A 72,089-nucleotide genomic window follows, 5' to 3' on the forward strand; every position below is an offset into this window, starting at 1 on the left:
ACAACTTAGGTGGTCCAGAACTCTTCGTGGGATTGACTGAGACCCCCTCTTCAACTGTATCACAGCATTTCAGTTTCTCCCTTTGCCCAGTACTGTTCTCCTCATCAGCTAACAAGTGATATTTCCAAGAGCACTCTTCAGTAAAAGTTTGCATGCAAATCTCCATCTCAGAGTCTATTTCCCAGGGAAGTCAACCCATGCCAAACTTAATATTTTACAACTACGCTCTGACACTTTTAGGATCTACTTCCACAATTATCCCACAGTTCTTATCTTGTACATGTCAATCAGGTCCTACAATTGCAATTGGTGATTAAAGGACTTTGTCCTGGAGAGTGTACTGCATTCCCTTGCTTTGTAAGGGGACTGGAAATAAGTGTTGACCAGGCAGCTACTGAAAAGCACAAGCAATATTTTGGAAGGCATCTGCCTCCATGAGTTCTTCACACGTACTCCAAGCTAGGAAAACCGCTTTCTTCTGTCAAGGGGGAGAAATTGTTTCTGCTTTCGTTCAGGGGAATTTGCAGTTCAAAATTTTCAGTTCTATCCAAAAAAAAGGTCCCCATCTCAATTCTCCAAATCTTGTTCTTTTCCAACTGCCATCCTAAACTAAATAGAGGAGAACTCTCAAGGCAACATATTTGGTCTCCTTTGTATTTCTTTCACATTTAAAATTAAATCTTGGGTCTGATTTTCTGCAAAGTGCCCTGCACCCATAGATGTTAAAGCTCTGCATAAATGAAGCCATACAGGGCCTCTGGCTTTCACAAAGTACCTCAAGTTGGCAATTGACTGTTTTAAGCCTATAATTTTCTCTTTCAAAGATTTCAGTATCATTAACAAAAGCCAGCCCAGTTTGCAGTCCCTATAATTATCATTGTCCCATACCATATAAGCATACAGCCTCTGCATATCCTAAGGTCTTATCTTCCACCTGCACCTTATCCCAATTAACCACATGGGAAAGCCTTAGTAATCATGATGTCATGCTATGCCAGAGCTAATCATCAGCCTCTGTAACACTAGCAAGGAGATCCCTATTGCAATGAGACTGGTCAGTAATACAGCTTTAATAAATTATCCTAAGGGTCCACTTTCTGGGGCTATTGCTAATATCAACTGTCTTAGACTGTTTCTTAGAAACAGAGCCTGAAGCAATAACTTATGTGTTAATGCTTTCTTCAAGAGTATGATCTTTGGCAACAGGATTGAGAGCAAAGGGAAGGGAGACAAGGAGAAAGGGAGAGCTGATACAGGGGTACGATCCCAAACTAACCACTGCACAGTATTCAGTGTGATTGATTGCTTTATCTCATGGGAATATCTCCCAAGAGGGCTTATTAATGACTGCTCCTCAGACAGGCTATGCATGGGAGAGGAATGGAGAAGAATTTATTCTGTTCTTGCTCCGGTCTCCTGTTGATCAAAGCTTCACCTTCAGGGTTATAATTTATTCCCACTTCTAGGTTGCTTTGGTGTAGCACCAGGTGCTCCCATGGAGTCTTATGCCTCAGCTTAACAGGAAATCTGGGAAAAGGGCCAAAGTTATAGATAGGGTTTATGAGGAGAAGAACAATAATGTGGTAGCCTTTTGAATTTGGTCAGAATCCACACAAAGGGGATTTCTGTGGCTGTGCCTGAGGGTGCAAAATTACCCAAATGCCTTTGGAACAGGAAAGCAAAGAAGACATAAAGGGATATTTAAATGTCATCTGATAAAACTACTTACTAATGTTCTGACTTTTTACTTTGTCCCTTGACTTCATTGTTTCCTCTGTAACAAGGAACTGATCATTGCACTATCTTAATTGGTTGCCCTATGAATTATAAAATATCTTATTTATAAATATTTTTTACAGTTCTTAGACCATACATTAAGTATTAACTATGGTTGCTATTTCTGTGAAGGAAAATTCTTGCAATCTAAACGAAAACTTGAACTATATTGAGTTATTATTTAATTCTTTTGTAACACACTATGAATATAGAGTATCAGAAAAATATTTGCTAGAGGAATTTGGGGTATTTTATGTTATTAAGCAGTGAAGGAAATAGCCATTAAATTCTGGGCCTGTATTAATCTCTTATTTTTCCTTAAAAGTAGAGATAACCAGCGTGCAAGATAACCAATACAAAGGAAAAGAACATATTTTTCTTTCTTTTACCATTTCCATAGAAATAGAAAAACCCAACCGTACCTTTTTCTAGATTCAATTTTTACTAAATACGATTGCAGACAAGTATGTTTGGAGACTTTTTCAAGGTTAAGATTCCTACTCACATGCACATTATAGTAGAGATCAGATGGTTTTGTCTTCTTGATAGGCAGTGTATATTCCTTCTCCTTTCAGCAACTTAATTTACTGTTGAGAAACATCTGTCCCATTACTGGGTTAAGTTATTTAGGAAAGCTAACCTCATTCCTGGATCCAGGGGTGGGATGTGATGCTGCTCTGGTCAATCCACATGTTCAGTTTCTCATGGTGATTGACTATCACTTTTTGGCCTTTTGGCTAAGACCAAGTGTATTCTCATAGTGATTAACTCAGGAAGGATCGCATGACCTGAAGCAGTCCATTGAAGACCAATCTCAATATCTGTTGGAGACAAGGGTATCAGGGTTACTGAGAATGTAAATGTGAGCTTGAAGCTTCTATGCACATACTTCCTCTATGTTGGGAATTTTTGTTTGCATGATGCCAACAGAGTGAATGCAGAGTGAAATTATGGCAAAAAGAAAAAAAAAGAGGGGTGAATTTTTATGACAATGTTTGAAACCTAGTTCCAAATATGCCTAAAGTTTGCATTATCCTTAGACTGTTCAGTTATCACCACTACTACTATTAATACTACTCATACTACTTTGATTTAGTCTTCTGTTATCTACAATCAAATGTATATTGGTTCATTTTTTGTATATTTTGGTTCATTGTTGTAGTGAATGAAACTGTTGTTATAGAGAATGTTAATATTGGGAGACATTAGTTGTGGGATATATAAGAACTTTCTGCACTATCTTTACAACTTTCCTGTACCTGAAACTATTATAAAATACAAGTTTATTTTTAAATGTATTCTGCATAATACAAATCTGCTTTGTTATGTCATACTACCTAAGGGTAAGTGGATCCTCTTGCTAATAAATCTGCAGTTAAGTCAAGAAGGTGAAGGGCATGCTTATCTCTAATATTCACACTTGGGGAATCTGTGCTCCCTGAACCTATAGATAGAAAAATTTCGAAACACACACTATATGGTCAGTTTTGGGCAAAATTTTTCAGTGAAGAGGAGATGAAAGAGAAGGAAAAACATAGCATTTCAATCAGTTATTCTGATTTATGGTCTAGTAAACAATGGTTAGCTTTCTATCTTGCTTTTCTAGTCATTTTAATGTCTGTTCTATTTACTCTATAGAATACTATACTAGGGGCGATTGGGTGGCTCAGTCGTTAAGCGTCTGCCTTGGGCTCAGGGCGTGATCCCGGCGTTCTGGGATCGAGCCCCACATCAGGCTCCTCTGCTGGGAGCCTGCTTCTTCCTCTCCCATTCCCCCTGCTTGTGTTTGCTCTCTCCCTGGCTGTGTCTGTCTCTGTCAAATAAATAAATAAATAAATCTTAAAAAAAAAGAATACTATAACTAGACACAGGCTCCTTATTTTTTGTTTTCTCTGTCAATTTTGTATCAATCAAGGCTCTATTTTTAATGTGGCATTTTCTTATCTGTATTGCAAATTTATACACTTTTTCCCTCAGTAGTCTCTTCAGACTATTATATAGGTAAGTCACAAAATAATATCTCATCCACAAATAACAGATAGTAAGCACTGTTTTAAATTGTTGTTAATTCAGTTATGTACTTTCTAGTATACCATCAGTACATTACCTGAAGGTGTTCAATAACTTCCATTTCAACAAAAGCAGAGTCACTAAACAGAATACACTTAATTAAAAAATCCTAGCCTCTAATCTAATCTTATCGCTCGTGTAATGTGGCTTTTATTTAAACTGCTTTGATCTCTTTTTTAAGAATTTTTTTAAAAAATAAAGTGGATCTTGTTCATTTCATGTAGAGGTAGGAAGTGTATATCAAAAACCTGTGAGGTCTCCCATGCCTCTAAAGCACCTGCTATGGTACTTTTGTTAACAATATCAATATGGTTCAGAAGGAATACAAAGAAAATGAGAGGTAGTGTTTATGAACTGATATTCAAAATAAAATGTTGAAGTTTATGGATTTAAATCCAGGCATTGCCATGAGAGAAAGGACTGTCTTTCCATGTTCCTGTTGAAAATATTATTTTCTGGGTTTGAGAGCTTCAATGATAGAGAGTGATGCAGTAGAAGTTCTAGGAGAAGATGTAGTAGAAATCAAGGAAAATCTCATCATGTCTACTTCCACTGGATTTTAGAAGAAAAAAGTAGAGGTACAAGCAGACTAAAGAAGTATAGATCAGGGCATTTATACGTCCTGATTTTTTAGCCCTATAATTGCAATGCATGTAGTGGTTGGAGAGTGAAGGTTCAGTCTGAGTTTGAGGCTAATTCTGTGTGGGATATGTCCAGCCAATCATTTGGGATGCAGGGAAGATACTCTTGTACAGAGTGCCCTGAGCTAACATTGGAGGCCTTCACGTAATTGGTAGGTGGAACAGTGTTGTCAAGGCAAAAAGAGGACCTACCTCATACTTCCAGATACTTCTCTGTTCCTGTCTCTGACATGCAGAGTATCAGAGGGCAAGGTCGTTAAGGGCAAGGTAATCTCATAGTAGATGCTACCATTAGACCATGGCCCAGAGAAGAAAAGCAGCAAAAATTTAAAAGGCCAATTCAACCTGGCGGATCCCTAGAAACTAAGAAACAAGAAAAAATAAGAAATCATTTTTGCAGAAATCAACAACTATTGTCAACAGAATTTGGCAAAACAGCAGCTCAGGTAAACTACACCTTAGCATACCAGCTAATGGCACATTTGACCCTCTCCCCAGTGTCACAAAATCATGTCATAAGCATGACTATACTCTTATATCCCCAGATGACATCTTAAGAGTATGAGAACATTGATGTATTTGAGTCACCTAGGAAGATATTTTCTGATGTAAAATTTTAATATTTGGATTTTACTGAGATTAGCAAATAAAAGTTTCATCTTCCTTTCCTGCTACCTGGCCAATGGATGGGGTGAGAAATATGGGGTAGTTATAGAAAAAGTACAGAATCTATATTTCTTTGCACATCTGAGTGTAACCCGAGTCATTCTGCAACACTGGGAAACATGTTTTTTTGACTTCTCAATTTCAAAATCCTTTATCTTCAGGTCAGCTAAGCTTCTCTTAATCTTCAGTTTTGCAGTCAATTTCTAGATGCAATCACCAAATTCAGATGGAATTTTGGCACCAAATCTAACCATTTTGTCCTGTTGCTATGCTACAGACGTCTTGAAACAGCCTCAAATAGTCATTGTCCTGGATCCTGTCATTCTAGTTGCTATATCATACTAGTTCTATCATGATTGAGTTGAATCTTATTTTCACAGATTTTCTTTCCAACAACTTGCTTGAAATCATTCTTGTAACTTTTCTTGCTTTTTCCTATTATTTCCCAACATATTTCTCATTGGTGGACTCCGAGTCACATTTAATACCGAGATGCATCACACTTTTCTATCTCCTTTCAATCAACTTTTGCTCATTACAAAACTGCCATTCCTGAGACTTGTGTATATACGATCATACTAAAATAACTTTCCTACATCCAAAAGGCACAGATGGAAGATACATAAAATTAACTGGGAAAGTGCTTATTAATTACCGGGAAACACACACAGAGCCAACAACACAAATTTACATGCAGGACTCAATCAAATAATGATTAAGGACACTCAAAGGTCTGAAAAGTGTCACACCTTCTGATCTCCCTTAGGTCAAAAGCAATCATTCCCACCTCCTTGTTCTCACAGCACATTAATTGCACCTCAACCATAAACATACTTCATATTTCCACCCATTACTGCTAATGGTTTGTCTTCTTTTTCAACATTTCTATGTTTTATTCATCTTTTTCTAGCATACTTTTAGGGCACGACTTTGCAAGATGCGGATACTGAATACTGCTTGTGGAATTGATTGGTAATTAATTTTACGTCTTAATGTGTATATGTACACACACACACATAGTAAGCCATGCCTTTATATATTAAGTTCCAATAAAATGATCACATTAGTTGTATGCTTCTTGTGCAGATGGAAGAGCGAGCAAAGCAAAAAGAAAGGAACAAGAAATCTACCCAGATATAAGAAAAGAAAAGAGATAACTTTTTCTTTTCCTGATGTCTTAGCCTGAGTCGTCTATGTGACCATGGCTTCTTGTGAGAGACACCATTTGGCCACTAGAGGATTTCCTGAATGCCATTAACTCCATGGGATTTAAGAGGTGTTTGAAATGAATGGTAAGGCAGACCTGAAACCTTTACCTTTATGGGAAGAAGATAGCAAACAAATATTTACTGTGAGCCTACATTGTGTCAGGTCTGTGAAGGTTGTGCCACTTACATTTTTTCCTCAGGGAGGCATGACAGTCTGTATACCAACTGAAACATCAATATGTTTTGTCTGAGACATCACTATATTTTACCAAAATAATCATTCAAGTAGCTATTTATTTCTGTCACAGCAGTGGTTTTGCAACAGTGTTTGATTTGTAACCATGAGCTCTGTAGATTCCAAATATTTTTCAATAATTTATCCCCTGGTCCATTTCTTATTCCAGTTTTCCTCACTCAATCCTCAAATTACGAATCCCTGGCCACCCTTCCTCTTAAATACATGTTTTTTTCAGGTCTTACTCTTTTTGACTTCTAATTGATGGTAATCATTGTGCCTCTGAAACAGCTTTTTCTGTTGCAGAGCTTTCTTTACAAACTAAACTTCCTCTCAGCATGTTCTCTTTACCTCCTTGAAAGCCAATTTAACCAGACAGCAATGCTAATTAAAACTCCTGTTTTGCAATAGCATGAGTTATACACATTTTACAAGGTAGCCGTAGAGCATCAGCATTGTTATTCTAGGTGTAGGATTTTATCTTATTCTGTTGTGAATCCAAGTTTTGTTCTATGTATTCATTTACTATACTGCAAAATGGATGGCTCCCAAAGATATAAGGCAGCCTCAGGAGAGCTCGAAGCATGATAAGGGATTCAAACAAGACTGGAATGCAATGTGGCTTGTGCTGGGATAGGGGCTTCTACTAAATATTCTGGGACATGCAATGGGATGACTAGTCCCACTATGGGACTGCAGTGGGTGCTGGGATGTACCACCCAAAACTTTCAGATCTAAAGCCCACATTTCCCCTGCTGCCAGGCTGCTAACAGATCTCTGTGGAATCCTTCTTCAGGAATTATCTTTGGCTAAAGGGATCCACTTTGGTCAAGGTTATACTTCTTCCCCTTATTCAATACTGTTGTATGACCTGTTTCCCTTTCCTCATGTAAGGACATCTTTGAATGTCCTTCCTGGCTATATAGATCACCCAGTTGGATAGGCAGAGGGTTCTGTTGCAACTGTATTACTGTTCAACTTCTCTGACCAATACTTCTTTATTTCTTACATGGATTGTTGCTGAAGGCATCCCCAATAAGCCTTCTACAAAGAAATCTCAGTCATGGAGTGGCAAAGAATCAACCTACAATGGAGTTAGATCAGGGAAAGTCCACAGGTCATTTTGAAAGCAGTCCAAAAGAACAGAACTGACACGACCTGGTACTGTGTTTAAGGGGTAGTTAGAGGTTTGCTATAGCAAGAAAAAGCATATAGAGTTTGTTTATATGGTTGGTTTAAGGCAAGGGACGGGGTGGTAGTATGAGGAGTGGCTAGCATTGAGGTTCAAGGTGTGGGAAGATTCCTATTGTGAAGAGCCACAGAAGCTTAGCTAAAGAGTTAGCAGAGTCTTCAAAGCAAAGGAGTAACATATGCATATTTCTCTAAGGAGGTAATTTTAATAACTGTGTGGGGAAAGAACTGAAGGCAGAGAGATCTTGTGATGGGGAGTCAGCTTGACAGCATTTAAGGTAGGCCCTACTGAAATAAAAAAGAAAACCATAAGAATGGCAGTTATATTAAGAATGATTTCTAGAAGATTTCTATAGGATTTGATGACTTATTAGGTGAAAGGGTTAAAAGAGGATTGATGTCAAAACAATTTTAGAGATTCCATGTTGTAATATTGGTGAACCCATTGACAAGGAAGAAGTAAAAGGATTCGGATTATATTCTTACATAATTATTTTCTACCATCTTCAGAACCCAATGCTAAAAATGTGGGAAAACAAAATTCAGGGAATCATCAAAATGAAATAAAATAATGTTATGTGAAGGCTTTGAACAATACCTGGCACTACATTTATTAGTTTGATAACCGGGGGGGGGGTCTTCGTTCTACAATTTATGGATGGACAGACATGTTACAGTCTTCTAATTATCCCATCTCTCTTTGAGAAGTTTGAAAATGTCTTACAAATATATCCTTGACATATTTTGTAAGCTAACACCCAAACAAACAAAAATTTCAAAAGCAATTTTATCTTATATTTTATTTTTAAACCATTGTTACCTATACTCTTCTTTCCAGGAGCTTGTGTCATACTTGTGAAATCAATAGCAAAAAGCAAGTACTTCAGTAAGCAGAAAGTCAAGGACAGCCTCTAATTCTGCTCTGCAAAGTGTCTAGTGCTCTAGAGGCACTTAAACATAAAATGATGTCTTTACTTTTCCTAAGCCTAAAAATATTTTAAGTTTTTAAGTATCATCACCAAAACTTGGGCTTTGAGTGCATGTATGTTTTTTTAAGTAATAGTAGCCATTTTTCACTGAATGCCCCATTGTGCTAGGCAGTAAGTGAAATACTTTATTTTTATTTTTTTTATTTTTAAGTGAAAGACTTTATAAACATTGTCTCTAGTCTTATTAGTAATCCTAAAGGATTTTTATTCATGTCTTTGATTTCCACCTCAGGCTTTAGGATGTTGAATACTTGGCTGGAAGTCAATGCAGACCTCGGGTTGCAGAGTAGGCTTTCATCTGGGGTTCTATGCCTTTAGAGCTGAGTAGCTAAGTCATTCCTGAAAATTATCCTGTCAACCCAAGGTGCAGGACAAATGGGGGTGATGTCTGCAGTCGTTAGTTGTTCATTCAATGGACTGCTTTTAGGTTTACACAAAAACAGTGAAAAGTAAGTGAGGGAGGTAGAAATGTGGCAATTTTTAGGTTCATACAAAAGACTTCACCTTTAAGTACCAGAACATGGTCATTAATAACTAGTTACATTTCTCTATGTAGACCAAGAAAAGTAGAGGGTAATTTTTAGACTTGAAATCAGTGAAGTCTAAAAGGAATAAGGCAGAATAAGAAAGGAGAACCATCATCCCTTTGTAGATAATTCACTCCATCGCCTCTGTGTGTATGTGTGTGTGTTGTAGTTAAAGCATCTTATACTTTCACTTCATTTTATCCCAGATTTTTAGTACTTTTTTTCTCCCACACCCAGAAGAATGTGTGTTAGACGTAGTATGATTGATTTAAATGTGGCTGCTACTGCTGTATCTGTCATTTAACTGTTAACAAAAGTGCAGTCATACAACATTTCTGCTGGGCCTTTCACCTCTCTTCATATAAGAACTGTCTTTCAAGTGTGACAATGGTGGCCAGTATGAGCTGGAAAAGAAAGTTGAATGTCAACCTCCTACTCATACTGGTTTTATTAAGTCATACCAATTTTCATAGCTTTTTACAGGTATTGGAGTCATTAAAGGTAATTAAGAAGCTATCATAGTTTTGAAAGATAGGATGGAAATTTAGAAATATTTATTAAGGGTGCTAATTGTTATTTTTTTAATAAAATATTGCTAATTGAATTTCTTTGCCAAATAGATGAAAATCAATAGACATAGAATAAAATATAATGGTATCTTGGTACACTACACACTTTTGTGCACTTTTATAACAGGAAAATATTTTAAAAGATGAGCAAAATAGAAATAAACACCTATAGTCCTTCTATTAGATGTAACGTATGATAGTCATTTTCAGATATATTCTTTAAGACTAATTTTCCACTAAACCTACAAAAATAAAAAATAATTTTAAAACTTTAAGAAGAAACTTTAACTTAAGGGCAATAAGGAGATATTCATTTTTAACTGGTGCTCTATCTATTTTTATTACTTCCATATACAATTCATGTTGTGCTTATGTTAACATGCAAAAGTTCAGCTGCTGGATATTTTTGAAATCAATCACATCAACATAAGTTATCTCTTACTTATGATTCAGCAATTATCTATTACCTCCTAGTCAATTATGACAAAATTCAGAGAGACTCCATGATTATCATCATTATTGATTTTATAGACAAAGTTAAATTGAACTTAGATTTTTTTAACCAAAGGCAAAAAATAACAAGAATATAGGAAACATAGGGGAAAAAGGCTTTATCAGTCACATTGCATGCTTTTCAATCTATCTTGAGAAATATGTTAATACTATGACATTCTTTTATTTACAACTTTGCAGAATAAAGTGGATTTTGTTGCTAAGGAGCTCAAAATGACAGTTGCCTCTCTAATCCATTAGCAAAATGTAAAATGCAATGCTGAATGTCACTATTGCCCTCTTAAACTGTACTAAGTATGGTTTTAATATTGATTCTTGCACGTCTTATACATTCCCCAGTGTTCAGTACTTTTGATGACAGGATGTACTACAAATCACTCATATCTTTCATCCTGGTCTTTAGATATACATTTTTTATACATTTTTATTATATTGCCTGTCTTCCCTCAGTCAAGATTACAAATGCATTTTACATGTTGGGAAAAGATAGCTTTATTGGAGTAATGCACCAGGAGAAATACAAAAAATGAAAAGAGAAAAGGTAAGGAATATAGCTATCTTATGGCCTAAAGTGCAAGTATTAAAAAAATGATAATAATAGGAAGAGAAAAAAAGCCATAGTTGAAACATAATCCGTTAAGGTGATTTCAGAAACAACAATAATAATACCTTAAAACTGTATAGCAATTTAGTTTCAAACTACTTTTACATACATTGTCTCATTTGATCTTTAGAACCACTCTGTGATATCGAAAGAGGAGTTATTATTTCCTCTTATCCAAACCTAGTCACCGACCGGTAATGATGAGAGATTATGTGACTTATCCCAGGTTGTAGGGCTAGTAAATGATGGGGTCAATGTGAAAGAGTGTTCTGATTCCTGGCCCAGTGATTTTACTTTATACTCCACTGAGGACATCTTCTGTTCATAATAAATATAAAAGTTAAAAAAAAAATCCATGAACCAAGAAATGTACCCTTCTCCCCTGTCCTCATTCTTTTCCTCTGGTATTCTGTAGGAAAATGTTTTAATATAAATTTGTGTCTGGAACAGTGCTTAGTATTCATGAGAACTCATTCAGTGTTTTCGAATAAATGGAAAAATAAGGAATAAATAAATCCACACTCTTGAATATAGCACCTAAAGAATTTCTGATTCCAGGTCATTCCCATGAACACTGTGAAACTAGTTTATTTTTGTTTGTCCTGTCACTGTAATTGCAGTGTTTTGTTTGCATGTAAAGTATTACACATTGATTGGGCAAATTATCATTTGACCTTGCATATTACTGATTATACTAAATAGTGCATTATGAATATTCAATGAAAATAATATGGCTCTATCATACTGATAGCTAGGACATTTTCTTTTTCTTTGATTTTAATTCCTTCTACTATCTTAGAAACAATAGCCATAAGATATTATATTTGCTTGAATTTAGATTAAAAGAGGATTTGATCCATTTTATAATTCTTTTTTTTTTTTTAAAGATTTTTATTTTATTTATTCGACAGAGATAGAGACAGCCAGAGAGAGAGGGAACACAAGCAGGGGGAGTGGGAGAGGAAGAAGCAGGCTCATAGCGGAGGAGCCTGATGTGGGGCCCGATCCCATAACATCGGGATCACGCCCTGAGCCGAAGGCAGACGCTTAACCGCTGTGCCACCCAGGCGCCCCCCATTTTATAATTCTGATCTGGAGACCAGTAATGCCCATTAGATTGACCCATGAGTCATACACTTTATACTAAAATGACTATTTCTACCCAGTAGGATACTTTAAAATTCAAAAGGCATAGGGCCATATGGGCTATATAAGTGGTTTAGCTAATTTTGTAAAAACTGGATTTGTTTGGTATGTGTTAATATATCTGAAATGAATATGCATTATCAATTATCAAAATCATACACAGCTTAATAAAATTGGTAATATGTGTACATTGTTTCACAGCATATATTGTTCATTCTTTTATCTCATGCTAACCTCAAAAAAAAAAACAGTATTAGGGTTTTGTAGGTGTGTGTGTGTGTGTGTGTGTATGGCATAATTAGCAAGATGTCCAACAAACTCATTTCATCTTTTAGCATCTATAGAAAGACCATAATTCTCATCTTAACTTGCAGTGATTTTGTTAAGGCCATATAAGTGGCTCTAATGAAATGTGGGTAGAATGGTACCTGTCTATGTATAAGGGTTGTTCTATAACTCTCCAATTTCTATCTCTTCTAATTCAATCATGATCAGGGCCCTTATATTGAAGATAGTGACATTTAATAATGAAACAGCTTAGTTTTTTAATTAATTTTTACAATTTTAATTCCAATATAGTTAACATACAGTGTTATATTAGTTTCATGTGTACAATATACTGATTCAACAATTCTATAGATTACTCAGTGCTCATTATTATAAGTGTACTCTTTAGTCCACATCATCTCCCCTCTGGTAACCATCAGTTCTCTATAGCTAAGAGTCTGAGAAACAGCTTAGTTTTTAAAAAGTCATTTTTAGAAAGAAACCTCCAAGACAATCTCTGGCACACATTTGGATTTGAATGGATAAGAAAACTTTTTGTTAAGTTAAGCCATTAAGTTGTATGATTTACTCATTAATGCATCATAACATACACTAACATTACACTAATAGCGATATTGGTAATTTGAATTGTTGCTATGAAATTACAAGAAAAAGGAAATTTGTAGGATTAGAAGTCAGGAAATAGATAAGAAACTGAAATTGAAAGCTAGAAAGCTGGTGAATTGCATCATACAGCAGGAAATTTTTGATTACCTCTGATAACTCTGAGAGCAGACTATGGGTCTAAGTATTGTGAGTCTAGAGAAAGAAGTTGAAAATCATTATTTTAATACAGATTGTTGTTTATTATTGATTTAAGTAGATTAGGAGGGGTGCCTGGGTGGCTCAGTCAGTTAAGTGTCTGCTTTTGGCTCAGATCATGATCCCAGGGTCTTGGGATCGAGCCCCCCATTGGGATCCCTGCTTGGCAGGGAGTCTGCTTCTTCCTTCCCCTCTGCCCCCCCCCCCCGTTCATGCTCTGTCTCTGTTTCTCACTCTTTCTGTAAAATAAATAAGTAAAATCTTTAAAAAAGATAAATAAATAAGGAATTAGAAAGAGTGATCTTGGGGCACCTGGGTGGCACAGCGGTTAAGCGTCTGCCTTTGACTCAGGGCGTGATCCCGGCGTTATGGGATCGAGCCCCACATCAGGCTCCTCCGCTATGAGCCTGCTTCTTCCTCTCCCACTCCCCTTGCTTGTGTTCCCTCTCTCGCTGGCTGTCTCTATCTCTGTCGAATAAATAAATAAAACCTTAAAAAAAAAAGAAAGAGTGATCTTAAGGAACAACTGGAAAGAGTGTGAGCAAAACTGAGTAGAAAAAGAAGAGTTTGAGGCTTTGCATTATTGGAAAATCCAACTACTTCTAGATCGCAGACAGTAAGATTAATAAGAAATGTATTTTCTAGCAAGAAATTTTTGGTTAAATAAAGTGACCCTGGGAAAATATCAGATTAGGTTGTAACTTTCCCAATTCAAGTCTGAAAGCTTCAAGACAGCCACCATTAAATTGAGTGAGATTGACATGGGCATGAGAAAGAAAAATATAAGTGGATTTGAGAACTATATCTAATAAAGAACTTTAATTGTGAAAGAGACTGGAAGCAAATAGATCTGAAGCCTACTAAGTTTTGAGGAAAATTAGTATCATAAAATGTTAAGATTTTTTAAGACTTAAAACAACTCTTAAGACCTCAACTTTCATGAGCAATAGCCTCATTCAAAAGCTCTACAGAAGTAACATGCTCCCCCCGCACCCCACCAGACTACTATATATATAGACAAAGTAAATAATGAACCAGGAAGAACCTCCCAGAATGTGGAGCCAGGGGCCATGGAAAACCATGGACAAGACAGTTCCTTCCATAGAGGAGATACAGAGATCATCAAAACTCAAAGTAATCCTGGCACTTCTAAGGTAGACGGATTGTACAATGCTAGTTCAGTGAGGTTTCAGAATTGCTAGAGAGCAATGACTGGAAAGTCTCTTCTCAAATGGGAGTATTTATTCTGGTTATCTAGTCACAACTCCACACATTGTATGTGGGTGTATGTGTCTACAATCAAATAACTTTGTGGTCAAGAGGCATGACCTCTGAGACTTCTAGATAAAACAGGTCACTAGGACCCCAGGGATAGGGGTACGTGTGGCTTAAAGATCATGGATTTTGAGCTGGATGCAATAATTGAATGGGACTCTGGATTGTACCTTTTTAGAGAGAAAAGGTGTGTTCTAAGTGTAGAAAGAAAAGAGACAGATATTTGGTGAACAGGAATGAGGATGATGTTATTCAATGCCTACATATTTAATAAACCTTTTCTGGATACTGTGTTTTTGAGACTGTTGTAATTAGTTTGGCGTCTTATGACTAGATAATGGCCATGTGACTGGTTTCTTCAATGTGGGAACAGTGATGCATGTCAGTCCCAGGTCTGGATATGAAACTCCTTGCACAAACTTTCACATTGTCTTCTGCTTTTGTGACAACCAGGAAAGCTGCTTAAGAGATGGTAGCATAAGATGCTGGTAGCCTGGTTCACTTGATTACTGCTTAGAGGCCAGTCACCAAGAAAAAAACTCTAACCTAAAATATACTCTCTGCATGCTAGATGTAAAATTATATTGCATGAATCTACTAACACTGTTACCTGAGCTTAGCATAGCCTGCCCAATCTAATGAATGCGTTTCCTTCAGCCAAAAGATTAGGCAGTGTTTCATACATTTTTGGGTGTTGAGCACCTAGCAGAGTTCTTGGTACATAACAATAAGCAATTTGTGTTCAAAGGTTGCTTGTTTATGAAATAGGTTATCAATTTTGTGAAGAAAATAGGGCAGATAATATTTCATAGAGAAAACAAATCACATATGTATATGGTAATTTGAATTATTGCTCCCAATTCTTCACTTCCCTGTATAGCAGGATATTTTCCAAGGACAACTTTTGGCCTGTTATTTTTTAGTGAGGTGTCTCTTTGAGGTCAGAATATATTTGTCTACCCCATTGATGTTGGGTTTGCCATATGACTTGCTTTAGTCAATCTGATACATGTATAAATCACAGTATGCTAGTTTCCAGCTAAGAAGTTACAGAGCATTCAGGTTTCCACTTGCCTCTGGGGTTTCTTTTAGGCTATGAAAATCGTGCGCCCAGGGAGTCTCAGAAGATGTGTGGGAGGATATAAAATCATGGGCAGTCTGGAGGCCAGCCCAGTTGAATTCTTTTAATCCAGCTAAGATTGGTTAAATCTCAGAAACTCAAAGAAATGTGAGCTATGAAAGAAAGAAGGAAAGAGAAAGAAAGAAGAAAGAAAGAAAGGGAAAGAAAGAAAAAGAAAGAAAGAAAAAGAGACAAGCTGTTGTTGTAGGGCAATGAGATTCTGAGTGTGTTTTCTATATATCAAAAACTGGCATTACTCTAAATCCCATAGCTGGAAACTGAATTCAGTGTCCTGACTTCACAGTGGGAAAGATTCATTTTGAACTTAAACAGTAATTTAAATAATAGTAATTCTTTTATTCAGTCTTTAATAACTTTTTAATTTAGAATGCATCTTTAGTTTCTAAGCTATTTTATTTTTCTTTGTTGATATTTATATTGCTTTTTAAAAAATTTATTATTTAAAAAAAGCAACTTTCAACTTTTTTATCTTCACTCCAAAGCAATTTGTTTCCACAATTATAAAAATCGACAAGATAAAGAAGAAAGAAAAAAATTACAAAATGGTTCATTTTCGAGTATGCTATTGTTCTTTTCTTATGAAAATATGCAACTCTAATGGATTTTGTTAATGCCTCTTGGGTCCTCTATGGCATTTGAGAAATAACACTCACTGGAATTTATACACTATAACCAAGTACTTATGGTTCCATCTTCAATGTGTCGCATGAAGGAAAACTAATCTATGTTTAATTTTTTAAGGTTTACTTCATATATTCTGTAACAAACTATTTAATAGCAAGGCCAAGGAGACTCCTAATTACTTGAATTTATTTTTAGCGTTTTCCTCATTAAGTTAGACATTAGGAAAAAAGGCTTTTATAATTTTTCCATTGAGTATCACTATTGCGCTATTGTCCCTTTGATAACTCTTCTTTTTTGTGTGCTTCATCGTTTACTTTACAGTAAATCTTTTTTTTTAATGATTTTTTTTATTATATTATGTTAGTCACCATACAGTACATCCCTGGTTTCTGATGTAAAGTTCGATGATTCATTAGTTGCGTATAACACCCGTGCACTGTGCAATACTTACCCTCCTTACTACCCATCACCGGTCTATCCCATTCCCCCACCCCCACCCCTCTGAAGCCCTCAGTTTGTTTCTCATAGTCCATAGTCTCTCATGCTTCATCCCCTCTTCTGATTACCCTCCTTTCTTTATCCCTTTCTTCCCCTACCGATCTTCCTAGTTCTTATGTTCCATAGATGAGAGAAATCATATGATAATTGTCTTTCTCTGCTTGACTTATTTCACTTAGCATTATCTCCTCCAGTGCCATCCATGTTGCAGCAGATGTTGAGAATTCGTTCTTTCTGATAGCTGAGTAATATTCCATTGTATATATGGACCACAACTTCTTAATCCAGTCATCTGTTGAAGGGCATCTCGGCTCCTTCCATGATTTGGCTATTGTGGACAATGGACAGTAAATCTTTTAACATACAAATCTCATTTCTTCTTTTACTCTGAGCTAGATTAAGACCTCTTCCTTCAAGTGACCGTTTGTTCTTTCAATTCAGTCAAAAAATAATGAAAAGTCTTGGCAGGAAAAATGAATTTACTACTCAATTAAACTTACTAGCAAATGCAGGCAAAATAACTATACTGGTTGTACATTTAGACACAACCCCTGTGGTGGTAAACTTTATTGTTTCGTGCGCTGCTGCTAAGGTTAGGAGACACTCTAAATTACATATACTGCACATCTTGGTGTAGTATAGATGATGTACTGGTATAGAAAAGATACTATTGCTGGAAGTGTTAGATATTCTATCTGTGAAATCACTAATGCAGTTATTTTTACCAGATCTATTTCCTACTACATATTTTCTAATTGTTTAATAATAATTAAGAAAATAAGAAAATATTGTCAGAGTAAAGAGTATACGTTAAATAGTAGGACTTTGATGTTTATAAATAATTTTTGATTATTTATTCCTGTGTTTTCCCATTTAGGTGATTTTCTTTAGCAAATATAGGTGCAAAATGGTTCTGACAACACATACACTATTCAGTAGGGAACATATGTCTTAAGAGAAAAAAATTTCTTTAATCTTTCCATCTTGACTTCATAATCCTATATTTAATTTATCTTAAAAGTCAGACGGGAGTTTCACTTTTCATAGTTGTAAAAATGAATGTCAGACAATGGTTTTCAAGTTTATTCAGCAAGGAAAACTTCTCACATTTTTACAAGTTTCCCATTTAAAAACCTCCTTTTCTTTTTCTTTTGAACTTGCACTGGTGAGTTAGCAGGACAGACTTTATTCACTCGGAAATGGTAGATGTTATCTGCTGGAATATTGGAGACTATTCCCAAATTACCGTATTTTAAGTTAGAGCTGAAATGAACAGTGCCAAAACAGTTCAACTATAAAGAAGGAACAGGAAATAGGATAACATGATCCTAAATTTTTACCCTGACCTGATCTTACCAATACCTGTTAGCTTAGGCAACAAAGTTCTTATGGCCTGGGACCTTGTATTACCTTTGTATCATGAGTAGAGGTTTTCTCAATCTTAGTACTATTGACATTTGGAACTAAATAATCATTTGTTCAAGAGGTTGTCTTGTCCGTTATAGTATGCTTAACAGTGTAAGTGGCCTTCCGCCATATAAATATCTCTGATTTAATGCATGTAAAGCTGACGATGGTACCTCATTCTTGCAGGATTGCTTCAAAGCTGGTGCTTTAGTTTTTTCTTCAGCCTGCCGTTCAACACTGTCGGATCAGCATCATCTGTGTGATACATTATGTATTACAACTAGTGAGTCCTGGTGTCAGCTGCCTGGGGTTTGTATGTCTGTAGATCAGGCCTCCTGTAAGCACCTGGATAGTGGAGCTGGCTGAGGCCCAGTAGAAAGCAAAGACAACCCCTGACTTAGACTAGGTATCTATTCCTGTGTAAACAAATCACATGCCTTATGTAAGAGAGGGACTCGCTAGAGTCAACTCGGAACCAAGTGGCCATTTGGTCTACCCGAGGAATAATGCCGAATTGGAGGTAAGTGCTGGTCTTTGTTACAGGCATTGAGGAGATTCAGAGGTAGTGGTGACAGTAGTTGGACTACTCTAAGTAAGTAGGAATCGATGCATGCCTTGCCTCTTATATCCCATTATAATACTACTGTGGTAGCTCCTGAAAGTTCCTTGTCATCACAGCCTTGCCTCTTATATCCCATTATAATACTACTGTGGTAGCTCCTGAAAGTTCTGCATCAACTAGCATCAAGTTGTTAAGCACCACTTCAATTTGGAAGATTAGTGGCTTTTCTCTAATGCATCTTTTCTGGTAGGCATTCACACTTTATGCTCATTCTCATATGTCCATCCACATGCCTTTACTCCAGACCTCCTTGTGACTAATCTTCCCATATTTTTCTTCCAAGTCCTGACCCAGTTTGTCACTACCCATTAATCTGTATATATTATGACCACAGGTTAATTCCCTTTCTGTGCAAAGTAAATATCCAAGTGTTCATACATCGTGACTATGATTAAGCCTAATCTTGAGTGAGGTTCTAAGAGGGCTATCATTCCTTTTTAGCTTTCCACGTAATATCTTGCCAATATGTGAAACAAGCTTTGGAATTTTACTCTTTTTAGAGCTGTTGGTATATAATTCCTACAAATGGTCATAGGTATGAGCTGGAGGAAGGTAATTGGTGCAACTGTAGTGGGGAGATTAGAGGCCTGGGTTACTTTCTCATGAAGTTTGTTCTACCCTTTGAACCCTTCCCTGATTGCTCCTGGATACGTTCTTTCTATCTTAACAACAGTTTCTTCTGAATCCACAGAACTTTATGATTTGGTGTATCTGACAGTAAGTACCAACCTCATCCTGGACAGTTAATAATGGTCAAGCTTTTTTTTCTGCCAGCGTTCAATGAACTCCAAGGGAATGAGAACTGTTTCTGATCCTTTGTCTTAACTGAATAGCAAAGAAGATATTTATTAAGTCAGTGGACACATACCATGTACCTGAGATCTATTAATGTGCTTTACCAAAGATACCGTATCTGGCACAAGCTGCTGTGGGAGATGCTGGTTGGATAAGTCCACCCTGGTCTATAGGCACTTGCTGGGATTCAGGATCTATCTGGTGTCTGGGGGGCCAGGCTGATAAATTAAAGAGAGATAACAACGGAGGCCACTAAGTATACATCCTTTAGATCCTTCGATGTGGTACCTACCTAGGTTATTCCCTCTAGTATGTGATACATATTTTTTTTTTTTGGTTTGTTGGAAGAACAGCGGTAATTTAAGAAACTTCTTCATGACCTTCTCCACTAGATTGCTTTTATCCCCACAGGTGAAAGACACAAATTCAACTGTTATTCCAATGGACAAATATGTCAGTGCCAAATAGACATTCAGCTATGAGGGGGACTTCTGCTGGGCGGATGTGTGTACTCAGTGGGCAATTTTAAGTTGCATTTTAGTCAGGAATTGATTACCTGATCCCACATGACTCCACTTTATCATGGGAATCATAAGGTCACTTCAGTTCTGCAGATACTGGTCTCAATTTAAACTGTGTGTCCAACTGTCCTCAAAATGTCTGTGTAGTCACCTTTCTCCAGTGCATAGTAAATAGTGGATAAGTAATGGCTCATGCAAGTGACCATAGGTCTCTTCGAAAGGCCTGGAGAAAACATTACAGTATATCCTTGCCAAGGTGGAAGCATCTTTCAATACAGGGACCCAGTCAAGGTCTTCAGATAATGGTTTCTGTAGCTGAAACAGCTACACATAATACCTACTTCCCTAAGCTTTTGGATACTACCCTCTATTGTCTGTCATGGTAATTCAGGCATAGTAACATCTGAATGGATTAGGCTGTGACTTAACTCTGATCTTTGCTCTGAAGGGTAGCAGAGGAGGTGGCTCTCCTAAACTTCTGAGTGGGCAACTGTTGTCTTATGGGGTGAGTCTCTTTGTTATTATTTTCTGATATTGGAGGGGTGCTATGTTTTAATGGGATGAGATGGGCCATTTCTGAAGGTTCAGAATGTAAAGAAAAGTCTAGGGAGTCTAAATCTTCTAGGGCTTTCTCCCAGATGTCTCTATCCTGGGTCAGAGTCTCACAGTTTCTTAACTAGGACCCTGTGTTTGTTATTAAAGATCTGTTATGGTAGAACATTCTGGGGTGCCTGCGTGGCTCAGTCGGGTAAGCACCTGATTTTGTTCCAGGCCCTGATCTCAGCGTCCTAGTATGGAGCCCCAAGACAAGCTCTCCGCTTAGCTCGGAGTCCGCTTGTCCCTCTGCCCTCCCCATGTCCATGCTCATGCTCACTCTCTCTCTTTCTCACTCAAAATAAATAAATAAAATGTTTTAAAAAAACATTCAAAGATCTTTGAAATTCAGCACTCTGTTTTTTGAAAACTGGGCTTAATCTTAGCTTTATCTGTTTGCTCAGAGCAAGATAAAAGGGTTTCTTTGTGAGCTACTTTTTGTCTTTCAGATAGTTTTAAATTGTCTGTTAATGGTCCTCAGCTTTTCATTGCTGATCTCATCAAGGCAATAATCATCCAATTCTGTTATCCTTATATTTATACTTCTCCCTCCAATGATGTTTTTCAAATGCCTTAATCATGACATTGTATTCACTTTTACTCTCACCCCATCCCATTTCATCATGGATAATAATTTAAAAAATTGAACTGCCACCATGTTTCAGGGGCTCTCTACACATGACTCATCCCCAGGCACAGGTTCCTCACTACCAGCTAGATGGTGATTAAGCAGTTCTGGCAAAACTCCATCATAGCCCCAGCTTTCTCAGTGTACTCTTGACACCAACTATCAAAGATTGATTTTTGGGAATAAGATACTAAGGTGAAGTTAGAAGGGCAAAATGATTTGGGGGAAGTAGAAGAGAGCAGGGTGAGCTGTTAGACCGTGCCACGCTTTTGACAAATCTTTGCCAGCCAGATGGAGAACTCCAGAGCAAATGTTGTCTATTAGAGGCACTCTGCTTTACTTGAAAAAGGCTAGCTTTTTGTATGTAATGACACCAATCATCTTGATAAGTTCTTGGCTTCCCAAGAGGATAGGATCTCAGCTTGAACGCTGGGGGGACCCTGAAGACACTAAAAACTAAATGCTGTAAGCTAACCACACTCGTGATAACTCAAAAGCTAGGCCTTTCTTGGGGGAGAATCTAAGTGGTACATTTGTGTCTTCCATACCATCAAAGTGTGAATCTTTAGACTTTTTAAACTAGTTGTCAAGTTGATTTTGTGGGACTGATAGGAATGAAGATAAACTGTTTATGTAGTGAAACTGGAAACTTTTTAATTAGTTTCTTGTGAATAACAAATGACTGGAGAAAAAGAGAAAGGGGACAGGGGCAGTGGAGTATGTGTAGGAGCCCTAAGCTTAGGGGGAAAAGAGCCAAGAATATTTGATGTTCAATTTTTGACCTTTCAACTGCTACAACGTGAAATCTGTTTCATCTTCCAAAACTCTCAATGAAGTTTGGTGCAAAATAAAGATCAGTGCTGGGGCGCCTGGGTGGTTCAGTTGGATAAGGGTCAGACTCCTGATTTTGGCTCCGGTCATGATCTCAGGGTCATGAGATTGAGGTCAGCTTCAGGCTCGTGCAGCACAGAGTCTGCATGAGATTCTCTCCCTCTCCATTTGCTTCCTCCCCACTCATGCCCTCTCTGTCTCTCTAATAAATAAATAAATAGCATATTAAAATAATAGAAATCAGTGCTTTATTCTGGTTGAAGTCAAGTAAAATATCTTCACTTCCACATCTAAGGTAAACACTATAGAGCCAAAGAAGCACAAGTTGATATTGAGATATTTCTTCCATAATGTTATTGCTTCCACAGATGATCCTGAAATATACCTATCTCTTAGCAGAGTCAAGATAAATCTGTGGACTGTGTACCATCTAGGCTCATGAAATGACAAAGATTTTTTTATCTATATATATGCATGTGTATAAAGATATATACATTTCCCAGAAACAAAACATTAGGATTATTTTTCACTCAGTTTAATTTTATTCTTCATTATGTATATCCAATCAGTTGATAAGCTATAAGGAGTCTTTATTTACAGGAATTTTTCAGAATTTTCCTTTCGCTCAATCCCCGCTTGCCACTACTGATATCCAGACCCATAGTGCATCAATCCCAAATTTTTGACTCTAGCCTCTTAAATTTCTTCTTTGAATTACCTCTTTGAATTTCATGTTTCTAAAACACAGCTGTTACCTTCTGATTTTAATATTCAAAAATATTCAGAGGTTTCTCATAGCTTACAATTTTTTCAAATGTTTTTGTTGATTAGTGATGTCAGCAACTGTGCTAGGTGTTGGAATACAATGATGAACAAAAGCACAGTCCTTATGTTTGAGAACGTCATATAGTTGGACTCAGTTTAAGGTAGAGATCCACACAGAGTGGGAAAAGTCATATGGAAGGGGAGATTTGTAATGATTACGTCAATTCCAGACTCTTCTACCTGGCTTTCGAGGTTGAGGTTATGTGTTATGCCCTATCTACCCAAATTGTTCTAATTACTACCCAAACACAAATTCTCTGGTCCTGTTTGAAAAGTATTTTAATTCAACCCCCATACACAAAGCTCTTGCTCACTTCTTTACCTTTATTCCTTCTTCCTGCCTAAAATGGCTTTCAACAGCTCCTGCTTGTTTCTCCACATTTTTTTCAAGCTTTTAAAAGTACCAAAGCCAAGGTTTTGTTTCAATCACTCAGTTTTACCAAACAATCAAAGTCCACACAATTTGTTGTCTTCTCAAAATCCATTCTGCACGTAACTGATTGCATTCCCCTCTTGGATTTTCTATTATTGAATTCAGCATGAGAATGTCATCTTTAAAAGTAGCTTATTTATTCATGAAGGACTTACTTCATCCTAAGTAGAGCAATTAAACAGATCCTAATTACTGCTATTCACGTCATAGAGAAGTGGAAAGCGATAGACGGTTTAGACAGTCTTTGAAACAACTACTTTCAGGACTTCTATCATTTGTCTCAGCAAAAGTTTTTTGTGCTGCAAATATAGTAGTGAAAAAGGCAAAAAAGTGCTTGTCTTCATGAAGCGTCAAAGATAGTAATATAGATATACTATAAACAAATAAATAATAAATTAATAAAACCCATAGTCACAGATTTTCTAATAATGGAAGTGATATGTTAAGGAAGGAGGATAGGACAGAGAGTGGCTGGGAGTATGTAGCATCTTCAAAGTAGTCCGAAAATGCTTTACCAGAGTAGCTGACATTTGATATTTATTATATCAAATTCTCCCTCAAATGGCAAACTAGTCATATGACAAGTACAGGAAGGAACATTTCAGGAAGGAAAAAAAAAATAAAAGATTAACACAAAAGAACTGAGAAGCCACCGTAACTACAGCACAGTGAACGAGCAGGGTGGTTCAAGATGGGAAGAAGAGGTAGGCTGTTCTTGTGAACAAATGGTGTCATTCTGTTTGAACTCCTTTCTCATCGATTCTCTCACAGCGGCATGCTTCGTACTCCCTTTGTACTTTGCTGGTCCTTGGTTTTTGTTGACTGACTTACACACACGTCAATTGAAAATTAGGATCAGAATTATTTATTGAATAATGCCTTCTGAAAAATTATGTCAGGTCTTCCCCGAATGGCTTTTTAGCCTAGAATTCCTTAAATTTGAAAGTATCAAAAATTAGGCATTGATGCTATTCTGGCACTTTTCAAAAGCAAACTAATTCCTGAATTAAGTTGTTGGTGGGACCTATTTCAATCCTTGAAACATTGTGAAAAGTAAACCCATAGAGTTAATATAGAAGAAAATGCAATTAATCTGTTTGCTATAGTTCTAGCCCTGATGTGTTCAGTGACCTAGAATTGAAAGAATCCATCCTCTGAGTAATCTCATTTTTTTTCAGGTTTAATTAAATTAATCTATTCCCTGGAGTTCTCCCTTCTATTAGATATAGCCTCTGAAGTAATATGGAAATTTTCCAGTTGTGAGGGTAGTTTAATTAATGCAATAATTATAATTATAGCGAATACAATAATAGCTAATATTTACTATGTATTTAGCAAGTACCAGACATTTTTGCTCAGTATCTTATATGCATTTTTCTCATTTAATTCTCTCAAAACTCCTGGAAAGAGGTATTATGCAGTCAAATGCTCTACCACTGAGCTATGGAAAGAGGTATTATGATTATTCTTACTTATAAGATTAATAAACAGAGGTGAAGAAAGCAAAGTCCCACAATTTGTAAATGGCAGAAACTGGATTTGAACCCAGGCAGCTTGATTTCTGAATCTCCATTTAATCACCACTCTCTCAAACCAAACTAAACCAAAATATGCTAAATCAACAAACAAAATAAAAATGTATTTGGAAATCTGAATTATGAGTATTTTCAATCTCCAATAATCATATTCGATAAAAAATTATAAAGATGTCACATCACTTTATGTAGTATTTTAACAACAGAAGACCTATTTAAAAAGAAGAATCAAGAGACTCAAAGTAGGATATAATAGATTATGTAATTTCTGAATGATGTACGGATAAGGAATATAAATTGGTGATGTAAATATGGTTTTATAATTAGCATGGTAGAAAAATTCTAAATTCCATTTCTTCAAATAATTGCCCCATAAGTCAGTGTATCTTCATCAGTCTTCTGAGCTTCTGCATGTATTATAAAGAAACAAAATAATACCCTCCCAAATATCTAAAAACATGTTAGTTAATTTTAGAGATGATCGTGTATGTTTTCTGTTTGCATAATTATGGGGGATGCTTAACAAAAAGATGCTCAACAATGAACCTGCTGTTGTGCACAAGATTTTCAGCCTTCAGAGAATCATGTATGTGCTTCCCCCATCACACAATTATGTGCTAATTATTCCAGAATGATTTTCTGACATGCTGATCTAAAATAAAAATGTTTACTATACTGTTGGAGGACATTTCAATTAAAGAAGAGTAATCATAAAATAAAATTAAAACATACATTTTTGTTTTGTTTTGTTTTTAGATTTTATTTATTTGAGAGAGAGAGAGACAGAGTTAGTGACAGATAGCATAAGTGGGGAGGAGAAGGAGAAGCAGGCTCCCCGCTGAACAGGAAGCTCGATGTGGGGCTTGATCCCAGGACTCTGGGATCATGACCTGAGCCAAAGGCAGGCGCCCTAAACATACATCGCTTTTGTGTATGAATCCAAAACATTCAGGATCCTTTTTAATCTTTTCACTCTTTTGCAATTGTTTAGCTTCTTCAGCCTTCCCTTGATTTCATGAATAGTCTTCCTTATATATCATGTTTGTGATTGTGTGACATCATGTGACTTATCTCCCATTTTCTCTTTTTAGCAGAGGCCTATGCCTCAGGGATAAGAGCGTAATATAAAGATATAAATTATTTCAGGGAGCTGTAGGCACGTATGCTTGCCCAGCAATGAGAACTTGGCCAACAAGAAGGACACTCTTCTTATCAGGGCCACTGCTACCAAGATTCTGCAGGTCAGCTCAATATCGAACAATATTTGATTTAAAAAAATTGTTTAAACTCCATATTTTTAAAATGTTGATCACTAATTTAAAATTAAAAATAAAAAATCTGTGCCAAATATGTGCACAGCCTGTTATTTGCAGCTACAAAGTGGAATTGGATTGATCTAAACCCTGAAGTTTGCTTCACTCTGTTAAGAGTGACCATATGAATTACTTTTGTTATCTGAGCCTCCAATTTCGTCACATTTGAAATAAATAATACTATATTACATGGTTGTTTTGAGCATTAAAAGATATAATGCAGATGAAAATTCCTAGCACATTTTTTGACACAAAGAAAGATTTAGCTAAATTGTAATCAGCTTCCTTTTATGTCTTTTCCTCCTCTTGTCACTATTTTTTTTTTTTTGGCTAAATATGTCTTCCTTATCTGTTCCATGAATCCTCTCTGACTACCTCTTTCTCCTCAAAATTGTCCAGCCTTTATTAATTACTTATTGTCATTTTATGACAGATTATTGTCATTAAATACATCCCCACTTTTAAAAAATGTGATTTCTAGCATTGCTTTCCTGATATTGTCATTCAACACTGAAAACAACTGTGGGAAACATTAGGTGGGCTTCTGTTCTGATCTGAAACTACATGTGATCCATAGCAGTTTGCTGAAAAATAGATCTTCTTAACTTGCATTTGAAGAAAGAACTATATAAATTCAATGTGTTATTAAAAAAAAACTATTGATTGTATGTGTTTGGATGATTCTTTTGAAAACCTGTCTGCCAAGCCTTGCAGGGAATGAGTGTGAGGTAAGGGCAGACATTCAACAGTCGTGGAAATAGTTCCTGACTTCCCTGTTTGATCCACATGCACTTTGCTACATCTTTCATCATTCTCAACATCAACCCTCACTGCTCCTATTTCTGTTAAATCCTTCCAGACCTGTAACTGTCTTTGTAGTTACCAAACTTTTCCTTTGTTTCCTAGATTAAAATAATCGTCTTTCCATCCGACTTATAATATCCATAGTTGACATGGCCAGGGGGTCCTTCAACATTTTGTACTGTTCTATGTTCTTACATGAGACACACAGTCTTTGGGCAATGAAAAATAAAAGCTACTGCATATCCTAGAGAAAGCAAAACATTGACAAATAAATTTACCATCTATATACTTATATTCACAATTTAGAACTAAAATATATGCTTAATTTCTAATATTTTCATGATAAAAAGCATTTCATATTTTTAATGAAATAATTAACAAATATATGGCTCTGAAAAACTTCAACTGAAATATTTTGTATAGCTCATTATCACAGACTCAGATAATATGTACTCCTTATGATTTGTATGCACATAAGTGAATGGACTTTTATAACCTCATATACTCAAAAATATATGCTTCTCTTAATGTGCAACTAATTTCCCTATATAGTTCTAACCCAAGTGTGACATTGAGGAAGACACATGCTTTATTTTTTCTTTCATTTTTACTTATGAAATTCTGTTTTGTATTCACAGACTCAGCTCTTTTTTTCTTAAATGTAGTTGAAAGAATGATTTTATTTTTTCATTTTTATAAACAGAGGTAAACATAGAAAACATATTTTCAAATGAACTGAGGTGTCTCCACTTCAGGTGAGACTATTTCATAAACACTCTATATTACAAAATTCTTTCCCCATATATCAATGGTCTCTTTTCTGCTGGAAAATTTCAAGCAACATATTAACACAATCAATTTTAAAAATTTTTCTCATTTTACAGTTTCACTTCTCCGATATCACCTATAGAAATTGATATTAGAAACTGAAGTATACCTCACAAAAAAGAAAATTAATTTACCAACTAATTTCATATATAAACATGAATTAAAAACTTAATTGAATTAGAAGCATATAGTCCTCTTTCCTCAGCCTGTGTCTGCCCTCATCCTCCATCCCCATGCTTGGGCAGAGCCAGTCTTTGAGTCCACCACAGGTGCAGCCCAGAAAAAAAAAATTAGAAGCATATAAAATTAATTAATAAAAATAAAAAGGATAGTTTAATATTAGGATATCTATTAACACAATGCATCATATCAATTGGTCAAGGGAGAAAAACTATATAGTCAAACTGGTAGTGGCCCAAAAAGCAATAGTCGGCATGTATTCCTAATTTTAAAAATCCTAGTTAAGTAGGAATAAAAGGGTAAAAAATATACATTACAAAGTAAAAGTTGCTAATATGTAATGATTAAACACTAGAAGCAAATTAAATCAGAAACAAAGCTGAAATAACTTAAGGGAAATAAGAAAAACAGCAATGAAATGAAATCTCTCATGTGCTGTCTTTAACATAATGTGTTCTTTTCTAGGCTGAAGTAAGCATTGTATCAAATAGCTGGATACTAGAGATATTTCCATTAAACTTTGGGGAAGACAAGTTGGCCATTATGACAATTATTTTTTAACATCTTTCTGGAAATTCTAATAGAATTATTGAGGAAAAAACTGAAAAAAAAAGCATAAATTTATAATTAAAAGAAGAAAAGTAAATACTAGTTGCTGATGATGTGATTTTCTACTTAAACAGTTAACTAAAAACTGATGTATAGAATTAAACTATACATCTACAAGCTGGATTGAAAATAATAGAGAAAATTTCTGTATATACTAATGATCAAAAGTTAAAATAAAATTGATAATAAAGAGCCATATATAGTAACAAAAAAATTCTATTTTTTATTTTTTTAAGATTTATTTTTTTATTTTAGAGAGAGAGAGCAGGGGGGAGGGGCAGAGGGAAAGGAAGAGAGGGGCTCCGTCCCATGACGCTGAGATCATGACCTCAGCTGAAATTAAGTGTCTGATGCTTGACTGACTGAGCCATCCAGGCACATCAAGAATAGAAGTTCTAAACAATGAACTACAATAAAATTTCCAGAGCTTTGTCAAATAAACTAAATACATTTTCTATGGAATTTAAAGGAAAGATGAAAATGAAGAAACATACTTCATTCTTCAACAGAAAGACTTAGAGAACAACATTTCCTAAATTAATATTCACATATAAGATAATTCTTACCCAAAGCTTAACTTTGAGAAGGCATAGGAAGCTTGATTAAATAAGTCTAAATAGCATTTGGATACTCAAACTCTTAGAATAGGAATAGCAAACATGGGAGGAGCTTTCTCTCACAATCATTAAAAAGTTAATAAACATACCATTGATGGAACAGTTTAGTAACAGCAACAGAGAATATGGATAAGTCAGTGCTAGAATGACGAAAGGTCAGAAGCAAAGAGAATTAGATATAATCACTTAGTTAATGAATCTTAAATCCACATTTTAAATCAGTAAGATGACTAAGTGGATTAATCAATAAATGGCAGAATAGTTAGCCAACAATACACACACACACACACACACAAATAAATACACATTCTACATCATATTTTATACCCAAATATAACCCCAGTGGATTAAAGATCTCTGGTTATTTTCATTTTATTTAATCTTTAATCTTCATGAATTTATTTTCTCATATTCAGTGTTGGTGAGGCCACTTCAGTACACTGTCAGTTGAGGTGAATTCTTGGTTTTGTTTTGTTTTTTAAGATTTTATTTTTAAGTAATCTCTACAGCCAGCATGGGGCTTGAAATTAAAACACCAAAATCAAGGGTTGCATGATCTACGAACTAAACCAACCAGGTACTCCTTGAGTGTGAATTCTTACAAAATTTCTGGAAAACAATTTGGCAATATGTTTCAAGCTTCTCAAAAACATTCATATGTGATTTAGCAAATTCATGGTTAGAAATATAGTTTTAAAAAGGTCTTTCTTATTATATGATAATAATAGCAAAGATTGGCAAACACTGAAAATATTTATTAATATGGGATTGGTTAAGTAAATTTAAAAATATTCAAAATTGGTTTGTGGTCATTAAAATAAGAACATATTTTAATTTATGTAGAAAAGGTGTTCAAAATTCCTTCTCTGTGTCTTTTTCTGCTTCTCTTTCTTATATACAAATATGTATATATGCACATATACATATGTATACATACATAGGCATACATATGCATATGCATGCACAGAAATTGAAAGTATATATATAACGAGGCCAATAATTGTTAGCAGTAGTATCTATTAAAATATGTTTTTGTTTTACTTGTATTTTGGGTTTTTTTCCTCTTCACTATGTATTACTCATAAAATATGCTATCCTTAACATATATATGTGTGTGTGTGCATGTGTGTGTGTGTGTGCTATAGGATAATTTTAATCGTAATTATTTTGGTATTATAATTACACTTGTTTTGATTGCTAACTAATCTTATATAAAGATATAGGTGGTCCTAATCAGACTATAAGCAGAGTCATAATGTCTTATACACCTTTATATTTCCCAGTGCATCTACAATTCTGCTAAATGATTAACAAATATTGACTATATTACTATTACCTTAAAAGCATTGTCTTAGTACAGAACATACAGAGATTAACAAATCCACATGCATGTTCTCTGCCTTTAAAAATCACATTAAACATATTTTTTAAAAGACAAAATAACAGATACAGGATCAATTAACATGGTATGAGTAAGCAAACTGTACTAGGGACAGAAGGCCATGCACGGTTTTCTGGAGAAAAGAATTTCAGAGCTTCAGTGTAAAGAAGACTTAAGACTTCTCTTGGTGAAGAAACTTTGAGAAATGGGTCTGTTACTGGGATGCAGCAGGATGTGAATGGCCTAGAAGCAAGAAGAATCAACCTTAAAATTTCCTTTGCAAAGTTTTGAGTAACATATAGTGTCTCATGAATAGTATATAAATATACAATATTTTTTTCAAAGAGACAGAAAGAGACACCAAATAGGAATTTTTTGTTGTTTTTGTTTGTTTGTTTTTCCACAAATTTTTCTTTAATGCACTTTGGCTCTCTGCCATTTAATATGTATTAGCCTTAAAGCATATTTTATTTACAAAAGGCAAAATTTAAAAGATACATATTAATAAGCACCAAATAATAGAGTGAAATTGGTGGTCATAAATACTCAGTAATGGTGGGGTATAAACCTGGTTCAGGTGTAGAAGTTTTCCTGGGTGAGAAAATCTCAAAGACCAGTCTTAAAAGTAGCTATAAATTTAATTTCAATGTAATGAACTGCTGGTGCTAATGTAAGAAAAAATATATATAAGTTAGATAGCAGGAATTGACTCATGTATGGAGTTGAAGCAAGATAGAGTCTTTATAGATGAGAAAGAAAAATGCGAAGGCAATCACCTTTCCATACAGAAGCAAAAAAATATAAATGTATTAAAGGTATAATTGTAAAAAATGAAAACATTACAAAATGATAGGATAAAATATAGATGAATGTATTTTTGACCTATATAGAGAGAAGAATATGAACGACACATATTTAGAAATAAAGAATAATGAAACTATCAAAATTAAAATCTTTATTAAAAAAGTATAAAAATCAGACTGGGAAAAGATACATACAATTTATGTAAAATTTTAGTAAGCATAATACATAATACATAAATACATAAATACATAAATACATAAATAAATCCTTCATATAGAAAAAGGCAAATCAAAAAGAAAAGAAAGAAATATGAATGGGCGTAAACAACTCAAAGAAAAAATGTTCCTCCCTCCCCCCAAATGGCCAAGAAATATGTTCTCAATCTCCCCAGTAATCAGTAAAAACAATTCCAAATAATAATCAGATATCTTTTCATATTCGTTAGTCAGGAAATGTTCAAAATTCTGACCATATCAATTGACAAAGGAGACTGGGAAGCAGACACTCCATACAAATCTGGTGGAACTGGAAATTGGAGCAATTTCTTTAAAAAACAACTAAATATATACAAAAAAAATGACTGTATATATGCCATGTAACCTAGAAATCTCATTTCTAAGGAAATTTTAATACAAGTGAGGTAGAGCTAGGTACAAAGATGTTCACTGAATCATTATTTGAAATATGTGAAGCATGGAAGGATGGATAATAAAGGGGAAGGTGAAAAAATATTATAGCATATTTGTATATTATACTTGGGATACATTAGTTAAATGGATTAGATCCAATCTATCTCAGAAGGTGGAGAATAAAGAAGCTACAGGAAATTGCATATATGTAATTTGCAAGCACATGACTTGTAAATATAAAGCCATTTACATATGAGTAATAAGAGTATACACATAGGGATGAGCTATAGACCCAATTCATGGTCATTGTGGCTGGAGGTAGAGAGGAATGGAACTTGATAGATAAATAGGGATTTCAACTTTAATTTCTGAAAAATATATGTTGAAAATAAATACATCAAAATAATAGCCTTTTTAATTTGTTTACTTGAAGAGGTGAATACACAGATACTTGTTACATTAGTCTTTGTATTTTTTATTTTTTTAAATACTTACTTTGAAAATATGGTTGGATTGGGTTTATCTGGAGAGTGGGATATTTTTTTTAATATTAAGTTCAATTAGCCAAAATATAGGACATCTTTAGTTTCTGGCGTAGTGTTCAGTGATTCATTAGTTGCATATAACACCCAGTGCTCATCACATCACCTGCCCCCCTTAATGTCCATCACCCAGTTACCCCATATCCCCACCCCCCTTCCCCCGCAACCCTCAGTTTCTTTCCCAGAGTCCAGAATCTCTCATGGTTTGTCTCCCTCTCTGATTTCTTCCCATTCAGTTTCCCTCCCTTCCCCAATGGTCCTCTGAGCTATTCCTTAAATTCCACATATAAGATGTGGTTCATATATACAATGGAATATTACTCAGCTATCAGAAAGGATGAATATCTGCCATTTGCATTGACATGGATGGAACTGGAGGGTATTATGCTAAGTGAAATAAGTCAAGGAGAGGGGGATATGTTCAAGACGAAACATATTGAGACAAGTTCAAACTTGATATAACATAGTGTAAAATGATAACTTGTGATCATGTTACTAGGGTGATATAAAATGGACATTTAAACTCTTCTGGCAACTGCATATAAGAAAGAAGAACTAGAGTGATATTTGAAAAAATACATTGACTATGTCTAAAAGCTCAACTTATCAAAGACACTGCAAGCAGATACTGTTCCTTTGAGTGAATTACTGAAGCAACTCTGCAGGAATGAATTGAAAAATGACACACCCTTCTTGTGGATGTGTAACATAGTGTTCCTTCCTCTGGCTGGTGCAATACCAGGTCTAGAAAATGGTTTTACTAACTAGATTTCAGCACTCACTGATATCACCAGCCAGGAACTTCTGTGTGGAGCACAAATTTGGTTTTTTTGCCATGTTACTTTGGAAATTTTATGACACAAGAGACGATGATTGAATGTTGTATTTTTGAGCTTGATCCTATACTTTATATCTTATGAAATGAATTCTCTGATCTGCTGGTATGTCAGTCTGAAATTTATATTAATGAACAATCCAAATTTTAGTCATGTTATTGCAGTCTCTGTCAGGCCCTAGCCATACAGTAGCTATAATTTTTCTCTACCAGAAAAATTGTCAGAAACTATGGGACGCTTGGGTGGCTCAGTTGTTAAGCTTCTGCCTTCGGCTCAGGGCATGATCCTGGCGTTATGGGATCGAGCCCCACATCAGGCTCCTCCGCTGGAAGCCTGCTTCTTCCTCTCCCACTCCCCCTGTTTGTGTTCCCTCTCTTGCTGGCTGTCTCTATCTCTGTCAAATAAATAAATAAATAAATAATAAATAAATAAATAAATAAATAAATAAATAAATAAAATCTTTTAAAAAATAAAGAAAAATTGTCAGAAACTAAAACCTCTTTGTTTCTATGACTCTTAGTATACTATAGTCAATCTACCAGCTGTATCATGGCCCTTACCTTCTAGGAATATGCCAAACAGCCAAAAAATTATATGCCCATGCAGTAATGTCAGCAATGTGGAAAGATAAGCAACTTCAGAAGAAGTCAAGCAAAGATGCTGTCTCTGATCCCATTAATGAACACCTATGACATTTTCTATTTACTTATACTGCTGTCCAATATTACAACTGTCTAAGCCAACAATGATGGGTGTACTTACTCCTTCTATTGCCTGCAATGAGCACAATTACACATTGCACAAGAACATGTCCTCTGTGTATGAACACAATCAACAATACTTAAAATTAATAGAACCACAGCTTTTTAATAGGCCCTAGTTCCATGTAAACACGTTGTGACTGTACATTTCCAAATACAATAAATCCCTAATGTTATTGAGTATAATATATATTTACACACACACACATGCATACATACATACATACAAATGAACTGGGCTATAGCCAACATTTGACTGTTTAATTCAGCAACTGGGCCATAAATAATTAACTATTCTTCAAATTCTTTGGGCCAAAAAGTAAGGAAAGCAAACAAAATCCTGGAAACCCGTAAGGACAGATGTCAGGAAAGGGTGATAAATAGTTTTAAGACAAATTTCTGTGTCCAGAGAAACTGAATTGGATATAGTGGAATGACAGGGAATCTGAAGGAATAGAATGAAGATGGAAGAAAAAATTAAGACAGGTGGGAAGCAAAACATTGGAATGTGCCTTTCCTCGGGAATCATACCTTTACCTTGGACAGCAGTGCTAAGACAAGAATAGGAGTTTAGAGAGACCTCTGTTCTGGAAGTCAGGAAACAAGGATTCTAAATCTAGCTACACCATTAACAAGTTGTTGATCTTGGGAAAGTTATCTCCCTTTTCTGAGCCATCGTTTGTTCATCTCACTGTCTCTGAATCTCTATATTCCTCCAAGATACTATGAACCCTTATCACCTCTTTCCATGGTACTCAGGGATTATCAATAAACTGCTGCATCCTGTAATCACATCTATGTTACATCAGCTCTCCTTGCTGGTTTAAATTGTTTTTACTACAGCATTACTAAAATCAGGCCATTGAAAAAGTTTTGAATCTATCAGTGGGTCAGGCTCCTAGGAGTTCATGGTATGGCTTTTGTTCTCCACTGAAAAACTCTACTTGCTTTAAAACATCTCTAGACGCTAATCACCTCCAGCCCTCAGGATCAGTGGAACAATTTTGGCATCACTGAACCATCATCTTCCCCTTCATTATCCTAGCACTCTCCCTACAGAATTTTGCAATAATGAGTCTAAGACTTTGTCATTCCCACCCAATGGTAGAATATAGTTGTGTTGTTTTTTTTTTTATGCCCAGCTATAGTTTCGATAAATGTTAAGAATAAGTTCAACTTAGTGAAGAGACTAAGATAAGTATTATTTGGGTAAAGTACAAGATTATTTGCATCATAAAAGGACAAAAACATGTTCATACCAGTCAGAATACCCAGAAGAGAGATTAGCAACATTTTTCAAAATAGACACAAAGATGCACGCTTGTGGACCCCTGAAATCCTCATTGTAAGATTCAGTTGAACATGTTAATTTCTGAATGAATAAGGATCATCTCAGATGTTTAGGAAGCTCAACTGTTCCCTCCAAGCCTTGTCATACAGGAATTCAAGTAGGCTTCTATGGATATTATTTGGGAACCACAACATCAAGACCCATGTTCTTAATCAATTCATAGTAATACAACATGAAATATAACTAAAGTGAGATTCAGTAAAGTCAGGCCGGAGCAAAGATTTCAATTAACACTTCCATCCTCCACAAACTAAAACAGTCTGGACCCAGAGCTGGCATTAGTGCTAGGGACAGTTTCCCGGACATCCCTGAAAGCCACACCAACAGTCCTTCAGATCTGCTATAAAGCTTATCCTTTCCAGGTTCAAATTCAAGTTCAGCCAGACCGGAGCCTGAGACTCATGGTGGTCTTGGGACCCTATACGTGCAGATTGAGTTGTACTAGTCCTCTTATTATAAAGTATCAGCTAAGGATGATTTAAAAACATAACAACATAGGAAGTAGGTGGGGCAAAGTGGTGGGGGAGAAAGGAAATGGAATCCGGAGAAGACATAGATCTAAATATATTCCCGGGAATATGAGCAGAGGTGCAGAATTCAGGCAGGTGGTGAGTGGATAAGTAAATTGGAAAGCCATGGCTGGAAAACTGTGAAGGATTCTGACTAGACTGAATCCAAGAAATATTTTGGACTGCCTAACATGTAGATAGGTAAACCTTTGGTTATACACTGCTATCTCAGTAAGCTTTCTGTAAAACTGTGATTATAAAGCTCATGTATATTGTCCCTCCAATGAGGACAGGTAGTAGGTAGATGATGATAGATAGATGATAGATAGATAGATAGATGATAGATAGATAGATAGATAGATAGATGATAGATAGATAGATGATAGATGATAGATAGATATAGTTAGATAGATAGATAGATAGATAGATAGATAGATAGATAGATAGATATTATGGAATTATGGAATTATTCTTTAAAAGACATTCTTTTATGAGTAAATCATGAATTGTTTTTATTGTCTGAACTGTATTAAAGAGCATTAACATGAGACACTTTTAGTCATGGAGTTCTGCCAAATGTTTGCATTGTTAATGACGTGGCCAGCAAGATGGGTAAAAATTCAAGTTCTATGGAGTCAGGGAGAAATCTCAGAAGATTTGAAATTAACTGTGTGGTACATTTTAATATATGAATGCTTCTAAATAAGTTTTCAAAGCTCATATGGATTGATTATCTCTCTAATTTCTTACAGTAATTCTTAGTGTTGCAGTAGAAAAGTGTTGACTTTGGATTTAGATGGATCTGGTTTTAGTCTTGTATTGACATTTTCTAGGTGTTTGACCTTGAGTCGCTATCTTAACTTCTATTGTAAATTTACCTTATCTGCAAAATGGAAACACTAATGTCTCAATCATTGAGTTTTTATGGAAATTAGTAGGATGATCCACATGATGTGTCTACTGTGTATTTGCCACAAAAGAGATGCTCTATGAATGAATTCTTGTGATTTAATTTATTAACTTCCAGAAAAGGTAGATGGCATTTAGAAATGGAAAATGCAATGAAAATTATGGAATCATAGCACTAAAATAATAAGCCAAATTATTCGAAGATAGGATTTGATATCAGTGACACACTCAAAACATTTAGAAAGTCTTTAAATAGTAAATTTTATGACATTGCTATAGTTTTGATACAAATGACATCAAAAGATCTAATGGACTTGTGGCTCTATATTAGTTATGGATCACTAGGTAAACAATTCTTTAAAATGGTTTTAAATACCACCATCTTATAAACTCTGCTTTTTGTTATTTCTCTATTACAAAGCAATATGTGTAATCACAAACATGGGATGAGTAAAATTATATTTTCATAACTCACCTGTTATTCTACTTCTCAGAGATAACTATTGCTAACATATTGTGAATAAATTTCTACACCAAATGTATGTGCATTTATGTATATGCATACACATATGTAGATATAATTTCTTTTAAAAATTGGATCATATAATCATGTAATAAATACTCCTTTGTATCCTTCTTATTAACTACACATCCATTTTCTTAATATCTTTATTAACTTTTCGAATAAAGTATGCTACACAATATTCTGTGCAATATGGTGACTTAACGAAAGAGTCGCTATTTCAAATGCAGTTATAAAGAAGCTGCTCTAGAGACCAGAGGCTTCTGGAAGCTGGGTTAGACTTTATAAAATAGAACATCTTGTTCTATTTAAGTTTTTCACCTTATTGTGAACCCATATTTTTATTCCATTTTGAGACCATGACATACTGGTTTGTAAAATACCTTGTGATCTTTGGTTGAAAGTGCTGAATATTATTATAACCATTTATCTTCCCATGGTAGAAACCCTTGACTGGAAAAGGCATTGTTTTATTTTCCTGATGCACAAGGGGAAGTTGTTACAGTTTTGGCTCTAGCTATTGCTATTAATTCCCCAACTTTTATGACCATGAACCATTGCCCTCAAATTCTTTTCTTCCCATTTTCATCAATATAGCTATATATAATCTTGCTTTTGCAATGAGAAAACACAGACCAATAGTGCATTACAATTGGCAGGCTTATGCAAAATTAAATATTACCTGTTGACTTGAGCAGACCTTTACACCAGCTCTGAATTTAAAATCATTGTTCATATGGACCCCATCCATTGATTTAGGTACTAGAAGACAATCAGTAACCAACAATATTAGCATCAACACTTTCTTTAGTAATAAGTAATAGGAACAATAGAGTTTTCCATTCTTTAGAATTTAAAGTCACCAAAGCTTAATTAACAATGCCTTTACATATACCTAAGATAGATAATAAATAAGTTCTTGTAATTCAGTAATATATGAAAGAAAACCTAAGAATGATTTTTCTCTTAGTATTTCAGTCACAAACACAGTCTGAGAATTTAACTAGGAGGATCTCTGTATAAACAATTATCGTTTATACCATGTAAATATAAACTACACTCTCCTTTGCATTAAAGAATTTGCATCACATTATCCATTTCTGCTTTGCCCTATCACCTTCTCCAATAAGTAGGCTTTCTATAACCATTAGCATTATTTTGATGTTTTTCTTTATTCCAGCATAGGTTTCATTGTTTCCTATTGCCCCTTCTTCATCATCTACCTATTAGTTTTAAGATATCAGACTTGTGCCTAAATCTTAAGAATTTTAAGGAAAACAAAAAGCAGGGAAGTAAGTACTGTATGGTCTGGGAAAGTAAACAGAGAATACCATCTATACAGAGATGGCATTTTGTAGTGGACCGGAAGAGGGCATGATAATTGCATTTACACTGTGGCTGCTAATCTCATCCTGATGTTTTCCGAATGGCAGTGCCATTGATCAGCATGTTGGAATAGAAAAAAAAAAAAAAAAAACCCTCCATGGTAATGTAATGGAGGACATTCAAATTCTCCTCCTGCCACTGCTGTGTGGATTAAATCGACTGGCAGAGGCAGTAAGACCTTAATTCAAAGCCTGACTCTTACTTATTTGTCATGTGTTCTGGAAAAGCTACTTTTCCTTTTTGAGCATTAGCCTCCTCATTTCTAATATGGGAATGATAACACTTTTCTTGCAAAGCTGTTGGGAAGATTACAGTAGTTGCATATACTGTCCAAATGAGCTCCCAGTACCTACTGGCTGCTCAAGGAAGGCTACAGTAATTATGGTAGTTGTTACCAATCATGAGTCTCAGACTTGCTGGCAAAACGACTAGAGTCTTTGTGTTTCCTTTGCAACCAGCCCTTTACGTATCCCATTTGCATTTTAGAATGGAAAAAATTATTACACTGTTGAAGGCAATTGAGTGTAATGGAAGAAAACAGTGCAGTAAAATATTTTCTATAGGAAGTACCTTGACTGAACATCCTTAATAAGAGTAGACACACACTCCCTTTCTCCCTCCCTCTCTTTTACTTTTACTTTTCTCTCTCTCTATATATATACACACACACACACAGCCACACACACACATATGCACACACACACACATTCTCACCATTTACTCCAGCCCCTCTTCTCATTTTTTTTGCATTTATAGATATTCTGAAAGTTCTTTGGAATATTAGTACTTAGTAGAAAGAATATCATTAATGTCTCTGGCTTAAATTTTTGAGGAAGCAGTACTTTTTGCTTCTTAGAACTTTGTGTACATAAAATCTCATATAATAGTGGCAATAAGCAATAGTATGGGCTTTTAGTGTGAAACATGTATATGAATGGCTTCAGTTAACTCCTGATAAATTCTGAGAATAATTTATTACATGCATTCCTTAGGAAGCATTTTAAAGTTACTACAGTGCTATGGAGAGGATACTTTTAAATCAATGTGTATATGTTTAAATCCCAAGGGTCTGTATAGATTTTTTTCCCCCTAAAGATCCTCTTGCCTGTATGAAAAAATCTACTTTCATTTCTGTCTTTCTTTCTCTCTCTCCTTCTGTGTGTGTCTGTCTCTGTCTCTCTTCCATCCTTTCTTAATGCAAATATTTCTGAGCTATCCATAACCTACTTTTGCATTAAGAAAGAGTTATCAATCTATTTGTGGAATCCAAGTTTTTTTTGCTGTGTTCCCTTCTCTAGTTATACAAAATTTCCAAAATAGTTAGGTTGAAAATCTGGTGCTTAGATTTCAAAACCTATGATGATTAAATAGCAGTTGCGATGATTTAGTAATGGCAGCCCTTTTCTGCCTTCCACTCTCCTATCTGATGTTAGCTTTGAAATGTTTTCTGAAGCTTCTGAATTTTGGGGGAAGTTTCCCTCATGAGTGTTCAGTATTTAGATGTAGCACGAATTGAAAGAAAATGTGAAGAATGAAATCTTCCAACTAATATGCCTCTAAAATTGCAACATCAGGGTTCACAAAATAAGATGCTGGAAGAATGTGGCAGTACCACATTGCTCAGCAGCACCTCAAACTGTCTGAATTGTAAGTGATATTCAGTGACCTCAGCTTGTCCTTGAGGCTCACTAGCGAAAAGATTGTGCTGCAGTTAGAGTCCTGGCAGTGACCGGAGCCAAGTTTAAAATGAAGAATGCTTCTATTTTCTGTCTCTACAAAACCAAGCTTGTAGAGCCAATGTATTAATATTTTCTTTTTTTTGGTAGTTTCATTCCCTTTTATGAAACTAAGTGAATTATTGTCTCACAAGGAAATAGCAACTAATAAACCTGTGTACTTTCAGATATTCAAAAAGACAGAGGGAAAACTTAACCTTTTTTGGATGCAGTTTTCCTGTGAGGAGACTGGTTAATGTGAGAAATCGCTCAAAAAATTGACAACTCTGATGAACCTTTAAAAAAAAGGTTTGAACCTACTTTTCATTCCTGATTCAACAGAAGTCACTTTTGCTTTTTCAAAGAGGCAAAAGAAGAAAATCTATTTGCATCCTTTAGATATTAATATGAGTTTAATTTTTTTTCCTTTTAAGGTTCAAGTAAAATGAGTTGCTGTGAAGGAGAAAATGTGTTGGAATAAACACACTTGCTTCAGTTGTAGGAATTAAGGATCCATAGCTCTGCTCACATAAATTTATCATAATATCTACTGGTTATGGTCTTTAATGAAGTTAGAGATAAAATTCATATATATTTTTAAATTTATATTATTGACATTTATATTTGTATTTACATTATTTCTATTATGTATGATATTATATATGAGAAATATCCTTCAAACATGGAAGATATGATTCTTTTCTCATTATTACTCTTTAATAGTGGAAGTGATCAAATATTTTAACCAGTCACTCAAAAGACTCCCAACTTAAACATTGTAAACAAATTAGATGCAAAGCATTTGTAAAACAGAACTCTATAATTAAATATATTGGAAATATTATTTAATGGGTCAACCCAGCTTTTCATATCCTCCCTGAAGTTACTCTCAACTTAGCCAGAGACCTGAAAAGACTAAGTTACCTGTGGAAACTGATCTGGCAACGTATATGTATTTTTAGTTGTGAGGTAATAACTCAGTGAGATACATGTTATTGACTGAGTTCCTTTAAACTATTGTTTCTTAGTTTTGTTTATGGATTCAAACGTTATTGTTCAATATGTGCAAAAGCCGCATAAATTATTGTAGTGCACAGGCAGTATGAAACCACCAATTTACTTTACCTCACCACAGCATTAAATGTCAAGGTGTCAAGTTGTCCCTTCAGGTTTCATTGGCAAACATAAATTATTGCTAATAGAATGCACCAGTGAAATTTCTGAATAACAAATGACTTCGGAAAGCATCACTACAAGAAGGAACTATAGGACACTTGAGATAATTTATGATACAAATATTTTCAAAAGCTGGTCTCCTTGGAAGGCTGATTTCTAAATGTAAAATAAATAACTGACTGAGTTCCCTGTGTTCAACTCATCCTCCTGCAATTTCTGTCAAATACGTTCTTAAAGAAGTTGCCGCTCTGACTGCAAATCTGCAGTGCCCTTCGAGCACCAAGGTATATGGTAGAAGATTCAGCTTCAAATTAATATCTGAGTTCCTCAAAACTAACTTCCCTTTTTTTGTGGATTCAAATGTGACTGTTTCATGAAGCATGCAGTATCTGTTCACACCCTGAAACACTCTGAGCTCAAATAGGGTAGAATATCTGAGGCTCTGACATGGGAATATATTCTCTTTGCTATTGTGCTTCCTTCCCATTTTCAAGAAGGGCAGGCAGAGAAAGTCAGAAAATGTACTTCTCCATATGTATGACTTTTATTTTTTACTTGATTGTCTAGCAAACTATTATCCTCTGAAGGAGATCCTGAAGGTAGGTTCTTCAAAAACGCTTAGAGAGAAAAATGATAAGTTAAACAAAAAACAAAAAACAAAACAACAACAACAACAAAAAAAACCATGATGGAAAGAAAAAACAGACCTCCAGCACTTGCAGAAGAATCTTGTGCAATCTTTCAATTGGGTTGTGACAAGGCAAGACTTGAACAGGTCAAATATAGATACACTAAGATTACCATACAGACGTGCGCATGTCCTGTGTAAGTTGACTTCCCTTCTCAGAAACTTGTACCATGTAAAAAATAAACCTGATAGCTAACATGCCAAAATGGATATAAATCTCAGTATTTTAAAACATTAAAATTAGACATATATCACAATGGTCACATCTATATATGTGTATGGGATACTGGAAGGGAAGGAATTTGCTTAGGAAGTATTTTGAATTTCTCAGTATCTTATTAATCCTTTATTATATTACTTTTATATTTTTGCAATGTTTCTCATCCATTTAGCCTATTCATACACTAACAAAATCAGCATTTCTTAGTAATCTTCAGAACAGCTATTTTAATGGGGAAAAAAAAGAAACTATATCAAATACATTATCTGGTGTAAGAAGCTAAATTATTCCTAAGCTTCAATATGGAAAGCATTTCAGTTCTTTTCAATGAAGGGACGCGTTCTAAAGACGTTTGTTTCTCAAACTAATTTTCTGTCATGTAACTTACTTTAATGTCTCATATTTTTCCTACCAACTCTTTTAAACAGAAAAATAAAATTCCCCATATTGTGATATGTGAATAAAAGTTTGTTTACAAAGTTATTTTTTCCTATTCTCTTTCTTCTGTACAGATAAACTTGGTTAAATATATATTTCTAAATATTATGATACCAACACTCATAGAGCATAAAAACTCACCTGGAGGGCTTGTTAGAATGTTAGGTTCACCTGCATCTCCAGAGATTCTGAACCATGCCCTCAGTTCAGCATGGGGCTCAGGAACCTGCTTTAATAAACAGCCCATTGGACTCACACGTTGGTGTTGCATGGACCACGCTTGCAGTAAAAATAGCCTGAGGCATCACTTGGAAAGAATTTTGTTAGGAGACCCATGTATCGGATAAATATTTTCTGATCCTGGAACTTTATGATTACTCTATCCATTAATTAATAAATCTTTAGTCTGGTCATTAATGTTGGAACAAATTTATTTGGGGGCAGTTAAAATTCTCTACATTCTTAAAATTTCACAATTGCTGAATTTGAAATTAAGAATAAAGGGTTGCTATAAGGCATAGGAAAAAAGTGTGAACTTTGGAATCAGACACTCCTGGATTAGAATCCTGGCTTTATCACTTACTAGATGTATAACCTAGGGCAGTCAGTTTTTCAAATGATAAAACTAATAACTACATTGAAAGGTAATTATGAAGGATAAATTAAATTTTTGTCTATGAGTCAAACCAATTGTAGGGCATCTATAAATACTTCATAAAAATCCATAATTATCTTACTTTTTCCTCTTGTAGGAAACTGTACAATGGTTATTTGGGGTTCCTAATGAATAAGCCTACCATTCCACCGGCTAAAAAAAATCCTCTTGCTTCTTTCTAAGGTCAGACCACCATTATTTCTTACTAAGAATACTACAAAAGACTCCTAATTGTTACCTTCGGCTCTACATTAAATCCATTTTCTGTGGTGCATTCAGGCTGATTTTACTATGATCCAAGTCTGGTGAGTCTTAACTCTCTGTTACCTTACGTTAGCAAGGACTCCTTGTTGTACTCAGAAAAAATTAAGCCTACAGTATTTCATGATATGTATAGTGCTTATTTCTCCTGCATCATTTCTAGTCATTCCTAATTTACTATCTACATTTTAGCTATATAGAACTTTAAAATTCCATTAAGAAGCTAAGTTCTCTCTTACCTACTCCTACCTTACTCTGCCTTCACCTGAGCAAACTGTACATGTGTTTTGGACCTCCCATTAGACGTTGTTTTTCTTCTTAGATGCTTTCTGTTCTCCCAGACTCTGTGGTTTTACTTTTCCAGAGGTCTTTCTATGACATGTATAACAAGTATCACACTGTATTGTAGTTGCTGAGCTTGCCATTCTCTCCCAACAGACCATAAACACTTGAGAAGGGGAAATATCTATCTTTAGTTATCACATTCCAGTGCCTAACACAGCGTGTGGCTCACAATACTTCCCCACAAAAGTATTGGTCTAGAGAATGAAAGCACATATATGATCATTTTACTGAATACTACAATGCCAGAGAAAAAGTTCCTAGCTCTTGATTTATCATTTTAATTCGACAGACATGGTAAAGAGGGGAATGTGGCAAGGTTAAAGGCCAATAAGAAACAGTAAGATAATCAAGCTTCTAGATAACAGAAAGGGGTTTTCAGAAAAAGCATAGGCATTGAAAGCTTTGGAGAAATCCTCTCATGACTGCAGCTGGATGTGTTTTGCTACAGTATATCAATATATTCTCTGTCACTCAATATATTTCACAACGTCTCTAGTTCTGCAGTAAGAGAGCCTGGTGTCTTCATTATTCTTCCTCCGTCTTGCATATGTTCACATTAAAAGAAAAAAAATGCTAAAAATTCGGAAAATAGAGGGCCATTAGCCCTTTATTAATTGGGTCATATTTATACTTTTAAAAAATCACTTTTGGTTAAATCAAGGTCTTCCCGTATGTATTAAAGACATTCTTGAATTTGGTAAGAAATAACTTCAAGTTTCACACATCGGTATATTATGTACCTAAAGATTTTGTTTTACCTATCTTACCAATTATCCCTAATTACTTTACGACTTTATTTTGTCGTAAGAGATGTTAATTTCACAAAGTTGTGTTAAGTGCCCACAGGTTGCCAGACAATATGCTAAATAAGCAGTGAAGATAAAATGCAAAACTGTTTCTAGGCATATGTGATCATGACACTCACAAATTTACCTTCAGTACAAGTTATATTTTCAACAATTATTTCGAAGCATTCTTTAAACCTTTTGTTAAATTTTTACTATAAGGCAATTTTTTCAGGATTTTGTAAATTGTTTGCAATATCTTTTTTTTTTTTTTTTTTTTTTTTTTTTTTTTTTAAAATTTTTTTTTTTTTTTTTTAAAGAGAAAAACAGGGGTGCCTGGGTGGCNAGAGGGAACACAAGCAGGGGGAGTGGGAGAGGAAGAAGCAGGCTCACAGCAGAGGAGCCTGATGTGGGGCTCGATCCCATAACGCCGGGATCACGCCCTGAGCCGAAGGCAGACGCTTAACCGCTGTGCCACCCAGGCGCCCCTGTTTGCAATATCTTTTGCAAAGTATTCTGAGCATAAAATTTGTCAAGTCTTTATATTTGGAAATATTTTAAGCTGAAAAACTAAATAAATTATTAGATGGGAAGGAAATTTTTGAATGGTTCAAACTCTTCATGCTAAAATTAATGTTAAGTCATGTATCTGATCCTTAGTGTGATGTAAATCAGTGAGTGTATTACTATTATTATTATTATTACTATTTTAATTCAGTGGGCAATACAGCATGCAGATTGATAGAATGCCTGGATTTGAGAATAGATTTTTCTATAATTTTAGTATAAAGGTAAGGGAAAAGCCATAAACATATATTGAATGCATTTTGTGTATCTGACACAGTGCTAAGACGTTCACATATGCTATTTTATTTATTTACTTCTTATAATTTCTTAAATTAATTTTTTTTTTGAGAGCAAGAGCACAAGCCTGGCAGGGGCTGAGGGAGAGAGAGTGAGAATCCCAAACAGGCTCCACACACCTCGTGGAGCCCAATGTAGGGCTTCATCCCACCGCTCGAGATCATGACCTGAGCCAAGATCAAGTGTTGGATGCTTAACTGACTGATCCACCCATATATGCTATTTTAGACACATAGATGTTAAGAATATTAAATTAAAGTTTAAAAAATACACAGATTACAGTGTTTGAAAGACAACAGGAAAAGAATAAATTAACAAAAATAATTTTTAAGTCTTTACAATCAGCCTGGAAAAAAAAAAAAACTACCCCTTTTGTACAGATGAGGAAAATGAGCTTCAAAAACATTGTTTATTGCCCAAAGTCACTTTACTTGGAAATGGAAAACAAAGATAGAATCCATTTCTGTTTGCCTTTGATTGTCTTATGCCAAATCATTTTACTGAATCTGTATCCTTTGGACTAAGGGTCTTGTTAACACGTTTCTTAAAATTTAGTAAAAAGTTGTAATCCTTTATTGTAACACTCTCTTTTTTCTTCCCCCACAGCATTGTTCAGTTTGTCTGTTTGTTTACACAATGATAGTAACCTGATTTTCAAGGCCATGTACAATTTGCTGAAAAGAAAGATCTGAGGACATATTACAAACATCTTAGCAATGAATTTCCTATATATAATAGAAGATATCAGGAAGGGACATCAGAAAGTACAGTGTCAATGAACAAAGGAGAAAACTTCTCATACATGGGAAGAAGGATTAGAGAAGTCAATCATGGTAAAGTTGCTTTGTAGACTAAAGTAAGAATTTGGATCTTGGAGGAGACTCAAAGTTACGTTGAAAGTTAAAAAAAATTATATATATATATATGTATATGTATATATATACACATACACACATTTTCCAAGAGGCAAACAATTGAAAATATCATTTCTTACCATTTTCAATAACAGTAAAACTTAAAGAACAACGTTCAATTTTTGTTTGTTTGTTTTAATTACATAAGCACAGGATAAGGGGCATAGTTCAATAGCAGTAAATTTGAAAAAGCTTTGGAAAGTGTGTTTGTGTATGTGTGCACATGTGTATATACACTTAAATATACACATACACACACCAATAGCAAAAACAACTACTAACGAACACTACAGTGTTAACTCTTAGCTGAACAGCCACAGGTAGGACACCAAGGCAACTATAAACATAACTGCACTCATAATCTGCCTTAGTCAAGACGAGCAAAGAAAGAATTTTCCCGAACCTCATCAGGGATACAGTGTTCAATTTTGTCTAATATCAAGGTGGATATTAGTTCAAGGGTTGAAAAACAAAGAAATTCTTAGCTTTGGAAAGACGAACTTGGGACGACTGGGATAATGACATATTTTAAATACTGGCAGAGTTACCTAAGAATTTGACTTCACTGTAGCATGTGGTTGGCCAGAATTGGCACTAACAGGAGATATTAGAAAGCATGTTTTTGCTCAACACATGAAAAAGTCACTAATAAAATGCTAAGTAATAATGGGATGGGTTATTTCACGAACTCTAAAGACTTTTATTTGTGCACGTTTTTTTAGGGAAGGCTGGATGATTTTCTGTCAAGGACACATAAAAGACAGTGTTATATCTGGGTAAATTAGATGACCTTAAGTTCTGCTGCAACTCTGAGATGTATGTTTAAATGTAACTCCTGCCCTTAATTGTCTTTATACTTCAAAAAGTGAAATCTTGTTTCACCCATCGTTAAGGATGTAGCAGTTTGGTTGTTTTTTTGTTTTTGTTTTTATTTTTTGTTTTTTGTTTGTTTTGTTTTGTTAGAAACAAAATGTCTTGGTTTTATCTCAATATTTACTTGTATGCAACAAAGCATTATCCAAGGACAACATTTCTTTCCAGGGACATTATCTCTTAAATAGATTTCTGAGAACAAGTCTTGAAAAAGTATTTCTAGAACAATTTTGATCCCAGCACCCTACTTATTTATGTCCTTCCTCTCAAATCCATTAATGCAATCCTTTTCAATGGATAGGGCTATGTACCATTTATTTAGCTAGTTTAATGATGAGGTGAGCCATTGGTTATAAAAGATGCTTTGATCAAAAAAATCTCCACTCACTGCCTGGAAAAGAAAAGTCTTCAGAACTAAGAGTTAAAAGATGTTGAGCTTCTTCAAGGAAAATATCCTATCTAGAGAAAGAAGATTGTGGCCATTTATTGTAGCAATCATAAATACAGTAAAGACTTGGAAAAAAGTTATCATTCAGTTTTAATCAGGTTACTCAAATAGAACAGCTGCAAGCAGAGATTGCTGTTTAGGCTGAAAATGGGAAAGACTCTTTCTTATAAAGCATAATGCTGTAGGGTCATATATGAAAAATGGGACCTTTCTCTGCTTTTTCCATAAGGAAGCATAAAAGCATGTTTTAACCGGTTTGGGGTCTAACTGGGTATTGATTAATATCACCATATAATGGCCCAGATGTACTTTCAAGGACAAAAATGGATTAAAAAAATCAATTTCATCACTAAATTCATTCTTTTTCATACATTTTATTTCCTTTGAATTATGATTTTCAACTTATTAAAGATCATGAAAATCAGTACTTTGAATAAAAGCGTTTTTAAAATTCCAAAATATCACCCTGGAGTGAAGTTAGAAGTTGTCAGCAAACAGCCAAGGCTGTTTATAGAGTGAATCTTGCTTATTAATTTAAATACTGAAGTTTTTAAAAATCTTTTTTTTTCCCCTTTGGGGTAAGTGAAGAAGCATGATTGACTCATGATGTTCTTTTTTTTTTTCTTTTAAAGGAAGAATCAAGAAAATAAGAAGGCATGTAAAATTACCACCATGATTTAATTAACATCGGTCTAACAAAGTGATACGTAAAATGTCAATTTTCTTTAGTAACATCAAAGCAGTTTTAATCCCGTGTTTATAACTATGAGCTGTGATCGGCTAAGATCTCTTTTTAAGAAACTGAAATAAAAGACACTTCCTGTACGTTATAATCTTTGTGAAACATGAGAGAAATCAAATTAACGGCTCTGGGGCCATAATTGGCCTTCATAAATAACTTGCTGTCTACAGACGCTGCCCTTCTTGTTTAGTGGATTCTCCCCATCTTCCTAGGGGCAAAAGAAAGGAACATCCCGTGGAAGGAATATTTTCAGTGCATAATAATCTTTACCTCCAGAAATTACTATTTGACTGTATTTCTGCTCTTTGCCAGACAGCACCTGGTCACCACTCTGGCTGGGGTGTATTCATTATAGGCAGCCTGTGTCCTTTCCTTCAATACTCTTCTCACACATTATTAGTCATTTTGGTAACAACACTTTGAGCTTTTGAAGCTTAAATAGCAAAAATTCTGATAATTTTTAGTGTATTTTAATAGGCTATAAAGGACTGAACCCAGTTTCTTTTATTTTAAGATCATCCTATTGACATTCAGGTGAACTTGGGTTTTAGAATAAAGAACAGATAGAAGAATTTAGGTCAACCAAAAACATGTGTATAGTGTAGCTTAAGATTTGAAATACCCTGTGTTTTCAAGGGTATAGAACAATAGGCATGCTCTATGGGGCCGATTTTCAACTAAGAAAAATGCCTTCTTAATGCCTTTCAAACTTGCCTCACTGACTGGCTTAGTATCATCCCCAGTTCTTAGGAGTTAGTGTCTTGTTATTTTACAAGAATAATGTATTAACTAGCTTATTTAGAAACTATTAGTGCACTATTGTCATATAATAATAAGACAGGTTTTACAAAGCAAGACTCTAAGGAAGACACAAGGGGAGGACACTTGATATCCCACATATTTGGAAGACATAGTATTGAAGCAGCTTGAAGCTCTGTCCAACTGGTGAGCCAATTCAGTTGCCAGCACAAAAATGAGACACATTCACAAGATGGTAGCTGAACTATGAAAGGTAGAAGAGAAGGCCCAAAGACCAATTTATCCCGTTTAAATAAATGATTTGGCCACTGAATTTGTGTGTTGATAAAATAGGAAATAAACTAATGGTTTTCAGCATTTATTAACCATGAATTTATTTAATAAAATGATATGTGAGTTAAAGGTATCAAACATACAAAGGAGGAGGAGCTCTGGTTGATGCTAGCATGTGGTCATGGTTCATGATAGGAACAATGTACAAGGAGACTATAAACCCACATAATTAGAAACTTGTTGGGTCATATAACTCAAGAGCATATAAGAAAAGCTGCCTGAAGATAGGGTATTAAGAATTTAGAACCCTGAATCCAGTTGTTAGGTCTCGATTTACTGGTAATAAAAGTTCTTGGGTATTTTAAGACCCTCATGGCAGGGGAAGATATCAAAACCAGGGCAGTCTTGTTTGGGATGCTTAAGATACAGCTTCAGCAGTGCCTGTTGATGTTATTTTGTTTACTTCTCCCTGAGGAACAAAAGATGAATAGTGGGACTTTCAACTGTAGCATTTGTCTATGCTGTTCTTATATCTTCTGATGCAAAATAAATCTTGTCAGTTGAACAGATTTATTCTGTCAAGCATTGAAGTTAGTGCCATTCTTTCAGACTTGGATTCAAGAATGGCACCATAAAACCACTAGGCTTCCAAAATGCGTTGCTAGGAAGTCATTGCTAATATGAAAAGGCATATGTTATATAGAACTAGAAAATTCTGTAAGTTATATTCATATTTTAAGAGGAATGTGCCTGATATAAATGTCATTTTATAAATGCTCAGATTTAAAATTTTTCAAAATTATATAATAATTTTGTTAAGTAAATAGTGTGGGACAAGGAACAGCAGCAGTGGTTGGTGGGGATTGGAATTCAAAAGCAGAAGAATCCACAGGTTCAAGCATCCCCAGATCATTCAAGCAACGTACAAAGAGAGATGCTCATGCCCAAACACAGCTATTGTACCCAAGAGCTCTGCCTACAGAGACTCTGCTTCTTATTTCTCTTTTTTTAGGTAAGCACCCAAGAGGCTTTTTTCTCAATAATAGATCTTGTTAACTGGGGAATAAGGACCTGATCTTGGCATCCTTTTGGAGAGGAAAGGCAGGATACTGAGTCTCAATCATAGCCTTCTTTTGATCTAAAAACTCTCCCATTGGGGAATTAGTCTCTTATGCTACTTGCTGCTCAGTGGTGAAAGTATTAACAAGAATTTGTACAAGAATATTTCCCCTCTTTTCTTCTGCTGAATCTTTCTCCATCTGGAGACTATAGTGGCTTTCTGGATGGAAAGCAGTTAAAAATCACCTTCCAAAGGGAATCCAACCCAGAAGTCTCTCCATGCTCAGTGTTCCAGATGCTTCTCATTTTTTTTTCTTTTTTTTTTTTTTTTTTGACCAATCATGCAGATACCTCCCCTTTTCCTCCTTACAGAGTCTTCTGGATAGGCCTCCCCTTTTCTAATAATGGTGTCTAGTTTCCTATCTATTTTCCCCTAAATTTTTGAAATAATTTTCCATCTAACCTACAATAGACACTACTCTAAGCATCAGCTTCTAGCAAACTAACCAGGGAGTGTCACTTACAACAGGCACAACCTCTTCCTAGCAATTCATCCAATAACTTCCTAAGATTCTGCCCAGCATCTGTGACAGCCTGCCAGTGCCTGAAGCTGTGTACTATCAGGACTTCAAGAATCAATAGACTTGGTTTTTCTTTCTTTCCTCCCCTCCCCTTTCCCTGACTTGATTACAGCCAATGCACCCACCTATCTTGTGCCCTCCAATGAGCCATCTCTTTACTTATTATACTTCAGAGCAGCAGACTTGGGCCAAGGTATTAGCTGTACACACCATGCAACAGGATTCCAGAAAAAGTTCTCTCCTCATTGTTTTCCTTTAAAATGAAAACCAAATATGTATGGTCTTGTCATTGGAGGATGGACATTTAGGGTTTGGCCATTGTGGTAGATGTGAATATGCACAGCTTAGATTTCCCTTCAGGGAAGAACTTACAGCCCAGATGTAGGGTGTGTGACTCAAAAACAGCATCTAGCTGTCAGCTCATTCAGGGTCTCTTTTAGCTGAAGAGAGCTTCCTCAAATTAGGTTATACTTTGCTATGACAACCTGCCTCATGAAGTATAAGACTAAGCCTGAGCTCAAGAGAGAAGTTCTGGGCAAGACCAGGGATCTGACCTCATTGTTTTTTGAGTTAGTTACTTATAATCTAAGGAATCAGAAAATTCTGAATTCAAACCTAGCCTTCCTTCCATGTTATTATAAAAGCATATCTGTCAAAGTAGGAAAATAAAACATATTTTATTTAAAAGTTTAGCCAGATTTTTAAAAAATTTAAATATTCATACTTATTGTACTTTTGTGTCTTTTTCCAGACCAAATAATTGCACACTGGGACACCTGAGGTACAAATAAAACATTAAGATGATCTAGTGATGACCAGAGAACTTCTAGAGCATAAAACAGTCATACTTTCATGTTTAGTATTTGAGAAAGGGTTTTTTAAGAATTGTGTATGTAAAAGTACTGGATTTTCATTTGAATTTTGTGTGAATGATCTGAAAGAATCCAAACTCTTATTATTAACTGTTAACAATGTCTTTGGCAAATATGAGGAGCATTGCTTGGTAAAGATTGGAATTCAGAGGCAGAAGAGTTACTATCAGAGGGACCCCATCTCCCTTCTCTCTCTTTGCATGGTTCTAGAATAAAAATCATCTTGCATGGGGAGAATATGCATTTTGGACCCAGGCACCAAACTGTCTGGGATTATGTGCCAACTAATTCAGGTAGACCTTGGTGGAAAAAACCACTTCCCCAAACCTAGAAACTGTGAGGATCTCAGTTCCTGCAGACAGATGAGTTGTCTATATGCAATCTCTACAGATGGGTAGGAATGTCTGCTGAGCCTTTGGTTCCAGCTGGTTTGTTCACAGGCAAGGCAAAGATGTTGACTTGGGTCATTCATCAGAAGATGTCCAGAGTAAATGAGTAAATGGGTAAGAATGGATCCCATGTTTCCAAATGTAAGAAGTTGAAGGTAAAATGTTCACAGAAAATGTATGCTAGCAGCCACTCTAAACTAGAGTTGTTTTTCTCTTTGGTTCAGCAATATGTTCATATGAATAAGAAATTCAATTCCTTTAAATTACAATATGATTTCTTGGTTACCTATAACCCTTGCATAGGTCCAAGAAAAAAATGTATTTTATGTTAAATAAGTATTTAATCTTCACATTTTATAATTATTAGGGAAATACAATTTTAATAAATTCTTAAATATTTATTTGAGAGAGAGAGTGCATAAGTGGGGGGGGGGCAGAGGGAGAGGGAGAGAAGCAGACTCCTTGCTGAGTGTGCAGCCTGCTGTAGGGCTTAATCTCATGACCCTGAGATCATGACTTGCCCTGAAATCAAAAGTCGGTTGCTTAATCAACTGAGCCACCCAGGTGCCCTAGGAAAATACAATTTTAGACCTTAAGTTTCTATAGTGTTCATCTAATGTAAATACGTGACTTTTTAATATTAACTGCCTTAAGTATTATACATATTCCCTTAGCTAAAGCATTTCTATGAAAACATAAACATTTTTGTATGATCAAAATAAAAAGTAAAATTTATTTCACACAAATTCATTATTTAATATATATGCTAGAAATCCATAATTGAAAAGGAAAACAAAATATAATTTTTAATAGGAAACATCTCTTTTTTAAACAATGTATATTTTTTAACAAAAATGCTTTATAACACAGCAGTAAGAAGAAAATATTTATTTATATATTTTTTAAACAAAATTGCTTTATAACACAATTGTAAGAAGAAAATAACTCTCATTATTTAGACTGGCCTCTAAAGGTCCAACTTACTTTTATATAGATAGGTAGGCATTTATTATTCTAATAATTCTAGGCAGCTAATCAAGAAATAATTTACTGGATTTTTATAAATTATTATGTTTTTCTGGTGAGTTAGTCCTAATACACTGTGTTCTTCTGGATTTTTTTTTCTTTTACTGTGAAACATTAGTGGAACATACTTAATATTATCTGTCCTTAGAAATTCTTGAGCTTGTCTTTATTGAGGCTAATACGGTAGCACATACCATTCAAGAAAGCCTAGAACACTTCTTTAAATTGGAATGTAGTGGCCCAGACTCCAATGCCCTCTCTCATACGACCTCTCAATTTTCTTAATGCAAATCAAAGGGGTTTCAAGTCTGCTAGGGTGTCTGCCTTCCCTCAGGTTATGATCCCTGGGTCCTGGGATGGAACCCGCCCCTGGCTCCCTGCTCAGTGGGGGAACCTGCTTCTCCCACTCCCTGCCTCCTGCTTGTGCTCTCTATTTCATGGTCTCTCTCTCACAATAAATAAATAAGATCAAAAAATAAAAATAAAAAGAGCTAGGACTCTGGGAACGAATTGACTTAAATCAGGAACTGGTTCTAGGATGTACTGTTAAGCTCTCGTCCCCCCAGTAATTCTTCGCACAGTGCTATACACATAGAATGCAGTATGTAAAAGTATTTTGAGCCAACGAATTGATATTTTATTGCAGACTGGGTTTTAGGTTCACTGGTCTTAACTTTTAAAACAGTTTGTTCCTCTTCATCATTTGGAAGGTCCTATAGTTTGATGAAAATAAATGGACTTTGGAGTTAGACATCCATGGGTTGTTGACTAAATTCTCCAAACAAGTTCCTTTATATCCTCTCTTACTCTTTTGAAACAAATATAATATGAAAGCATATTTTGGCAATTAAATGAGATTATCTATGTAAAACAATGCCCATCCATATTGGGCACCCAGGAGGGTTTCAGGATCCAGACTAGCTGGGCTCTTTCCCTGGACTCATCCTTCCCAGCTCAAGCATACAGAGTTGCCACTAAGTCTTTTATTAATCCTTACTGTAGCCTGGTAGCTTCAGAAACCTAAAAATTTATCTATCTTTCCAATTAAATCAGGAAGTCATGCATGAACTCCAAAACTTATAAATGTTAAACACCAACATTTAGTAAATAATAGTTGTTCTAATTTTTAGTTTTGTTTCACCATAGGAAATTTGTAATATTTTCATAACAATAACTAAAGGATATGTTTAGCTTCTTTATTCACTTACCAATTTTGGAAAGAGATTTAAAGAATATTGTTTATGGTTATTTTTTTCCCCAGGCCACAAAACTGCTTCCTGATACTGAAGTCAAATCTGTAACTTACTAGTAAGATGTGAAAAGCTTATTTAATGAGGTGCTAAATATTGGCCTAATTCAAAACTGCTGCTAGTCACTATTAACATTAGAAATCCACAGTAGCTTAATATGTTACATATAATTAGTACTAATCGTCAATCATTTGGCATTTAAAGACATTAAAAGCTACTCAAACTATCTAGCTAAGAAACAGCTGGCAATTGATAGTATCTACCTCTAGACTTAGAAAATTGTAATCTCAGCTGGAAATCTCCAGACGGGGTTAGTAAAAGAAAAAAAAGTTTCCTTATTCTCTCAGTATAGACTGTACTTCAAATCAAACACAGGGAAAGAATATGGAATGCTAAGAATTAAAAAGTGAACATGTCCACCTCTTTGTTATCCTGATATTTTCATCAAATTGTCTGGGGAAAAAAAGTGAATGGTACTACATGTGGAGGAGAAATAAATTAATTAATCTCTTTAGTTTTCCTAGACAAATGCTAGGTTTTTCAATTCCATAACTGGTTGTCCAACCTCATGATATCCTTTCATAACAACAAATAACACTCAGGGTATATGTCCACAGATTTAGAGAAACTAGAAATTTTCCTTGCAAATACAGATGCAAAAACAAAACTCGAAGATTAATTATCAAGATGCCACATTGCCAGCAAGTCGTAAAAAGGCTGAGTTAAACTCAGATTTTATATTCCTTAGAGCAATCATTTCACTGAACTGTAATATGTAGGTGAGATCTAAAAAGAGAAAGTCCAGATTTCTCTACCATAAAGCGGATGATAATCAGTATATTTAGTAAGTTTGATGAAGCAAAAGTTAATAATCCTTTAATTTTTATTTCTAGGTAAGATTAGCTTTGGAAGCCTGAGGAGAATGTGGATACTATGAGGAGGAAAAAACCAAATCCATCATTCACTAATGTCATTAAGACCTCCATGTGCACTTAGCAATTTCTAAATGATTCAGATTATTATTTTATGGTAATCTCAAACACTTTAACTGAAGATTAGTTATGAAAAAAAGAAACTATTCTCCTGTGTATTGGTGTCCCAGGAAATACATAAAAATACTTAGCAAATGGGAGAAATGGAAAAGGAAAAAGAGACTCTGATATTTCAGAGTCTTTTTTCTCACATGCATAAAAAGCAGAGTAAAAGAAAAGCTAAAGTCCTGTAAAGAATGGGACTATCCTGTTCTTCTTGCCCCCTGCTCCAGTTTTTCTTAAGCCCTTCTTCTGAGAGGCCTGGAGATAAAAGGAGTTGGTTATCTTAGTAGATAAAGGATGTCGCTGAAGAAAAACTTAAATAAAGATTAAAAGATGGTCAAAATTGTGTGCAATGGCAAAGGGACACCTTGACAGAATAAAATCCTATAAAAAGTGTCAATAAATTTAGTGACAAAGAAAGGCAAGAAGAGATTTAAGATTATTTATTTACGCAAAGCTCTAAGATTTCCTTTTCAGGAGAAATTTTTTTCATTATTATAAACCTTTTCATTCAACAAATTGACTTTTTTGTAACATGTCGTTGGAAACATTTTATATGAGAAATGCAAAATTCAAATATAAACAAATGTTAGCTATTTTGCCAAAGTTTTCCATAACATAACAATATATTTGCTGTTATCATTTATTGTCTGTCCCTTCAAAGACTGCCAGGGTGAATTAATCATTTACCTAATAAATATTTGAAAAGTATGAAATTTTCATCTGATACTGTGCTAAGCAACAACTCCTCACTTACCAGTAATGATGAATTCTGAGAACACAGCTAAAAACCAGGAGAAGGAGAAAACAGACTATATAAACAACGAAGCAGATCGTACACCCTCTAAGTATTTTATTCTGCAGAAAGCTTTCCAGAATTATGTTATACACAATTCGAATACACATGACCATGTGTTTCCTCACTTTATAGAAAATAAGAGGTAACAAAATTTAAATGTGAAGGGGAGATTTTCATTTCAAACCTCCTAGCCCCTTGACCCAGCAATACCATATCTAAGAACTCATTATGCAGATGCACTTACACCTCTTTGCAATTGGAACAGTATAAAGCTATTTCCCACTTCTCTTCCCATACATTTTTCAAGTAAAAAAAAAATTGTGAACAAACAAATTTCTATTCTGAGATTTAAAAAGGATGGTTCATCCATACACTGGATCAGTAGGCACCTGTTTAAAAAAATGATTGCATTCTATCGTAGTAACATACAAGGATTGAAGATGACATATTGTTAAGTGAAAAACACAAGGTATATCACGGTCCTATTTATGTAAAAAATGTAATTTTTAATGTTTGAAATCCATTAACATTTCCAAAAATTTAAACAAGAAATTTTTATGTTGATTACAGCTGAAAAATGAGAGGTGAGAAGGGGTAGTGTGCCAAATGACACCCATTTCACAGAGGAGGACACTGATGTGGGGAGAAGTTAAATAACTTGCTCTAATCCTACTGTTTGAATCCTGTATTGGAACTCAGGAAGCCTAGCTCCAGAGTAGGTGCATTTAATTATTTCACAATGTTGCTTTTCATGAAAATAAAAGCAAGCCTGCATGTCAGCTATTAAAATGTCAATTTGGTGTCTGTTGTTTTTTTATCCATTTGGTCACTTATTTTTTTCAAGCTTCATTTTAAAACAAACAAACAAAAAAAGAAATAATTTTTTTAAAAGTCAAAATCTTTTTCTCTCAGGTGTTCATCTCTAAATCAGTGTGTGTGTGTGTGTGTGTGTGTGTGTGTGTGGTGTATTTTAGAAAATATTCCAAGGTTAGCTAGTCTTTCACAGAATAACTTTGCCCTCTAGAATTCCCAGGCACACACTGTCTCTAAACTCCTGCTGGTGGAAAATGTAGTGATCTATGAGTAAAAGCAGGTTTAGAGGCCATTCACCAGAGCTCTGCAATCAGCACTAACTACTATAGGCTTCAGGGTGAAATTCACATATTGATTTTAATTTATAAATCCCCTTTTGGTGGCCTTCCTGTTGCCTTATAGATTACCTCTGCACCTGTAAATCATCCCACAGCTGGGATTGGGTTGTACCACTCATAAACCTGATTCTTTGATTTAAATGTTAGGGGACTGAAGGCAGGTATTTTCATTAATCTTTTATTTATTTATTTATTTTTTTTGCTCACACATTTTTCTTCAGGATAGTTAGAAGATAATTATATAATTTTAACCCTCTTTGACTTATAATTTAAGGTATTTGGCTTATAGATAGTACAACGTAAGAAAGGCTAGTCCTTGGCAAATTCATGAAATAGGTATTTTTAGAAATCTCAACTTCCTTATCTGACTTCTTATTTTCACCTTCTGAGACTCTCCCATTCCCTCAGGCACCTACTGCTTTGACTGTTTTCTTCTCTTAACATTTTAATATCCACTTACATTGCTATAAAATTGCATGCCACTATTACTAGTTTTCAAATGTTACTTCCACCCTAATGTTTAGACATTGACAAGGATCAGCCCCTTTAAGGGAAGCTTTGAGGTTACCTTGGGTTGAAGGTGCTTCATGTGAGATAACCAATCTTTGGAGTATCCATCAAGCTCATAATAATACCTTTAACTATCTTTCTTACTAATAGAGGTATGGTAGCCATATTTATTCTGTCCAACCTTGCCTCTGGTTACAGCTATTTGGACGAGGCATAGCCATTTGGCACAGGCTGGCCCAACCAAATTCTCCTACCTAAAAAGTTTGATTTAGGAATAAGCATTTCTAATTGTGATTTGAATAATGACGTAAAATTTCTGGAGTTGTGGCTCTGAATTCAACTGTCCATGGACAGAGTATAAGAGAAATCAGGACTGTAAAAACAAAGAATGAAGATTTTAAGTGAGAATAAGAACCCAGAGATGGAGAAACATGGACCATTCATGAGTCCCTGTTCTTGAAATCAGTGACAGTCTTATTGTCTTGTGAAAATTAGCCCATTTCAATTAAGTTGGACCAAATTGGTTTTTGTTACTCACAAACTAAATACTCTAACTGACGCATAATGACACCTACCACCCCATTTCCTTTTAGAATAAGATTATTTAATATTCACTGAGCAAATAAACTTATTTAATCTACCATCTATGAGCTCAGTAATGTTGTTTCTACTTCTAGCTCCAAAGTTTAGCTTTTGATCTAAGCTTGACCAGAACATCACATTTTCAGCAAGTGTGATTGGCATTAGAATGGGCACATGGTGTATTGAGACCCAGTTGAATGAAGGGAATCTTTTTTGGACCTGAAAATTTGTAGTCTAGAACAACTGGAACTCTTTTGCTATCAAGAACTGGTTTATATGGAGATGCAGTCAACTTAAGAAAATAAAGAAACCTATGAAAAGAAAGAAAAGAACAGGGTTCTAGTGGCATCACTTGAACCCCAGGTTTAAACACTATCTTATGGTTATATACTCTCTTTCTACTCCTAACTCATATAAAGCCCCTCAAATACTCCTGTGCCAATTTCGTCTTCTTTATCTACCTCATGTCTTATTATTTGAAATAAGAGAAAATTTTTAGATGGTAAAGCCATATTAGATTTTATTTTATTTTTTTAAAGATTTTATTTATTTTTTTTGAAAGAGAGAGAAAACATAAGCAGGGGGAACAGCAGAGGGAGAGGGAGAAGCAGGCTCCCCACTGAGCAGAGAGCCTGATGCAGGACTCCATCCCAGAATCCTGGGATCATGACCTGAGCCAAAGGCAGATGCTTAACCAACTGAGCCACCCAGGCACCCCTAACCATATTAGATTTTAATTTCTGTTTTCTATATGTGAAAGTACAGCATTTATTTAGTTTGTCATTAGTTTATATGACAGACAATTTCTTAATTATATACTCCATCTTTTGAAATACAATGATTCATAAACACTAGGTATTGCATAGAGAAGAAGCAACAGATAGGAAATCAGAAGAGCTTAATTTGCCTTTGATTTTGGTACATACTAGTCATTTAAAAACCAGGAAATCTCTCTATCTTGCTTTCAAGAAATAGATAACATGTCTGCCTACTCAATCTGTGTTTCTTGTGCAGATAAAAGTGACACATGATATATTCAAAGCTCTTTGGAAATATTTGGAGTAGTATACATATGTACCTGTGTATTCTTTGAAATTTAAAGCATAATGCCTTCGATTTTTAGACTTCTGAATTTCTTCTATAATTAACACCTAGAGTATAATATCAAATTTCACGTAGTCTCCAATTTTTATCCCAATTTCTAGAGTTAAGGTAGGGCTTCTCATCTGTTTGAGTATTGCCCTAGTTCAATATTAGTGAACATAGAAATAAAAGGATTAGAAGAGAATATTATAAAAAACTATATGCCAACAAATTGGACAATCTAGAAGAAATGGATAAATTCCTAGAAACATATAATCTCCCAAAATTGAATCAGGAAGAAAGGGAATATTTGAACGGACAATTATCAGCAATGAAATTGAATCAATAATCAAAACACTCCAAACAAAAGTCCAGGACCAAATGACTTCACAGGTGATTTCTACCAAATATTTAAAGCTGAGTTAATACCTATTCTTCTCAAACTATTCCAAAAAGTAGAAGAGGAAGTAAAACTTCCAAATTCATTCTATGAAGCCAATATTACCCTGATGCCAAAACCAGATAAAGACACTCCCCAAAAAGAGAACTACAAGCCAATATCCCTGATGAACGTAGATACAAAAGTCCTCAACAAAATATTAGCAAACCAAATATAACAATATGTCAAAAAAATCATTCACCATAATCAAGTGGGATTTATTCCTGAGACGTAAAGGTGGTTCAATAATCACAAATTAATTGATGTGAAGTATCACATCAATAACAGAAAGGATAAGAACTATATCATCAGTTCAATAAATGCAGAAGTATTTGACAACATCTATTTGACAACATCCATTCATGATAGAAACCCTCTGCAAAGTAGGTCTAGAGGAAACACACCTCAACATAATAAAGGCCTTAAGTAAGAAATCCACAGCTAACATCATACTCAGTGGGGAAAAACTGAGAGCTTTTCCTCTAAGGTCAGGAAAAAGACAAGGATGTCCATTCTCACCACTTTTATTCGACATAGTACTAGAAGTCCTAGCTTCAGCAATTAGACAACAAAAAGAGATAAAAGGCATCAAAATTGGTACTGAAGAAGTAAAACTCTATTTTCAGATGACATGATACTATATACAGAAAAGTCTAATGACACTATCCAAAAAAAAAAAAATACTAGAACTGATAAGTAAACTCAGTGAATTCACAGGATACAAAATCAATGTACAAAAATCTATCACATTCCTATACATTAATAATGAAGCATCAGAAAGTGAAATTAAGAATCCCATTTACAATTGCACCAAAAATAATAAGTTATATAGGAATAAATTTAACAAAAGATTTGAAAAATCTGTACTTTGAAAACTATAAAATGTTGATGAAAGAAATTGAAGATGACTCAAAGAAACAAATATTGGTAAACATTTGTTAAAATGTCTACACTATCCCCGCCGGCCCACGGCCTCCGTCAGGGGAGACAGAGTGAAAGGAAAGAAAGAGAAATGAAAACAAAGAAGCCAGTGCTGGTGTTCTGGGATCTGGGCCGATTGACGGGCAAGAAGAGCAGCAGTGTTGACAGAGAGGAGTTAAGGTGGCGGAGGAGTAGGGGACCCCTTTTTCAGCCGGTCCCCTGAGTCGAGCTGGATAGGTACCAGACCAGCCTGAACATCCACGGAATCAGCCTGAGATGCAGGAAGATACATCTGGATCTCTACAAATGAACATCTCCAGTGCTGAGTATTGAGGTACGAAGCGGGGAGGCGTGAAACCGCGCACAGATATCGGAAGATAAACGAATGGGGAGGGAGCCACCGCATTCGGGCGCCAGGAAGAGTTAGCCACATGCACGGGGAGCACTGGACTCGTGGACCCGCACCTGCCAGAGAGGTAACTGGGACTGAGAGTGGGGGAGCAGGTGCCACCAGACTTCTCACGGAACTCCGGAACTCTGGTGTGCTCACTGGATCCAGACTGAGACCAGGAGCTCTGGGACCGTGCAGTGGCAGCTGGCAGCTGGCAGCTGGTGGCTGGCAGCGTTAGAAACACAAAGGACAGAGACGCGCCATCCCTGGAGGTGAGGGCTGGGACGCCGGGTGTGGGGTGCACATGCCGGGACGCTGCAGGGTTGAGTAGCACCAACAGAAACAGAGTTAAAGTGGCCAGAACATCAGTGGAGAACGGTCCACGGTCCTTCTGTTCTGAGACAGAGGCTGAGATTTGGCCACTGCTGCTCTGACTCTCAGAAGAGGCACAGCAGACCGCCAGGGAAAGCCACCAGAGAACAAAAGCCTAGAAATACTGGCTCACAGTGAGCCCATCCCATCCCCTCCTCGCAGGGGAAATGGAGACTCTATCCAAACAGGGTTGCCTGAGTATCAGCGCAGCAGGCCCCTCCCCCAGAAGGCAGGAGGAAAAATCAAGAAGCCCATAACCCGGGGCGCCTGTGTGGCGTAGTCATTAAGTGCCTGTCTTCTGCTCAGGGTGTGATCCTGGCATTCCAGAAAGGAGTCCCTCATCGGGCTCCTCTGCTGGGAGCCTGCTTCTTTCTCTCCCACTCCCCTGCTTGTGTTCCCTCTCTCATTTGTTGTCTCTCTGCCACATAAATAAATAAAATATTTAAAGAAGAAGCCCACATTCCTAGGATCCCTATAAAACAAGGGTGCACGGCCTGGGTCCTGGTAAATAATTTGGGCTCTGGACCACCCCGCAACCTCTCCTCATCAGAATGACGAGAAGGAGAAGACCCCCCCGCAAAAACCATACGTTACCTTGGAATTAAATTAACCAGAGACGTAAAGGATTTATATTCTAGAAACTATAAATCACTCTTGAAAGACATTGAGGAAGACATAAAAAGATGAAGAACTGGAACAAATAGTCCTTAAATTTGTATGGAACCAAAAAAGGCCCCAAATCGCCAAGGATCTGTTGAAAAGGAAAAACAAAGCTGGGGGCATCACAATGCCGGATTTCGAGCTGTACTACAAAGCTGTGTTCACAAAGACAGCATGGTACTGGCACAAAAACAGACCCATAGAACAATGGAACAAAGGAAAAACAAAGCTGGGGGCATCACAATGCCGGATTTCGAGCTGTACTACAAAGCTGTGTTCACAAAGACAGCATGGTACTGGCACAAAAACAGACCCATAGAACAATGGAACAGAATAGAGAAGCCAGAAATGGACCCTCAGCTCTTTGGGCAACTAATCTTTGACAAAGCAGGAAAAAAGACAAATTCTTCAATAAATGGTGCTGGGAAAATTCGACAGCTACATGAAAAAGAATGAAACTTGACCACTCTCTCACACCATACACAAAAATAAACTCCAAATGGATGAAAGACCTTGATGTGAGAAGGAATCCATCAAAATCCTAGAGGAGAACATAGGCAGCAACCTCTACGACATCGGCCAGAGCAACCTTTTTCATGACACATCTCCAAAGGCAAGAGAAAGAAAAGATAAAATGAACTTGTGGGACTTCATCAAGATAAAAAGCTTCTGCCCAGCCAAGAAAACAGTCAAAAAAACTAAGAGGCAGCCCATGGAATGGGAGAATATATTTGCAAATGATGCTACAGATAAAAGACTGGTATCCAAGATCTACAAAGAACTTCTCAAACTCAATACACGAGAAACAGATAAAGAAATCAAAAAATGGGCAGAAGATATGAACAGACACTTTTCCAATGAAGACATACAAATGGCTAACACACACATGAAAAAATGTTCAAAATCATTAGCCATCAGGGAAATTTAAATCAAAACCACACTGAGGTACCACCTTATGCCAGTTAGAATGGCAAAAACAGCCAAGGCAAGAAACAACAATTGCTGGAGAGGATGTGGAGAAAGGGGATCCCTCCTCCATTGTTGGAGGGAATGCAAGTTGGTACAGCCACTCTGGAAAACAGTGTGGAGGTCCCTTAAAAAGTTAAAAATTGAGCTACCCTGTGACCCAGCCATTGCACTACTGGGTGTTTACCCCAAAGATACAGACGTAGTAAAGAGAAGGGCCATATGCACNCAGACGTAGTGAAGGGAAGGGCCATACGCACCCCAATGTTCATAGCAGCATTGTCCACAATAGCTAAATCGTGGAAGGAGCCGAGATACCCTTCAACAGATGACTGGATTAAGAAATTGTGGTCCATATATAAATGGAATATTATTCAGCTATCAGAAAGAATGAATTTTCAACATTTGCTGCAACATGGACAGCACTGGAGGAGATAATGCTAAGTTAAATAAGTCAAGCAGAGAAAGACAATTATCATATGATTTCTCTCATCTATGGAACATAAGAACTAGGAAGATCGGTAGGGGAAGAAAGGGATAAAGAAAGGAGGGGTAATCAGAAGAGGGGATGAAGCATGAGAGACTATGGACTATGAGAAACAAACTGAGGGCTTCAGAGGGGTGGGGGTGGGGGAATGGGATAGACTGGTGATGGGTAGCAAGGAGGGCACATATTGCATGGTGCACTGGGTATTATATGCAACTAATGAATCATCAAACTTTACATCAGAAATCAGGGATGTACTGTATGGTGACATAATATAATAAAAAAAGATTTAAAAAAAAAAGAAAAAAAATGTCCATAGTGCCTAAAACATTATACACGTTTAATATAGTTCCTCTCAAAATACGAACAACATTGGGGGACCTGAGGGACTCTGCCAGTTAAACTTTTGTCTTGGGCTGACGTCATGATCCTAGGGTCCTGGAATAGAGTCCCGCGTTGATTCCTGCTCAGGTCATCATCTCAGGGTCATTGGGCTCCTAACTCAGCAGGGAGTCTGCTGGAGGATTCTCTCCCTCTCGCTCTGCCCCTCCCCGTGCTCACAGCGTCTCTTTCTCCCTCTCTCCCTAAAATACATAAATAAATAAAAGTTTTTAAAAAAATTCCCCAAAACAAATAACCCAATTAAAAAATGGGCAGAAGACATGAATAGATATTTCACCAAAGAAGACATGCAGATGGCCAGGAGACAAAGGAAAAGATGGTCAACATCGGTCATCATCAGGGAAATGGAAATCAAAACTACACTGAGATATCACCTCACACCTGTCAGAATGGCTAAAATCAAAAACATGGGAACAAGTATTGGTGAGGACGTGGAGAAAAAGGAACTCTTATGCACTGTTGGTGGGAATGCAAGCTGGTGCAGCCCTGTGGAAAACAGTTGGGGGGGTTCCTCAAAAAATTAAAAATATAAGCTACCCTGTATTCCAGTAATTGCACTATTACCCAAGTATACAAAAATACTAATTTGAAACAATGTATGCAGTCCTATGTTTATTGCAGCATCATTTACAATAGCCAAATTATGGAAGCAGCCCAATTGCCATTCAATAGATGAATATATAAAGAAGAGTTCGTATGCATATATATATAGAGATATATGTATATATCTCTATATATACACACAATGGAATATTATTCGACCATAAAAAGAATGAAATCTTCCCATTTGTGATGAGATGGATAGAGCTAAAGAGTAAAATGCTAAGCAAAATAAGTCAGTCAGAGGAAGTAAATACCATGTGATTTCACCTATACATGGAATTTAAGAAACAAAATAACTGAACAAAGTATAAAAAATAGAGAGAGAGAGAGAGAGAAAACCAAGAAACGGACTCTTAACTATATAGAATGAACTGATGATTACCAGAGGGGAGGTGATGGGGATTAAAGAGTACATTTATCATGATGAGCACTGAGTAATATGCAGAATTGCTGAATCACTATATTGTATACCTGAAATTAATATAACACTGGATGTTAATTATAAAGGAATCCAAATTTTAAAAAACTTAAAAAAATCAGTGAAGACTCAGAATATTTGGGGCAGTATAACAAAGTACTGGCCCAAGGTAATGGGCATTATAAAATACAGCCTCAGATTTCAGACAAGGGATTTTCTGGCCCTAGCAAGTTTTAATTGTGATGAAATTTATTGGAGAAAATAAGGATGGATAAAGTCAAGAAAACTTTTTAAACCCTCAATCAATAACATAGTTCTTTGAATCACTGAGACTACTCCTACTTACCTGTTAAAATTTAGACAAGGTTTAATGTTGTTGTCATGGTATATATTTTCAAAATATTTGTTGCTTTAAAACTTGAGTATAAATTTAGAGTGTACTGAAGAGTCCACAATGGTTTAGTTGATTATCCATGGAAGTAACAGCTTATATTCCCAGATTTTTAAAACTCTCTTAGATACAAGATAATAAAATCTGATCACTGAAAGGTAGATAGGAATTCATTTAGCGTCAGAGCTCTGTGATTTTACGGCATTTTGACTATACTATGACACTCATATTTAGAGACTGCCTGAGGAGTGTTTAGTGTTTTAGTTATTTTTTTCTAGTACAAATTTTGATTCCCTTATGTGGTAAAAGCTGTAGTTAAATTATTTTGATCCTAGTGACTAGCATACACTAGGTTCAATAACTGTTGAGTGACTGAATGACAAATATTGCTTATGGATACCTTCCCGGTTATGAAGAACAACAAGTTAATTATTTGTTCTGTGCTAATATTAGTGCCACTCATAGTCTTTGAAATTTTCAAATAAACCTTCCATATGTTAAGGAAAAAAGTTGAATTGGTCTTACATTTAATGAAATATAGCAAAGAGAATTTAAAAGGGTTTTCCTGTTATTAATGTTAACAAGGAAATGGAATGGGACTGGACTTCAATTTTACTTTAAAAACTCATGCTTTTTCTTCTGAATTAAATAGGAACATATATTCACCATACAAACTTCAGCAAATACAGAAACTGTAAGTAATATAATTAAAATAATCCGTATTTAACCATCCTAACAATAACTGATGATATTTGTAACGTTATTTATAGTATTTTCACACACATATACCCATATGTAATAAGGTGCTCATTGATAAAACTGAAAATCCCATGCCTCAGGAAATATTTCAGTCAGATTTATTTTGCTATTCTCTCTTAGAATCTGGTAGCTAAATATATTTACTGCCAAGCATGTAGAGAAATACTTAACACTGAAGCAGAAATGCTGTGATATTAATTCCCGAAACGAGAGAGACTCCACAACTTCACCTCAAATTCAGTCTTCCAGATGGAATAGTAGAGGTAAGTTTTGGAGGAGAGGTTTATATTTGAGGTAGGTGGCCAATTTGCCTGGCCTGCCCAAGAAAGTGTGGAATCCCCAGAACTACTTTTACCAATGATAGAAGTAGTTGTAAAACCTCCGACCTCTAGTTAGCTTAGTTTCAATTCTGGTATCACTAAACTGGTAGGAAGGTGGATGTTAGTAACAGGAAGGGATTCTGTAGGCACTGAATAGTCAGTAATTTGGGGGTCCAGTATCTGACTACAGAAAGCATCAAAGTACCTGTTCATCCTAAGAGATGAATTTAGTCATGGGCCAGAGTGAGTGAATACTGGGTTTTTTCAGTGTATTTGGAGACGAGAAGCTCCTATGGTGGGGGGAGTATTCCTGTTAAATTCTGTAAATGTAGTATTAAAGCTAATGTAACTTAAGTTTGATCTCAAATTGTAAAGCTCTTTATAGTGTGACTTTTAACGTTTTGTCTGAAATATGTGCTGAAAATGATTTTTTCCAATTTTTCTATATTCAGCCTTATGGAATTTTACACAAGTTTTTGTTTATTTAGTTACTCATATCTATCATGATTTTCTCTTATGGTCTCTTACTTTGCTTTTATGCACTGAGAGACCTTTCCATACCAAGTTTTTCCTTTCTTTTATTTCCTTTTAAGTCTTGTATTTTATTACTGAGTTTTTATTTACATAAGTGATATGAGATATGTTATTTTATTTTATCCATAAATATAATGAAAGAAAACATTTCATTTTCTACCAAACCTCTGAAGATCTATCCACTTCTGGTTTGTGACCAATAGAGTAAAATTGTAAAAGAAGAAATTAAGTATGCAAAATTGCCTAAAATCTTCAAATATTTTGCTGATAAATCTTGATTCCTTTAAGTTGTCTCTTATAAATCTGAGGTATACTTATACATATATTCCAGGGTAAATTCACAACATATTATAAATTTTTACCTCATTTTTCAAGTAGGCAAAAATCATTAGGACAGATATAAATAAGATCATGACATGTACAATAAAATCACTGCTGAAGCTTAAAATGTAAGCTTAAAGAAAATAAGCATATATTGGAAAATGCATTGACTAAAGAGATAAATCATGAATTTTATTCAAGTTAAAAATTATCTTCCTAACTACATAAAACCAAGTAATATATAATCATTCTTCAAAGTGTAGAAGTGTACCTTCCTAGAGTATGGGAGAAAAAAAAAAACAAACTCTAACTGGTAATCAATAATTTTATTAATAATTTTTGAAACAAAACACACTTAATCCTTACACACAAGTAAGTACCCATTCACCAAAAAGATAATGTAAATAACAGCATATAAATTATACATTTGGAACTACAGTGATAACCAGGCATAAGTCATTAGTAAAGTGATAATCTTGTTAACTAACAGGGCACAAGTTTTAAAGAAAAGTGACCATTTGTTGGCTTAAAGGAATTTGAGTACATATCATCATAGTGAGTGAAAATATTAATACAAAGGATCTCTAATCCAAATAAAAGAGACATGATCAATTCTCCGAGTTTGTCTTTAAATACAGATGAGTCTAACTGAAACAATTAGAGCTAACAGAAGAAATGTATGCATTTGTAAATTATGTTCCTTTTATAAATAACGTGCTTGCTTGTATACTACTTATAATGTGTTTATTGTGATGAAAGTCATGTTAATATTGTGGGAAATCGGATGGTTTGCATTCATCTTTGGCTCCTGACAGTCATTAAATGTTTTATTATTTAATTTCCTATTACAACTCCTCGAGCTCTTTTCAATTTCTTTCCTCAAAGACCAAAATGTCCCCTATTTTCCCTCACTCTCTACATGATCGTACTTACAAAAATATTGATTCATCACAGCAAAATGCCTGAAAATCCCTGAGTTAATTTTATGTCCATTTCAAATTTTGTTTGTTTTCACTCACCCTGTTCTAAGTGTAAAAACCTTTCACTTATGTATGTTAGCTATATTCCTTCTTACTCTCTTTTAGGAGATCCTACTTTTTGGGCTTTACCCTTATATGGGTCATCAGGCTTTTATCTCCCCATAGTCCTTTTTTTTTAAAGATTGTATTTATTTGAGAGAGAGAGCATAAGCAGGGTGGAGGGGCAGAGGAAGAGGGAGAAGTTCACTCCCCACTGAGAAGGGAGACCAATGCCAATGCCGGGCTCAATACCAGGACCCCAAGACCATGACCTGATCCGAAGGCAGACTCTTAACCAACTGAGCCGCCCAAGGGCCCCTCCCCATAATTTTTTCAAAAATACCTTTGTACCTGCTCCAGTCTTCTTTTCCTAAATGACCTTTTCCTACACTGTTATTGTAGTCAAATTACCGTGAATTTCTTCTCTTGATTTCACAGCCAACCTTATTCAAATCATACTCTACTGTGGCTTCCACTTCTTTCATATATTTAAAAAGTAATGACATTTTTATTAAATTATAGCATGTATAGAAAAGTGCACATATCACAAGTGTTCAGCTTAATGAATATTTGTAAAGGGACAGACCATGTAACCAGCACCTAGGTGAAAAAATAGATATTTACTAGCCCTCCAGAAGCTCAAATATACCCAGCTCGTTTTACAACTCCCACTAAAGCTAAGTCTTACCCTGCCTTTAATAGCACAGTTTAATTTTGCCTGTTTTAAATGGTATTTAATAAATATAACAATACAGGATACTTTTTTTTTCCATCTGAGTTCATTCACTGAGCATTTTGTGTACTGTAGTTATGATTTATTTTCATTATTTTATAGAATCGATTAGGGAATAGGCCAAGTGTTTTCATCCATTCTATGGTGGTGGGCATTTGGATTGTTTTAGTTTTTGGTTATTAAGAACAATGCTGCTAAGGACGTTCATGTATATCTTTTGAAATCATATGTATGCATGTCTATTGATTATATATGAGTACTTTTGGCTTCAATTTCAGTAGAAAACCTTAAAGCAGTTGTCCAAAGTTGGTTACAGCATTTTGCTCCTCCACCAGCACTGTATGAGTTCCTGTTTATCCACATTCTCACCAACATTGAGAGTTGTATGTTTTATTTTAGCATTTGGAATGTGTTTGTCTAACCAGACATTGAAATTTTAAATGTTTTTAATGTATAATAATGTCTGTAAAAAGTGACAATTTTATTTATTCCTTTCATATTATTATCCACTTTATTTCTTTATGATACTGGCCAGGACCTTGGTTCAATGTGGAATAGAGGTAGTGGTATTACGCATCAATTCCCCTTTATCTCTATTACATTTTCAATCTCAGAGAGAATGCTTTCAACTCATCAATGTATATGATGTTTGATAGAGTTTTTTTCTTGATAGATATTCTTTATCTGATTAAAGACATTGCCTTTTATTCTTACCTTTCTAAGAATTTTTAATCATGGCTGTATGTTCAGTATTATCAAATGCTTTTTCTGTAACTATTGAAATGTTCACGTAAGTTTTTCTTCTCTTCCTTTCCCTATATATAGTGATACATTTCAATGGTTGATGTTTACAATTCTTTATTTTTCAAATTTTATCATGAAAATTTAAGCATACAGATAAGTTAAAATAATTTTATGGGACACATCTATATTCCCACCACCTACATTCTGTAATTGTTAAGATTTTGTCCGAATTGCTTCATCACATAATTATTCATCTCTCCATACACAAATACATCATTTTTAAAAAATATTGAATGTTCAACCAATCCTGGACTAAGTTCCCTTTGGTTTGCTATGTTATTTTTTTTTTAATGTCTGGGAAGATTTATCATTATTTTGTTAGATATTGCATCTATCTTTGGAAATTGTACATTTTCTTTTTTTTATAATGTCCTTGTCAGGTTTTAGGACTCAGGATGTGTTAACCTCATAAAATGAATCATAGGGATTCCTCTTCCTCTGATTGTTAGGGAAAGTTTATGTAAAATTGGTGATATATCTTTATTAAATTTTAGGGTCAATTCAGTGGGATAGTCAGCTGGGATTGGAATTTTCTTTCGGGGGAGGATTTTTGCCTTCGTTTTTGTTTTTTGTTTTGTTTTGTTTTAGAGAGAGAGACAGAAACCGAATGTGAGTGTGACACAGGGAACAGAAAAGGGAAAGGGAAAGAGAGAATCTTAAGCAGGCTGTATGGCCAGCCTCAAGCCTGATGACAGGCTCGGTGTGGGGCTGACTCTCACAACATGAGATCATGACCTGAGCCAAAATCAAGAGTTGGATGCTTAACCAACTGAGCCACCCAGTTGCCCAATAGGGTAGATTTTTAATTTACTTAAGAAATACAGAATTTCTAAAAAATAAATAAGATAGCTATATAGGTGTAGATAGAGAAATAAAACCAGAGTTCTTCTCTATTTTCAGTTTTAGTAGAGTATGTTTTTCAGAACGTTGATTCTTTTCTAAATTGTCAGATTTAATGGAGTGAAGTTATTCATGGTATCTTTCTATTGAGTTTTTAATGTATAATGTCTATAGTGATACTACCTTTTTCTTTCTTGCTACTTTTGCTGCTTGTAATTTGTGTTTTATTTGTTCATGATTGGTATTGCTATAATTTTATCAATCGTTTTAAAGAACCAGCTC

Source organism: Ailuropoda melanoleuca, chromosome 7, assembly GCF_002007445.2.
Source record: "Ailuropoda melanoleuca isolate Jingjing chromosome 7, ASM200744v2, whole genome shotgun sequence".
NCBI lineage: Eukaryota > Metazoa > Chordata > Mammalia > Carnivora > Ursidae > Ailuropoda > Ailuropoda melanoleuca.